Source organism: Mobula birostris, chromosome 2 (genome assembly GCF_030028105.1).
Source record: "Mobula birostris isolate sMobBir1 chromosome 2, sMobBir1.hap1, whole genome shotgun sequence".
Taxonomy (NCBI): domain Eukaryota; kingdom Metazoa; phylum Chordata; class Chondrichthyes; order Myliobatiformes; family Myliobatidae; genus Mobula; species Mobula birostris.
The window spans coordinates 225,129,722-225,196,594 of record NC_092371.1 but is presented as its reverse complement, the minus strand read 5'-3'; the positions used below and the strand labels follow the sequence as shown (position 1 = coordinate 225,196,594).

General features: G+C 41.6%; 1 protein-coding gene across 2 annotated transcripts; it reads right to left on the bottom strand.

The window, feature by feature from the left end:
• Positions 1–7,698: 7,698 nt before the first annotated feature.
• Positions 7,699–60,820, bottom strand: themis (thymocyte selection associated). 2 transcript variants are annotated; one of them, XM_072251553.1, is made up of 8 exons: positions 60,663–60,820; positions 29,737–29,895; positions 25,105–25,251; positions 24,796–24,990; positions 18,821–19,869; positions 16,025–16,163; positions 13,418–13,546; positions 7,699–8,304 (listed from the first exon to the last, which is right to left on the bottom strand). In XM_072251553.1, exons 1-8 carry the CDS (start codon positions 60,751–60,753, stop codon positions 8,294–8,296), a joined length of 1,920 nt encoding a protein of 639 aa, XP_072107654.1. In that variant the 5' UTR covers positions 60,754–60,820; the 3' UTR covers positions 7,699–8,293. The 2 variants fall into 2 exon arrangements, with proteins under 2 accessions (XP_072107654.1, XP_072107652.1); XM_072251551.1 differs by having other exon boundaries at positions 24,796–25,251.
• Between the last annotated feature and the right edge of the window lie 6,053 nt (positions 60,821–66,873).

Here is a 66,873-nt window from a genome sequence, read left to right as displayed (position 1 = left end):
AAACATTGTCCCATTTTTACTATGTACTATACTAGCAGTTATGGTCGAAATGACAATGAAAAGTGACTTGACTTGAATTCGTGATTTAGTTGACAGTGAAGTGTAAAATTCCAAGTTGCTGGCATGGAGTATTGCCAGCAGTTCTGGGCCCTTTGTCTAAGAAACTATGTGCTGGCATTGCAGAGGATCCAGAAGAGGCTCATAAGAATGATTCCAGGAATGAAAGCGTTAACATAAGAGGAGAGTTTGAAGGCTCTGGGCCTGTAAACACAGGAGTTCAGAAGAATGAGAGGGGATCTTATTGAAACCTATCGAATGTTTAAAGGCCTTGATAGACTGGATGCGGAGAGGATGTTTCCTGTCGTGGGTGAGTCGAGAATGAGAAGGCACAGCCTCAGAATGGAGAGATGTCCATTTAGACTCCTCAAGTAATAAAGCAGTTCATATCCAAATGCAGCAGGACCTGGACAATATCCAGGCTTGGGATGACAAGTGCCAAGTAATATTTGAGCAGCTCAAAGGCCAGGCAATCTCCATCTTCAACAAGAGAAGAACTAACCATTGTCCCTTGACATTCAGTGACATCACCATCACTGAATCCCCTACTGTCAACATCCTAGGGGTTACCATTGACAGGAAACGGGTCTAGCCATATAGACACCATGGCTAACAGAGCAGGTCAAAGGCGAGGAATACTGCAGGTGTAATTCACCTCATGGCTTCCCAAACTCTGCCCACCATCTACAAGGCTCAGGTCAGGAGTGCAATGGAATACTCGCCACTCACCTGGATGAGTGCAGCTCCATCAACACTCAAGAAGCTTGACACCATCCAGTACAAGGCAGCCCACTTGATTGTTACCCCTTCCACAAGCATCTAATCCCTCCACCATCGACGAACCATTGCAGCAGTGTGTACTATCTACAAGATGCACTGCAACAACACACCAAAGTTCCTAAGGCAGCACCTTCCAGACACACGACCACGACCATCTAGAAGGACAAGAACAGCAGATACCTGGGAACACCACTTGGAAATCCCCTTCCAAGTCAGTCACCATCCTGACTTGGAAACATATCACCGTTCCTTCATTGCCACTGGGTCAAAATCATGGCGTTCCCTCCTTAACATCACTGTGGGTGTATCTACACCTCAGGGACTGCAGCGGTTCAAGAAGGCAGCTCGTCACCACCTTCTCAAGGGCAACGAGGGATGGGCAATAAATGCTGGCTTAGCTGGCGACGCCCACATCCCACAAATGAATAAATAAAAACAAACAGAGGTGAGGAGGAATTTCTTTAGCCAGAGGATGATGAATCTGTGGAATTAATTGCCACAGGTGGCAATGGAGGCCAAGTCATTGGGTGTATTTAAAGTGGAGGTTGATAGGTTCTTGATTAGTCAGAGCATCAAATGTCCTGGAAGCAAGAGGATGGGGTTGAGAGGGATAATAAATCAATCATGATGGAATGGCATAATTCTGCTCCATTGTCTTATAGTCTAAAATATCAGTAGGCCGGTTAGGTGGGCACAAAGGTGGTAGAAGAAAATCATTTGGGAGAAGTACAAAGTCATGCATTTGGGCAGGACAAACAGCAGAGAAATAGCCAATAAATATCAGATCACTACAGTGCAGAAGAATGAAGGGATCTTGGGGTGCACATCGCAAATCCCTAAAGATGACACGCCAAGCTGAAAAGGTGGTTAAGACTGTCAAAGATACTTGTCATCGTTGGCCAATTTCTGGAATTAGAACCAGGCTGGCTGCAGCTGGTACAATGAGAAATGTCAGTGAGCAAAGTAGTTTTATTTTCAGTCCGCACAGGCTGAATGGCCTCGGTGCTGTAAATTTCATTAATTCTACAAAATGTGCAAGTTTGTTGAGAGAGTTTATTTATCCTGCAAGGACACTGTTCAGGTAGAACTTTATGTGCCTCATTAAAGAACTTCTGGAGCACCACCTGGTGTTACTAGCAAGTAAGTGCTAATTCACTCCTGATAGTTGTAACTGCGTAAACATTTGGTGTTGTGGGCACTGGAATTAACCAACAAGCTGGCTTGTCAACCAATCAACCAATAATACAACCAGCCAAGCCTCTTTCAGTCATTTCCCAGTGCACATTATTGGCAATCAGTCATTTCTATAGTTTAGGCAATATTTCTCAGCAATTAAGATGTTCTACTCTGATAAAATCTGCATACTTTGTTGACAAGCTTCCACATAAGACTTCAAGATTGGATACGAAGTACATAGATCATAACAGCACAGTACAACTCTTTGGCCCATAATATGGTGCAGCCTCTGAGACAATAAGACATAGGAGTAGAATTAAGCCATTTGGCCCATCAAATCTGCTCTGCTATTCCAGCATGGCTGATTTTTTATTCCTCTCAACCCCATTCACCTGCCTACTCGCCATGACCTTTGACACCCTTAGTAATTAAGAACCTTTCAACCTCCATTTTAAATATACCACAGATTCCACAGATTTACAACCATCTGGCTTTAACCTGTTCTAAGGTCAATCTAATCTCTTCCTCCCTCTATTTCTCAACCATCTATGTGCCTACCCAGGAGCCTCTTAAATGTTATTAATGTATCTGCCTCTACCACTAACCTTAGTGGTGCATTCCGCATTCCTAGCACCCTCCGTGTGAGAGGTTACCAAATAAATTGCCATTAAATATATAATCACACAAATGGTAACAGTTTTTTTTTTGAAATAACAGAGTTACTTTTCCACAGAATGTTTGATGCCATGTTCTGTCATGAGAATAGGGACACAGCATTACAACCTGCGAAGGTAGAGGCGTCATCTCTTATTCGTGCAGAGCGCAGCACTAACTCAGGAAATGGGGCAAGAATGCAGATTTACCTCTGGGTCAAATTCAACCATTCCGCAACCCCAGCCAAACGCACAGATGCTCATACAGTGATCTGCAATGTGAGTATCACAAGAAAATGATGTAAAAAGGGCATCAACTGAGATGAGCAACAGGATGTATGTGGAGATATACAGTATAGTAGGTCTTTTAATCAGCTAGAGATATACACATTCCCTTTTTTATGACTTCACTTGTCAGTTTGTAAAGGGCAGGAGAAGACACATGATTATAGACGTTGGATAGGTAGGCATTACTTCATGGCATAATGGATGACCACTGAACCTTTCCAGTCTTCATTAATGTGTAGTTAATAGAGTCAGAGTCTTGTGGCCACAGCCCTCCATATCCCTACCACCCGTGTACCCATCCAAACTTCTGTAAAACGTTGAAATCGAGCTTATGTGCACCACTTATGCTGGCAGCTCGCTCCACACTCTCACAACCCTCTGAGTGAAGAAGTTTCCCCTCATGTTCCCCTTAAACTTTTCACTTGCCACCCTTACCCCAACACCTCTAGTTATAGTACAACCCAACATCTGTGGAAAAAGCCAGCTTGCATTTACCCTATCTATACCCCTCATAATCTTGTACACCTCTAACAAATCTCCCCTCAATCTTCCACCAGTTCTGCCCAGTCAAACGATCTGAAAACTCAGATTTCCCATATTCCTGATTTGGAGAAACATTCTAGTTAACCTGTCTCATGTTTTTGAGGAAGGGAACAGTTGTTCTGGTAATGAATGTGCTGCTAAAGAGTGCATGTTTCCATTGCTACAGACAAATCCTGCAGTTTAGCTGCCATTTGAGCTTCAAATAGCCACTTTACGATGAGGAAATTTTTTACCCACTTAGTGCCATTTCCCACCCCCTCCAACCGCCAGGAGCACCAAGTAGACAACTTATGCAGGACCACAAACAACAATCTATCACTTGTTTGAGAATGTAGTATATATTGCATTCAATTCCAAATTATGTGTTTAAAGGATTAAATATCTGCTAAACTGGACAAACAATTTTTTTCTTTAAACCTGCGCACCAATATTTCATTTCTTATTTTCTAACTGTTATATAACAGGACTGAAGTACATGACACTTGCAAATCATAAAAGAGAACAAAAGGCACTTCTGTACAATAGATTCATCGAGAGGATTCACTGCACTCCTGTGACATTTTCAGCAACTGACCTCAATCCTTTTGAACTTCAAGACAATACTGTGCTCCGTATACACTTTGCTCAAGAACAGGAAGAAAAATGACATTTACTGTAGGTGTCTAAGCATATAGAAGTACAATCCACATCAGAGGTGCCCTTGATTATTGCATAATGCATCAGAAAACTTTATAATTAAAAGCACGAGAAATATGCTACCTAAACGCAGTATGAATTTTCCTAAACTGGAGCCACAAGAGAAAAACTAACAAAAATACAAAACAAAAACCCATAGAACATACAGTGCAGAAGGGTTGCATTTTTCACATTTCTAAAATTAAAATTTTCGTGAGGGTCTTGGCTGATACACTTGAACCTGGGAACGAGTGAAACTGAAGACTTGCCTCTTCCAACGCTCCACATTGCTGCAAAACATACCTTGTTATTCATTTGTTGAGGTACAGCGCAGAATAGGCACTTCCGGTCCTTTGAGCCACACTGCCTGCCAGTCAACACCCCCCCCCCCCCCGATTTAAACCTAGCCTAATTATGGGACAATTTACAATGACCAATTAACCTATCAGCCAGTACGTGGCTGGACTGTAGGAGGAATGCAGAGCACCCAGAGGAAACCCACATGGTCAAGGGGAGAATGTGCGAACAACTTAAAGGCAGTGGCGGGAATTGAACCAGTGTCACCCGTACTGCAAAGCACTGTGCTAACCACTACACTGCCATGCTGCCCCATTTGTTAGAACAGTAAGCTCAGTACAACTATTAAGCCATTGAGTTAAATATTAAATGCTTCTCTTTCTACAGCAGATTTGTCCCTTTTATTTCTCTAAGTTGTACTTCAGTCGTAGAAATGCTAAGTACAAGTCCCATTCTGAACGTGAGTAGTTTCCACTTCAGACTGGCACAACAGCATCATGGTTGCTGTACTTGCTTTTCGGCGTCAGAAATCACTGATCAGGGTTTGATTCTCACCTCTGTCTGTAAGATTTTGTATGTTCTCCCCGTGACTATGTGGGTTTCCACCGGGTGCTCTGCTTTCACTCACATTTCCAAAACATACGTGAGGGTTAGTGAGTTGTGGGCATGCTGTGCTGGAGCCGGAAACATGTCCAGACTTGTGGGCTGCTCAGCACATTCTTCGCTAAATCGATTTGAGGCAAATGATGCATTTTACTGTATATTTCAACGTACATGTGACAAATAAAGCTAATCTTTAAATTTGAGTCCTTTGCAATACAGCTGTTTTTTTAACCTTGATTATTTTCCTTGAGTAGAAGCACTGAGCAAACCTCCTGCACCCTTAGACCAAACACGAGTTCCCCACCACTCTGGGAAATCCTTGTTGATATACAACGATCTCATCTTTTTCCTTCATCCCTTCAGTTGGTACAAGACCACGTGACCAGAGTCTGCGGACACGTGCAGCCTCTTACTCAATGATTGCCATAAGTATAATCCCACATACGCAAACATCCAGAGTCCCATTCTGGTCTTCAGCATGTGCCTGCCTATCCCATGTGACTAAATTAAAAGGAAATCCCTATGAAAAATCCTTAAATGTGTTTAGTTGCCATCTCCTCTTCCTGGAAAACTCTTTGTCCTGAGATCCCCGAGTGCAGGCAGCAGCTTTTGGAATCTCTCCATTCCCTTTGGCAGTGTTTCCCACCATCCCACCGTCAGTATCAGGTTGGACAAAGCTGCTCCCAGACCATTCCTTCTCTCCAAGAGAAACCACCTCACAATAGGACTGATGGAGAGTCTTGGCCTAAGACATCATCTGTCTATTCACTTACACAGATGGATATACAGCAGGGTTTAAACTGGAGTTGCAGGGGCATGGAAACCAGAGTGCCAGAGTAGATAGTGGAGAGGCTGTGGAGGCAGATTAAAGCAAGGATGTAATGTTGAGATAAAGAGTGTTTGATGGCTCTGGGCCTCGATTCACTAGAATTCAAAAGAATGGGGGCGGGGGTGACCTCATTGAAACCTATCAAATGGTGATATGCCTTGATAGAGTGGATGTGGAGATGATGTTTCCAATGTTGGGAGAGTCAAAAACCAGAGGACACAGCCTCAGAACTGAGAGGCATCCTTTTAGAATGGTGATGAGGAGGAAGCCCTTTACTATGGTGAATCTGTGGAATTTGTTGCCATAGGCAGCTGTGGAGGCCAAGTCTTTATACATATTTAATACAGAGGTTGGTGGACTTTTGATTGGTCAGGGCATGAAGGGATACGGTGGGGGGGGAGAGCAGGAGACTGGGGCTGAGAGGAAAATTGCATCAGCCATAATGTAATGGTGGAGCTTACTTGATGGGCCAAATGGCTTAATTCTGCTCCCATATCTTGTGGTCGTTGAGTTCCTCCTGTATTTTCTGTGCATTGCTCAAGATTTCCAGCACCTGTAGTCTCTCAATAAATACAGCATAGTCTCATCAACAGATATGAATGATCGGTAAATCATTTTAAGTGGTTTTGGCCAAATAGTGTTGTAATACAAATTTCACAACGGAACGTCTGATAGTATGCAACGTAATCTAGTGTTAGTTACTCATTGAATTATAAACTAGACAACGCATTTATCTCTAAAGAATGAAGCTTATACCATCAGTTTCAGAAACAAAAGTTTTATCGATGAATCAAAAATCATTGATGGATAATGGAAACTTGAGGTAGCGCATTCAATACTTTTCAGTGATCTTCCATGAATACGTATTACTCAATACAAATAGAAGATTCCTGGATAATCTCATTCTTCTACTCAGATGTGAAAGCAAGGTCCACTCTGCAAACGACATCACCCTACCAATTATCCGGTGCTCATTACGCCAACCTCTATCTTTGTACAGAGGTTGGATGAGACTAGAACTAGAGGTCATGGGTTAGGGGTGAAGGGTGGAATATTTAAGGGGAACGTGGTGGGGAGCTTCCTCACTCAGGGGGTAGTGACAGTGGGGAATGAGTTGCCACCGGGTGTGGTGGATGCAGGTTCGTTTTCAGCATTTAAGAGAAATTGAGATAGGTACATGGATGGTTGGGGGAGAGGTATGGAGGGCTATGATCCAGGTGCAGGTCAATGGGACTACACACGTTAATGGTTCAGCATATACTTGATGGGCTGAAGGGCTTGTTTCTGTGCTGTAGTGTTCTATGTCTCTATAACACTAACGCTCATTCTATGTGGGGGTGGTGGGCACCACTTAACAAGCAGGTGTCTATTCACAGTGAAGTTGTTGATACAGGTAACAGGGCTGTCCCTGTTGTCAGGTATTCCCCAGTTTGCCTCTTCCATTTGCATTGACAGAAACTTGGAGAATAGCATTACTTTATTTCCAGATTTTCGACCCCAAATCCACTGAAATTAACTAAGATCTGTACCTAATTGGCCTACTGGAGCAAAATTTGCAATCTTAGCCAGCAGCAATCTCCGTGTGATCCAGGAGTGCTTGTGCTAAAAAGCTCAGTTCTCCAGCTCAGAAGGAGATGATCAGCGGCAATTTCTGCCACCCGGCTCCAAGATATGCCAACATTGCAAATACAGATTGGAGTCCAGGGGGCTTTACGCAGCCACCTAACATCGTATTCGTGGCACCGTCTGCTCAGCAACCAAGGAGAAAATCTCCAAATACGGAAATACACCGAAACCTTCTGTTGACAAAATGTTTTAATTTTAGTTGCATTTACAAAAATTGCAATACAATTCATGCATTTACAAACATTGATAATATATAGATTTATTCAGAAATAGAAATTCAATATCTCAGGAGGTTCTTGAAGGTCACATATATGTTTATGAAAATAGAAAATAAATAGTTCAATATTGCAAAAGAGAAACAAATAAATTAATGCTTAGGTATAACATCTAAAACAACCATTCTTTTTTAGTAAAATCCTCCACACATTTAGATAAATTTCAATTATTTGCAATTTATCAAGGTCATAAAAATATAACAAAACAAAATTTAAAAAGTCACACAACCAAAATTAATCTATCTATTCCTATCTATTGAAGAATGATTTGACACCTTCAGATTTTCAGGCTGAACAGGAACAATAATCTTCTTTTCATATGTTAAAAAAGTTGTTCCACAACACTTCAATGGTCCTAACATGGAATTTTAATCACATTGAGAAATAAAGTCCAAAGAAAGAAAATGTTGTGAAGATTCACTTAGAAGAAGTCTTATTTCCAAACAGACGCCTGCTTGTGTTCCCTCAAATGCGTTGCACATTCGTTCTTCTTACTGGGTTTCTAAAAGTAAGGCAAACAGTGTTAAGTCAGTGAGGCAGAAGTTTACCGTGGCACATTCCTGACCTTAAATGTCAATCTCCAGAAGGAAGTGGAACAAGTCGCAAAAGCAATGGGGAAACTGTGCGGACTGCAGAGAAGCCAGGTGTAGTCAAGGGGCAGTGGTGTGGCTGAGATTAGGGACCTCACCTGCTTGTCTGCAGTTTTTTTTTGCAAGTGTTAAGAAAATGTACACTTGAGGTTTGCTGCTAGTTAATCCACGTTCCCCTTAATCCTTAGCAGGAGTCGAGATGAAAATATTTAAGGCGAACCTGATTCTTTAGTCAAATGAAAGTAAGAAAAGATGTAAATAAAATTGAAAAAGTCCAGGAAAAATTTACAAGGATATTGCTGGGACTAGAGGACTGAGTTAAAAGAAAGATCGGACTGGTTAGAACTTTATTCCTTAGAATGTAGAACAAGCAGGCTTTTTCCATTGAGGTTGGGTGAGACTAGAACTGGAAGTCATGGGTTAAGGGTAAAAGATGAAATGTTTACAGGGAACATGAGGGGAAACTTCTTCATCAGAGGGTTGTGAGAGTGTGGAAAGAGCTGCCAGCACAAGTGATGGATACAATTTTGATTTCAATATTTAAAAGTTTGGGTAGGTACATGGATGGGAGAGGTATGAAGGGCTATGGTCAGGGTGCGGTTTGATGGGACAAGATAGTTTAAATGGTTTGACACAGACAAGAAGGACTGAAGGGCCTGTTTCTGTGATATAGTTTGCTATGAAGCTGTGTCTGCAGCAAGAAAGTGTAACTCATGGGGAACCAAAAATTAACAAAAATGTTGACTGACATTCCTATCCCGAGGGGTTGTGGGGCCCTCAGTGTCACAGCTATAATCACATGGTATACTGGAAAGACAATCCTGACACATTAGTTTTTTTCAATTAATGTATTTATTTAATAAGTTTATTTTCATCTTGACTCCTGCTGTGTGAAAATGATACCAAGGTAACAAACCACCAAATAAATAACAAAATGACTCAAGAGACTGTGAACTTAATGAATATTTGCAGGTGCTGAAAACCTATGTTAACAAGTTTTAGACTCCAGTCATCATGGTGTGTTCTATCTAACATCATCTAGAGGCTGAAAATATATAATGTTAAAAGGCTGGCTTGCAAGGTGGGGGAGGGAGAGGGAGGGGATAGAGGGAAGAGGGAAGGGGGAAGGAAGGCCAGTAGCTGCAGTTAAGGATTAAAGCATGCAAGGTACAGCATTCCAAGGTCCTATTATAGCATAATAATCTTGCAACATCTATCATAAATTCAAGAGATTCTACAGATGCTGGAAATCCAGAGCAACACACACAAAGGGCTGAAGGAACTCAGGTCAGGCAGCGTTTATGGAATGGAATAAAGAGTTAATGGCATTTTTTATGTGTTACATACATACAGTAAATCATAGCTCTGTGAGCCTTTGCTGATCTTCCCTATTGGATGGATTCAGACCAAACTCAGGAAAAAAAAAACAGCCTTAGGAAAAGCCACATGAACTTGCCTTACTCACTGGAGTCAGAATGCCATGAGGGGACCTAAAACAGGAGTTAGGTCTTTTATTTCAACACACTGCAGCAAACTTGATTGGGCTGGGGGTCATGCGCTTGGTGACGGGGTAGTGCGATGAAGAGACAAATTGCTGGAGTTTCAGGCAGGAAACACATTTTTTTGCAGCTTTATCACAATTTCAAGGATGTTTTACAGTACTTCCCTTTATTTCCTCATTTGGAAACAGATTTACAGTAACAGACACACTTGGTTCAGGCAGGGAATGTTGCACAGCAGAAAACAGGTCTGGCACAAAGTTTTTTTTAAAAGCTGGGTTGGTGGGAGATTACATTTGACAGCTGACATCCCGTCTCCAAGTACATAACATCCAATGCAATCAAGTTTGGTGTCCATGTGTTGAAATGGAAGGCCTAACTCCTGTCTTAGGTCCCCTCATGAAATTCGGACAGTTTGCCAAAACTTGTAAATTCTGACCATAACAGCACAACAGAGGAGGAAGTCGTGGCCATAATCAGTTCGACAGTACAAGTGCCTTTCACAATCCTGTCTGGGCCAAGAGAAACTGGGCGGGCTCCTCTTTCCCTTCCATGAAGCCTCAGGCCAGTTTCTGCTAGTCGCAAGGGAATCACTTCCTTGCAGAGCCTCGTCCGAGAGCCCGAGCTGCTATCGTTGCATCTTGTGATCATAAGACGCTCATCCCCCTCACCACTCATACCCAAATTTCCTGCCTCATTCCCTCCAGGAGACGAGAACAGACCAACTCAACTGCAGTCTTCTGCCACTTTTTCCAACTCTCATTCCAGTATTTTCTCTCCCCACCCCATGACATTAACTGCTAGATCAGGGGTTCCCAACCCGGGGTCCACAGACTCCTTGCTTAATGGTCCATGGCATAAAGCAAGTTGGGAACCCCCATGTCAAATGGATTTCTAGACAGTGGACAGAACACTAGCTAAAGGCCCTGCTATTAGATACAAGAGAAACTCCATCCCTTCTCCTGCCACAGCTCCCACCATCCTCAGCCCACAATTCCACCTCTGCCAACCTCACCCCTCATTCTTTCCCCAAGCTACTGGGCGGCACGCCAGCACAGCAGCTACCGTGAAGTTTTACGGGTCAGGGTCCGATTCTCGTCACTGTCCGTAAGGAGCGCGTACGTTCTCTCAGCAGCCACTGGGTTTCCTCTCACGTTCCAAGGCCGCATAGACTGTGGGCACGCAATGGTGCCACAAGCGTGGCGACACTCGCAGGCTGCCCTCAGCACACACGGAGATTGTGTTGGCCGCTGATTCAAAAACAACACATTTCCTGTTTCAGTGTACATATGACAGATAAAGTTAATTTTAATCTGACTGCACCCTCCCTGTTCCGTCTCTGACACAAGTTCAGAGTGAAGTATGAGGCCACACCTCCGCATCTTCCGTTTATGAATCAATTAGAAGCCTTTATCATTGATCACAATGTTTGAACATCGCTTATCATAGAAGCTAGTCCATTTTCTTTTTACCCATAACGTATTACACAACCTCTATCCTCATGACCACGAACAGTGGGACGGTTATAACCGCTGACCACAACAACACCTGCCCACGCAGCCCCAGGATTGTCCAAATGAAATGACGTCGCACGCAGATCAATCTCTCCGAAGTGAGAAGTAATAACACTTGAGTGACCAATCATCCTGGCACCTAAAACCACAAGCATTGAGCTGATCAATTGAAACTTAACTTTCTGCAGGAAAGTACTTAAAGCAACTGCACTTGCACATGCACGTTTCTAGGTTACCACGCTGCAGACAGCTTACAGAGCTCTCTGATGACACTGCAGTGAGGTGAGAGAGGTTCTCTTTTGGTCTTTACACTAACCCAGGTAATTCTCTGTCCTCTCCACACCACAACCTTCTCTGCAACTTAAATCATGATTGGTTCAATGAGATTCCCCAATGAGAACCAATCAAGTGGTGAAAGGCCCCGACAGAGTGGACGTGGAGAGGATGTTTCCTACGGTGGGAGAGCCTCAGAATAGAGGGACATCCATTTAAAATGGAGATAAGGAGGAACTTCTTTAGTCAGGCAGTGGTGAATCTGTGGTATTCATTGCCACAGTCGACCGTGGAGGCCAAGTTATTGAATATATTTATGGCAGAGGTTGTTAGATTCTTGATTAGTCAGGGCATGAAGGGATATGGGGGGGGAAGGTAGGAGATTGGGGCTGAGAGGGAAATGGATCAGCCATGATGAAAAGGTAGAGCAGACTCAATGGACCAAATGGCCCTATTCTGCTCCTATATCTTACAGTTTCGAACGTTTCCTAGTTCTGACAAAGGATCTTTGCCCTAAGCATGAACTGTTTCCCGGCTAAAAATGAGGCCTGATCTGCTGAACGTTTTCAACATTTTCTGCTTTAATTTCACATTGCTAGTATTTAAAGTTTTATTTTTTTCTTTTCTAGGTCCTGCATAAACAAGGTCGTCCATGGTATATATTTTAAGATCTGAAACATAAATTAAAGACAGCACTCACAAAATGCTGGAGGAAAGATGTAAACAAGGTTGAAAGAGTACAGAGAAAATTTACAAGGATGTTGCTGTGTCTGGAAGGCCTGAGTTATAAGGAAAGATTGCAAAGGTTAGGACCTTATTCTTTGGAACATAGAAGATTGACAGGAGATTTAATAGAGGTATACAAAATTATGAGGGGCATAGACAGGGTTAATGCAAGCAAGCATTTTGCATTGAGGTTGGGGGGGGCTACAACCAGAAATGTAAGGGTGAAAGGTGAAAAGTTTAAGGGGAACTTGAGGGAAAACCTCTGAATTCAGAAGGTGGTGAGAGGGTGGAGTGAACTGCCAGGGTAAATGGTTCATGCAGAGTTCGATTTCAACATTTAAAATAAGTTTGGATAGGTACATGGATGGTAGGGGTATAGAGGGCTATAATCCGGGTGCAGGCCAATGGGCGTAGGCCGTTTAAATGGTTTGGCATGGGCTAGATGGGCTGAAGGGCCTGTTTCTTTGCTGAACTTTTCTATGTCTCCAACTCAGCAGGTCAGGCAGCATCTACTGACATGAATAACCAGTCGATGTTTCAGGCCGAGACACTTCTTCAGGACTGGACAGTGAAGGAAGTAAATTAAAGCATATCAGAGTGAAAGCAATAATTCAATTACAAAGGCTGAGAGGCTGATTGGCAGTTATAAGTAGCAAACACATTGTTAAGTGGATATTTCAAATGACAACATTTTAGATGTGAATTTAATACACATCTACTCTTGAAAATAACAAATTCATGCCAATCAATGTCTTGAGTTGTGATAGAAGTATCAAGATTATTAATGGGATAATGAAATTCAGACAGCAACATCTAAATAGCCATGCTCATCTGTCCTTCACATGAAATGAACGTACATTAAAGAATCACAGGGACCACTATTAGCCTCAACTGTTATTTTGACAGCAAGCTCATCTAGTTTGCATTGTTACTGACCACTTCAATTTTGGCAGCTGACATTTCCGGTTCAAATAGGAACTATGCATTCAGAACAGTGAGAAATTTAACTATACCTTTTTCACTCTTGCAGTTTTTCTTGCTTAGGTGTTCGTTTTCATTTAACTGTTTCCATATATCTTCAATTTCATTTTCATTAATATATTCATAGTCATGTTCGTCAGACAAATTCAAATTTCCAAGATCTATGGTAAGGAATAAAAGATTTACAGGCATGGTTTACAAAGGTGACATTAATGGACAACCACACCGTGAATCAGAAGCTAATAACTTTCAAATCGCACCAACAGTTTATAGTTCACTAATTATAGAGCTGCTTCCTCGCAATATCCCTTGCACAATTTGCCTATTGAATATAAGGAACAGTTCTCAAAACTTTTCAAGCTGGTCTGCACCAACAGACTTTAAGGTCATCTCAGTGCTAGGCACCAAGTAAGCCAAAAGAGTGCAGATGTTGGAATCTGCAGCAATATACAAGAAAGCTGGAGGAACTCGGTGAGTCAGGCAAGTGAGGGAAATGGACAGTTTTTGTTTCAAGTTGAAATCCTTCATCTGGACAAGACCCAATTAAGGGTTTTATAAGACCACAAGATATAGGAGTAGAATTAAGCCATTTGGCCCATTGAGTCTACTCTGCCATTTCATCATGACTGATCCAATATTCCCCTCAGCCCCAATCTCCTGCCTCCTCCTCATACTCCTTCATGCCCTGACCAATCAAAAATCTATCAGCCTCTGCCTTAAATATGAAGACTTGGCCTCCACAGCTGCCTGTGGCAAAGAATTCCACAGATTCACCACTCTCTGGCTAAAGAAATTCCTCCTCATCTCCATTCTAAAAGGATGCTCCTCTATTCTGAGGCTATGTCCTCTGGCCTGAGGCTCTCTCACCATAGGAAACATCCGCTCTATCAAAGCCTTTCACCATTCCATACGTCTCAATGAGATCACCCTTCATTCTTCAGAATTCCACTGAATACAGGCCCAGAGCTATCAAACGCTCTTCATATGACAAGGCATTCAATCCTGGAATCATTATCATGAACCTTCTTTGAAACTTCTCCACTTTCAGCACGTCCTTTTTAAGGTAAGGGACCCAAAACTGCTCACAATACTCCAAGTGAGGTTGTTATAAAGTCTTTTTTTTTCTATTTTTGCAATACTTATTTAGTTTAACTTTTAAAAATTTATTTATTTTATTTATATACCGTGTGTGTGTGTGTGTGTGTGTGTGTGTGTGTGTGTGTGTATATATATATATACACACACATATATACACATACATACACACACACACACACACATATATATATATATACACATACTTACACACATACACCCTTCTGACTGTAATTTACAGTTTTTATTAGTATCATGTACAGTATTGCATTGTACTTCTGTCCCATAACAACAATTTTCATGACATATGCCAGTGATATTAAACCTGATTCTGATACTAGTAAGGGCACTTGTAATGCATCCCAAAGGTGTTTTGCAAGTCCTGCCCACAGTGATAGGATCAGTAATAACAATATATTGCTCTTCAAACATCTCATTTCAATTTTATAGCATTTTAATTATCAAAGATGCAGTGCACTTCAGCGAGGGCGGTATGGCGCAGTATCCAGACTGGAGTCAGTGCTACCCCACCCCACAACATTCACAGAAAACAAGCTTCATTGTGGTGGACTGAAGATTTCAATGGATTGAATGGTCTGCACTATATGTGGTTGTATTTTACTGATAATCTACATGTGCTTGTTATTCATATATGCGAGGATTAGGCCTCAAGCCTGAGAGAGGCACTGGAGTTGGTGCGCTCCATCAGGGGCCTTGTGACGTGACATCGTCCAGGCTGGAATCAATGGTGCTCCCCCCTCCCCATCGTTTACTTGGAGAAAGACAAGCTCTATTGTTGACTGTAGATTGATGGCAAAACTTTTAGACTCTTTCATTGCATGAATGTGTTACCATTTGTGCTTGGTATCTTGCGTATGCTTTGTGCTGTGTATGACTGTTGGTATTGTGTTTGACACCTTGACCCCAGAGTCACATGCTTCATTTGGTTGTATTCACGAGTATTCATGAATGGTTAAATGATAATTAAATAAATTAAATTGAAAAGACACTTAAAACACGAAAGACAGTTTTAAGATTGTTTTAAAATTGTATCAGGAAACCATATATAAAATGAAGGCATTCAAAATCACAAGACAAGACAGAGGAGCAGAAGCAGGCCATTCAGCCCATCGAGTCAATATGCCATTACAGCATTCTAAGGCTACTTGTCTTAGCATTAGCAATAAGATTTTCATTTTATGGCAGAGGAATAAATAGTGATTTTGATATGTACCAAATCAATACCACAAAGAAATACTTGTGTAAATTCTGTTAATGAGGCAGCTACTCATCAATTTTCAAATTCAGTTATCCTGGACTGGGTTGCAGTTTCTTTCAATGAGTACAGCATAAATCATGAAAAGTGGCCCTACTCCAAAAGAAAATCGACCAAGAGAGGCAAGCCTAAAACCAAATCCAAACCCTAGATTCGAGTTTATCCAGTACTGTGCATACCTAAAAATCAATCCTATGAGTTCCAGTTTTTGAAGACTCCAGAAAGCACAGAGTATTTCAACATTACTAAGAAATCACAAAGTACTCACCTTTCAGCAGCGTTGTATCTGTTGCTGGTGCACCAGGTTCTGTAATTAAGATAGGAACAATATTCTCTGGTTTTGCAGTGACATCAGGGACAAATTTCTGAGACTTAGCTTTGTTTCTTGGTTTTCCTGTTGGTGAGCTCTAATTTTAAAATAAAACACAATAGGTATCAATACAAAAGAAACACTTCCAATATTTAATACTAACAAATTGAACCATAAATACACAAAGTAGTTTAGTTATCTTGGCTTTTTCATTGCTGTCCTTAGCAGACTGCTGGGTTTTCCCCAAACACAAAATACACCATCTTTCACACCTATTGAATTTTGAAAGGCCTAGATAGAGTGAACACGGAGAAGATATTTTCTATAGTAAGGGAATACAGCACCATACAGTATAGCCTCAGAATAGAAAGACTTCTCCTTTAGAACAGTGAAAAATTTCTTTAGCTAGTGGAGGGTTAATCTGTGGAATTCATTGCCACAGACAACTGTGGAGGCCAAGTCATTTAAAGTGGAGGTTGATAGAAACATAGAAACATAGAAAATAGATGCAGGAGTAGGCCATTCGGCCCTTCGAGCCTGCACCGCCATTCTGCATGATCATGGCTGATCATCCAACTTAGAACCCTGTACCTGCCTTCTCTCCATACCCCCTGATCCTTTTAGCCACAAGGGCCATATCTAACTCCCTCTTAAATATAGCCAATGAACTGGCCTCAACTGTTTCCTGTGGCAGAGAATTCCACAGGTTCACCACTCTCTGTGTGAAGAAGTTTTTCCTAATCTTGGTCCTAAAAGGCTTCCCCTTTATCCTCAAACTGTGACCCCTCGTTCTGGACTTCCCCAACATCGGGAACAATCTTCCTGCATCTAGCCTGTCCAATCCCTTTAGAATTTTATATGTTTCAATAAGATCCCCCCTCAATCTTCTAAATTCCAGCGAGTATAAGCCTAGTTGATCCAGTCTTTCTTCATATGAAAGTCCTGCCATCCCAGGAATCAATCTGGTGAACCTTCTTTGTACTCTCTCTATGGCAAGGATGTCTTTCCTCAGATTAGGGAACCAAAACTGCACACAATACTCCAGGTCTGGTCTCTCCAAGGCCTTGTACAACTGCAGTAGAACCTCCCTGCTCCTGTACTCGAATCCTCTTGCTATAAATGCCAGCATACCATTCGCCTTTTTCACCGCCTGCTGTACCTGCATGCCCACTTTCAATGACTGGTGTATAATGACACCCAGGTCTCGTTGCACCTCCTCTTTTCCTAATCGGCCACCCTTCAGATAATAATCTGTTTTCCTGTTCTTGCCACCAAAGTGGATAACTTCACATTTATCCACATTAAATTGCATCTGCCATGAATTTGCTCACTCACCTAACCTATCCAAGTCACCCTGCATCCTCTTAGCATCCTCCTCACAGTTAACACTGCCGTCCAGCTTCGTGCCATTTGCAAACTTGGAGATGCTGCATTTAATTCCCTCGTCTAAGTCATTAATATATATTGTAAACAACTGGGGTCCCAGCACTGAGCCTTGCAGTACCCCACTAGTCACTGCCTGCCATTCTGAAAAGGTCCCGTTTATTCCCACTCTTTGCTTCCTGTCTGCCAACCAATTCTCTATCCACATCAATACCATACCCCCAATACCGTGTGCTTTAAGTTTGCACACTAATCTCCTGTGTGGGACCTTGTCAAAAGCCTTTTGAAAATCCAAATATACCACATCCACTGGTTCTCCCCTATCCACTCTACTAGTTACATCCTCAAAAAATTCTATAAGATTCATCAGACATGATTTTCCTTTCACAAATCCATGCTGACTTTGTCCGACGATTTCACCGCTTTCCAAATCAAGATTCAAGATTCAAAAAACTTTATTGTCATTCTAACCGTACATCAGCTCTGCAGGGCAGAATGAGAGCGTTTCCCAGGAGCACTGCAATCATAACATAACGAACGCAACACTAAATAATTAACATAACAATAAATAGTAAAACACAACAGCCACATGTCAGTTAAAATCAAGTTATAAGTGTCCAGTGCGAGTTACAAGTGTTCAAAAGCAGAGTCAGGTAGAGCAGCTACTTAGCAGTCTGACGGCCTGTGGGAGGAAGCTGTTTAGTAGCCTTGTGGTTTTAGTTTTGATGCTCCTGTAACGTTTGCCTGATGGCAAAAGAACAAACAGTTCATGGAGAAGGTGTGAGGGGCTGTTATCACATCTTTGATAACTGACTCTAGCATTTTCCCCACCACCGATGTCAGGCTAATTCCCCGGTTTCTCTCTCCCTCCTTTTTTAAAAAGCGGGGTTACATTAGCCACCCTCCAATTCCTGATAGGTTCTTAATAAGGGTGCCAAAGCTTACAGGAAGAAAGCAGAAAAATGTGGTTGAGAGGAATAATAAATCAGCCATGATGGAACAGCGGAACAGGTGCAATGTGTCAATTGGCTCAATTATTTGCACCTACGTCTTATGGTCTTAGCTATTCTTGGTATCTCCTTCAGATATTCTGCCTCTGAAATGAACAACAAATAAATATACAGTCCACATGAGATTGGACCTTGCCTCACTTACCACACCATCACAAATATACTTCTAGAAATGGTTTCCCCATGCTGACCAAGATCAGTTCAACTAGCCCTGTCATTCTTTATTCACAGGGATCTCAGGCAAGCAGTACTGTTTCCACCGATGTTCTTGCTGACAGGCATCACCCTGCACTAGGGAAATTCCTGACTTAGGTAGACAATGGGCTGTGGTATGTTTCTCTGATAAGAAAAGTCACCTTACCTTTGGAGATTTGGGAGGGTCTGGTTTCTTCGACTGAGGTGGAAACAGCCTCATTGTTTTCGTCGATGTGAGAGGTGACTGAGGTTTTCTTGGAGGGCGGGGTGGAGGAAGCAAAGTGGAGTTTTCATATCTCCGCAGCATGTAGTACATCTCCTCACTGATCTCCTCTACGGTGACTGTTGGCGTCGGACATGGAATGTCTGCTCTTTGTTCTTGCATGACCTGAATGGTCATGTTCACTCTTTGAACTGGAACCCTGAAGCATTCTGATGGACTATCCGACAAACTGATCAGAAGACAAGGATCGGCAATTTCTTCTTCGATTCGTAATGAGGCCAAGGCAGCTAAATTGTCATTGATTGACAAATCTCTAATGGATACTTTAACATTAAATGGAAGGCTAAATTCTTTACAAATATCCGAAATATCATACTGCTTTTTATCGTGGACAACTTCGACAAAGCCCCCTTCCATATATGTTGGAAGAAGAACTTGTTCATAGTCCTTTTCCAAAATTTTTTCACAAGCCACAGCTTCGATTAGATACTTCTCTCCTTCATGGGTGACTTCAACACTCTGGCAACAATGGACAAGAAACTGATCTCCTACAACAACAGAGGCAAATTCTGCATACTCAGAGACAAACTCTTTTGTTGCAATGACATGCAAGGGTTCATTGTTTTTAATGGCAAGCATCAGGTCATAGACAGTTGGGAATTCCCTCGGCCTTCTTTTAAATCGACCCTTGTAGCTTTTGGGGATTAAAAAATGCTTTCTATTTAAATCGCTTCTGTTCTCAGAGGCAATTATTGTGTTGGATAAGTGTTTACTGTGGATGATAATTTGCTTTCCAGTCATCAGTGATTTGTAAATACACTGTTGGTCCGGCCACTCAACAACTACAGCCAACAGTGGGAAGCCTTCATGTGGTCTTTTATAAACATCAGTTAAGGACAATAGTTGTACAAATGAGTTAAGGTCATAACTTTCTGTTATATCTTTAACCTCTACATCCAAGTTAGATGGTATGCGTAAAATATCCACTCCAACTGTAGGAAAAAAGCGGAAGCAAGTCAGTCATTTATTTTCTCAGATGCATACATAGAAAATACAACAAAACAGTACAACATGCCCTTTGGCCTACAATGCCTGTACTGCCCACAACAATAATTTAAACTAATCCTGGCAACCTGCAGATGGTCCATATCTCTCCACTCCCTATCTGTTCATAGGCCTGTCTAATTGCCTCAAATGGTGATATCGTATCTGCTTCTATCACCAGTCCTAGCAGCACTTTCCAGGCACCTACCTGGAATTATTTCTCTTTGGAAAATATTTAATTTATTTGCCTGTTTATTTAGTTATCGATTGATTGAGATACAGCACAGCCGTTTTTGCCCTTGTAAGCCACACTGCCCAGCAAACTCCGATTTAACCCTAGCCACAGGACAATTTACAATGGCCAACTAACCTTCCAATAGGTATGTCTTTGGACTCTGTATCTCAATGCACCCGAGGGTCTTGCCATTTACAACATACTTTTCTCTTACATTTGATCTCCCAAAGTGCAGTACATCACACTTGTCAACACTAAGCTACATCAACCATTTCCTCACATGTGGTTTCAACTGATCAACAGCATCCAAGACATCTTCAAGGATCAATGCCTCAAAATGGTGACATCCATCATTAATAGCCCCCATTACCCAAAACATGCCATTTTCTTATATTGTATCACTTCTTAATGCATGCATTATTAAATGACAATAAAAGAGGACTGCATGTCCTCATAATCTAATTTTCTCATTGCTACCATCAGGAAGGAGGTACAGGAGCCTGAAGGCACACACTCAGTGAACCATCTGATTGGCTTATCAGAGTTCTCTTTGGGAACTAGTTGACTTGATCAACATTTCTGATCTGGCTATTGTTCACGATTGCACTTAATAAAAAAAACTCAATGATTCAGGAACGGCTTCTTCCTCTCTGCCATCAGATTTCTGAATGGACACTGAACCCATGAACACTGCCTCATCATTTTTTCCCCTGTTTTTGCACTACTTATTTTATATATATATATCTTTACAAAATTCTCACTGTAATTTACAGTTATTATGTATTACAATGTACTACTGCCACCTAACAAATTTCATGACATATGCCAGTGATATTAAACCTGATTCTGACCTGTAACCTACTGTATCCCTTGACAAGTTTCCTCGCTATCAAGAATCCTACCTGTTTTTATGTTGTCTACTTACCCACATTTTCATCCAAATCACATATACTGTATACATATCATAAACAACCAGATATCTGCAGACCACCATTGATCATAGACTTCCAGTAGAATAGCCCCTACACTATCACCCTGCCTTCTGTGGCCAAGACAATTTTGAATCCAATCTACCAAGTCTCCATGGAACAGTCTACCAAGCGGGACCCTGCTGAATATTTTACTGATGCCTACTCATTGCAGGTATAACCTGAAATCAAATTATGATTTATCAAACATTATATCTTAATCCCTCGTAGCACCTGTTTTTTTTGTCTCTCCGAGGCATGAATCAGGTGTTAAACACATGAAAACTGCTCCTATTCATTGTATAAGGTAGCAATACATTCCACAAGAGCATCACCCTCCTAAAGCAATGGCTTCTCCAGATTTACTGAGAATTCAACAGGACTGAACATGTGTACAACTTTTCTGGACTGTTACCCCAATATGTTACATCATTACCACAGGTTAAACTATTGTTCCTTACACATTCCCCGGTTCTCTATGTTTATGTATGATTCCGAGGGTAGATCGAAGGGTGCAAATTGTACAGGAGAGATTTTAAGTTTGCAGATTGGACAGAATTGAAAAGGTTTAACTCTAGCACCAGGGAGGAGAGGAGTTAATTATCCTTCCTCAAGGTGAAATGTCTAATGTCACCTTCCCAAAATCTCACTGTTGGGCAGTTGGAGTATTTATAGAACATAGAAATCTACAGCACTTTACAGGCTATTCAGCCCACAATGTTGTGCCAACCATGTAACCTACTCTCGAAACTGCCTGGAATTTCCCTACCGCATAGCCCTCTATTTTGTTCGAAATGGGTTGGAGTCCCTTCTGTCATGCAAAATTATAGCCTTCTGATATCAAAGTGAACACATCCCATTTTAGAAGCACGGTCTGTAGACTACAATTAATTTCCACAATTATTCTTAGGAGAGAAAGGCACAGAATTAATTGCTATGATGTTACAAAAAGCAGGTGTTCACTCTCTATGTTCCACAATACAACCCGAGCTGCTGGAACAGTCGCATTGGGACATTCGACACGATATTATCATTTCAGATTCCCAAACCATTAACCCAGCTGCAAATGGGTTCACAAGCTCCTGTTCATTATGATCCAGCAAAATCACCGTTCCTGTCTACACACTGGTGTCACACTATACGGAGAATAGAGGTGAGCGACAGATAGATTCATTTCAAGGTTTCTTTTCAAATCAGAACAATGAGACTCACAGCTAGCAGGGCAAAGGAAGATAAGCAATGTCAAAAGCACTGCAAACGTTTTCTTGCTGCTCTTCTCAGCTCTTGGTTTCGGGTAAATTTTGCGAAGGGAAAAATTATCATGGCTGCGATAAATGCACATTCAAAATGGATAGAAACAGTTAATATTGATGCCTGTATACCCCATAGAAGGATTTCAAAGTTGAGAAGTTTCTTTGTTCTGTGTAACAGGAAATGAAATGCTAAATTTGACAATTTTTTCCTCAGGAAAGTAGTGAATCATGTGTGCACTGATCTGAACCATGCATTAGCAGAAATAGCAGTACATTGTGAAAGGCGACCAAACAAGATAAAAGGAGATAAAATGAGTACGTCTTTTGTTTCTCTATGTTAGAGAACAACCTGATGGATTGAATTAGGTTCCTTTGTTGAATTGAACTGACTTTATTACTTACATCCTTCGTATACATGAGGAGTAAAAATCTTTAAGTTATGTCTCCGTCTAAATATGCAATGAGCAATTTATAGTAATTTATAATAAATAGTATGTATAACAATATAACATAGAAATACAGTTGTGTCAGCATGAATTAATCAGCCTGATGTCCTGGTGGGAGAAGCTGTCTCAAAGACTGCTGGCCCTGGCTTTTATTCCCGCAGTTTGTGGTTGGGGTGACTTGGGTCCTCAATGATCCTTTTGGCCCTTTTTACACACCTGTCTTTGTAAATGGCCTGAATAGTTTTGAAGTCCACATCTACAGATGCGCTGGGCTGTTCACACCACTCTCTGCAGAGTCCTGTGATTGAGGGAAGTACAGTTCCTATACCAGGCAGTGTTGCAGCCAGTCAGGATGCTCTCAATTGTGTCCCTGTAGAAAGTTCTTAGGATTTGGGGGCCCATCCCAAACTTCTTCAACTGTCTGAGGTGAAAGAGGTGCTGTTGTGCCTTTTTCACCACACAGCTGGTATGTAGAGACCATGTTAGATCCTCAGTGATGTCTATGCTGAGGAACTTAAAAGCTGTTCATCCTCTCAACCCCAGATCCACTGATGTCAATAGGGTTATCCTGTCTCCATTCCTCCTGTAGTCCACAACCAGCTCCTCTTATTTTGCGGCATTGAGAGAGAGGTTGCTTTCTTGACACAACTATGACGGATTGTTATAGCTGGGGGTGCTAGTGGGATAAATTCCCTCTACCTATTCTATTAAATGTTCCCAAATGGTGTGCACCTCAGATAGGTGCTGACAACCAAGCTCAGCTCCCGCCCTTCACATGTAGCTTGGCTACTAAGCCCGGCAGAATTATTTTGACTGACAGGAGAAGGAGCAGAGGCAAGTTACTGGTGCCTTAAAACCAGTCAACTTGGGCAGATGGGGCTCGTCAGCCACAGTTGACAGCCCATCTAGAAGGAAAACTCTGATCTCAAACCTTCACTGCCTTGCAGCTATACCCAATCAAAGGGAAGGCTTTGGAAGTGAACCCAGTGGGAAAAATCTGGAGCTGGAGACCCCAAGTCCTATGTTGACAACTCCTGCAATGCTGCCGGTTCCAAACTCTATTGGTCTCTGCCATTCCTTTGGTTTCATCAGATGCCTGGAGAGGGGGAGCTTGCTATGTGGGCAACAGCTTGCTCTCCATGTTGTACTGCCCTGGCCTACATATCTGGACAGCTAGGACACAACATCCGTGGTTGACCCTGACCTACAGAGGCCCCTCTCAGATTGAATTAGTAAATAAAGATCTTTATTTTTTTATTTTGATTTAACACTGGATTGCATTTCATGTATGTATTCTTTTATGCATGCTTTCATCCAAACCTCGAGGAAGAGTGGTGATAACTAAGGTGGGCTTTGATGGTCATCATGGACACATGAGCCGAGGGGCCTGTTCTCAGTCGTGTGACTATGATTCTATAACTCTGTGAAGGAAAGTCAGACTCAAGAGCTTCTGCTGATGCTGGAAATCTCGAGCAACACACACATGAAAAATGCTGGAGGAAGCCAGCAGGTCAGGCAGCATCTATCGAGGGAAATAAACAACTGATGCTTCACCAGAACTGTTGTCTGCTTATTAAAACATCAGTCATTTATTTCCCCACCATAGATGCTGCTTGACCTGCTGAGCTCCTCCAACATTTAGTGTGTATTGCTCAAGGGAGGAAGTTTATGCCGTACTCCTGTTGTCAATGATGCCCCCTAGTGGGCGAGGGGGCATAGAACAAGTAGCTTCTCCACTTTGGCCTGTACGGAGTTACTCAATGTTTGCATCTTGTACTTCCAGTGCTTTTGAGACAGACATTTCTGCTTTACCTTATTCAAATAGTGGTGAACTTCCAGAATCCTGTAGCAAATTAATTATTATTAAAGTACCAGGAAAATTCCTGTTAGCCCGCAAATTTTCTCTCAAACATTTCACTGGGCTAAAGCAGTGAATCTCCAGAACTGTGATGAAGCATAGACAAGTACTCACATTTCATCACTGCTTGTACCTCATAGACAGGCAGTAGGCACACATCACCCTGTAAATACTCTTTGTAAGGATTCTCTTCGCAGGTGGCCATTGTTTTCATGAGCTTCACAACTCGCCTTCTGTGCTTGGAGATCTTCCATTCTACAATCTCCTTCAGAGTATAAAACTGGTCATCTTCACATTCATGAAATGTTCCTTCGAATGACAATGGAATTCTTAACGTTTTGGTTTTGGCACCTTTGATAACTGTGCAGTTGACGTACTCCTTGCCGCCCACTTCTGCCAGAGAGTTTAGCACTATATGTTCACCTTTTTTAATGAAGATGTCATTCAGCTGAATGTCCACAGTGCTCCAGAAATGAGGATGACCCAAGCGGTTGTCCCCAATTTTTACCGATCTTACGATATCCTTCAAACTAGTATACGGGCGTGGATCAACAAGAAGCTTGAAGAAACCTGATGAAAATAAAATCACAAATTAGCTGCTATTCATCCTAGAGTCAAGGAGCAGTACAGAATAGGATTGGGCCCTTCAGCCCATCTACTCCATGCTGAACGAATATTCTGCCAAGTCCCATCAACCTACACCTGGACCAAAGCCCTCCATGTCCCTCTCATCATGTTGAAATCAAACCCACACCACCAGCCTGCTGGCAGCTCATTCTGCACTTGCAACACCCTCTGAGTGAAGAAATTCCCCCTCAGATTCCCCTTAAGTATTTCACCTTTAAGCTCTAGTTACAGTCTCACCCAACCTCAGAGGGAAAAAACCTGCCTACGTTAACCCTCATAATTCTGTACATCTCTATCAAATCTCCACTCAATCTTTGACATTCCAGGGAATGAAGGCATAACCTATTTAATCTTCCTTATAACTCAGGTCCTCAAGTTCCGGCAGCTTCCTCGTGTATTTTCTCTTACTCTTTCAACCTTACTAATATCTTTTTTGTAGTCAGGTAGTCAGAACTGCACACAATACTACAGAAAATGCTGGAGAAACATAGCTGACCAGGTAGCGTCTATGGAAAAGAGTAAACATTTGATGTTTCAGGCTAAGATCCTTCATCAGGACTGGTAAAGGGTCTCCGCCCAAAATGTCAACTGTTTACTCTTTTCCATAGATGCTGCCTGGCCTGCTGAGTTCCTCCAGCATTTTGTGTGTGTTGTTTGATTTCCAGCATCTGCAGATTTTCTCATGTTTGCACAAAATACTTACCGTCTTATACAGCTTCAACATAACACCCTAACTTCTGTACTTAGTAGTCTGATTTATGAAAGCTAATGTGCCAAAAGGTCTGTTTACGACCCTCTCTACCTGTAACACCACTTTCAAGGAATTATGGATCTGTTTCCCCATATCCCTGCTTCACACTTCAGCACCTTACCACTCACTGTGTAAGTAAATTTCTATCTAAAAATAAATAGTATATAAGTTATGTCTTAAGTTCTTGTTTTATAATAGTAACTTAGCTATAGATCACATGTCATAAATACTTCAGGAAATACAAAATGAATGGTTTCTCACATCATGTAACTTTATTAAAATTTTTACTTAAACCCAGCTCAGATCAACTAAACGGGCATGGAAATCTGAAAGAAAAGCTAACAGCTGGTGTACTATGGATAAAAAATGTATCTATTCATTAGGGTTAGTACCAAATGCATTTTCAAATTACTGACTCTGGTGAGCCTTTGATTAACGTCTTCTAGAGCACAGATACATACAGTTAAATGCTGTGTTCACAAGTTTTTACCATTTATTTCCTGCTCCTCCACTAGGGAATGCTGTTTAGCAACTTTCTCGGCGTAACCTAGAGAACTCAATAAACTTCTCAGGGTAGAATGCCTTTCTCATCAGTCTACAGCTCAAAGTAGCTCCTATTTTGCTTGTTACTTTTACTTATTTAGAACTGGACTGGACTTTTTTGGCCCAACAAGCCACACTGCCCAGCAACCCATCTCTTTAGCACTAGCCTATCACAGGACAATTTACAATGACCAATTAACTTACTAATAACCAGTACATCTTTGGACTGTGGGACGAAACCAGAGCAACTGGATGGGGAGAAGAAATTCCTTACAGATGGCCCCAGAATTGAACTCTTAACCACAGAACTCCCCGAGCTGTAATACGTCCTGCTAACCACTACGCTACAGTGATGTCCCAGCAGCTGAGGACCAATTGACACCCTCAACTATTTACAGATTACTTACAACACAAAACAAGACTCTAAAAATATTGTTTTTTAATGTAACACACTGCAGTATCTTTAATACTGTACGAAATCACAAATATTATTAAACATACTTGAATCCTAAAAAATTGAATATATTGTCATTCCTATATACAAGATTGTTTAAAATAATTAACGTAAACACGAGGAATTCTGCAGATGCTGGAAATTCAAGCAACACACAAAGTTGCTGGTGAACGCAGCAACTTTGATGTGTGTTGCTTAAAATAACTAAGTTTATTTTAATTTACAACAGTCTCATTATTCATGAACGATGGGGACATGGACTTCTTATGGATAACAAGATACAACAAAGATAATCGTAAGACTATGAACAATGATACTAAACCAGCAATGACATTCGGGGTTCAACCCACGCACAGATAAAGCTCCCATGCAAGTTTCAGTTGCGGTTTGTACGTAAACCCACCCATATTCCTGACCCCTAAAATCCAACTCCAACCCTGGTTCCAGTCACACACAGAACGCACACACCATCTGCAAGCCTGCCCACATTGCTGACCATCTTTGCCCCTGATCCTGACCCCAACTTTGCAATACACAGATCCAAGGTGATAAATCAGAGCATAACAAGGATTTAGAGTATTTCAGTTGTCTTTAATAGAAATGCAATAATCTAAGAATTGTGCTTTTTCTATTTCTACTTCCTTGGTTGATGTACAAGAGTTCTTCATGTGGCTAGCTACTCAGTCCGTTTGATAACATTATAGCTAATGAACATTCAAAATTCTTCGGGGTTGATGACTGATGTAAGCTGATGTCAGAAAAAGTCAGATTCACGCCCCTGACATTCCTAGACCCACAGTGTTTGTTAAAAATTCATGGAAGTCAATGAAATGGAAGCTAACTTCAAACTCATTTCAAATCCTGTACAAACATACAGCTTGCATTTCACTGAAAAAAACAGCTGTACATCCAAAACTTTCATGACAGCCCAATCATCAGTTGTACAGGTCCTGTGGCCCATTGCCTCTATGCAAACCATCATCCCTAACAATACTAATCCCACTTGCCTGCATTAATCCCACATTCTTCTGTGCCCCACTCATTCAATTACCTGCTAAAATGCCTCGTTAAATACTGATACTGTTCCTGGGTCCACCACCTGCTCTAGCAGCTCATTCCAGATACCCAGAAATCAACTACACTTTGTGTGAACAATTTACCCCTCAAGATTAAATCTCCTCTCCCTCACCTTTAATCTATGTGCTCTAGTTTTAGACACTGGCTATCTACCCTACACCTCATAATTTGCACCAGTGTGAAGTAAAACTGGGGCAGACCATACATAGTGAATGGCAGAGTTCTGGGTAGTGTTGCTGAATAGACAGACCTTTGGGTAGAAGTACACAAATCCCTGAAAACTGGAGCACAAGTAGATGGGGTGGTGAGGAAGGCGAACCTCCTAATTTTTTATACCTCTTTCATCATCCCCAGCTTTGGAAATAAAAGATCTAGCCGATCCAATTTCTCCCAGGACTCAAGTCTTCCAATCCAGATAGCATCCATGTTAATAGTGACCTGAACTGAACACAGTATCATCAGCAAACTTACCAATCGTGTTACCTACATTCTCATCGAAATCATTAACACTTTCCATCATTTACATTATTCTATATTCTAGGCCCTAGATGAAAAAAACACTGCACTGTTCTTGTTGCTCACAGTTTGCCGAAGAAAGTAGAAAGGCGGCTGCCCAACATTTACACTTCCTGTCAAGAAACAAACTGCTGGACGAACTCAGCAGGTCACACCGCATCTGCGCAGGCAAAGAGATGGTCGAAGTTTCTAGTTGGGAGCTGCATCAAGATCGTTATGCTGTTCCTAAAGCACTTCATAACCAATACACTCTAATGTATAGTTGACATTGTGACAAAGGAAACACAATATCTAACCCATACATTGTAATCTCCCACAAAAAGCTGTGTGATAATCATCAGATAACTTGCTTCTTTAGTGGTGGTATATGCAAGAATAAATATTGGGCAAAACACTAGGTGTATTTCCCTATTCTTCAAAAATTATGCTATGTGATATTTTACATTCACCTTAGAGGGTAGAACTTCTCTCTATTACATGTGACCACATCTATATTGCAGTTAGAAAGGAAATGGTTTGATAAGCGGTTGCATTTATAATTTGCAGAAACAAATGGGACAACAAAGGCTTATATAAGACTTGTTAGCTTACAGGTATATGTAGCTATAGACACACGCAACTACATATAACTTAGAATAATGCAAATAGGTCCTAGCTCCTGAAGTAAACTGAAACAAACCAAAGGTCGACAGGAGTACTTAATGGGGCAGATGACAAAACGAATGGTAAAAGGAAAAGGAAATGGAGGGCTTTAGAGAGGGAATTGCATAATATAAAGTCTCAGCACATCTGCCAACAGTGGTGCGATTAAAGTCAGCAAATGCAACAGGTTGTCTGGATGAGTGGTAATATTTCAAGGGGTTACAGACAGGAAGAGGTTACAGAGACGGGAAGGATCAAGACCGTAGAGGACCTGAGAACAACGGTGACAGTTTTAAGAGCGGAGGATTTGTTAACCGGAAACCAATGTAGGTCAATGAGCCAAGGGATAACGGGGGACAAAACTTAATGCTAGTTAGGATACAACGCAAGACGATTACAATTTTTAGACAAACTTAAATAGAACGTGACTATTATAAAAAGGTACCTGGATAATCCAATGGCAACTCCACCATGAATGGGGAAATGACCCCTTCAAGGAATTTACAACTCTTCACTTTAACTTTTACTACTTTGAATCCAACGACCTTAATGATTTCTCCTGTAGACAAGCAACACACTTGTCCTTGCATTTCATATACCGAACCTGGGGAAACAGTTCCAAATATTTTATTTTACTAATTTGAATATTTTAGGGATGATGATAGATATTACAGATAATATGTAATTCATACAATAACACATCAAAAAAATTCAAATTACATCATGGAAGGCAACAATCCAGAGTAACAATCATATGAAGTTGAAATAACAAGACACGACCCTATATATTCCAATTAACACCATAAGAAATAAATCTGACAAATATAATAGCAACCTGCATCTGCAAGGTGCCTATAACATAGTAACTGACTTAAGAACACAAATTTTACAGGGAATAATTAGTGTAAAATACTGGAGCAAAGGGTTCAGCAAGGGCTTGAGATGACCGAGTACAAAGACAAAGTTTGTGGATGGAATTTGAGAGCTGGGAGCTGGGTCACGAGATAGATTACATTCAAGAATAATGAAAAAGCCACAGTCGCGGGTACCTCATACAGAGGTAAGACCAAATAGTTGCACAGAAATTGGTGTGGAAAGTGAAAATAAAATATGTTTCAAACCATAAGTGAGGGTTTTAAAATCGAGACACTTCTTAATGAGGGTTTACTTAGGTGATCGGGATCAGAGGTGATGGGTAAACAGAACCTTTTGTAAGTTCAGGGAAAGGAAGCAGAGTTTTGTTGGACCTCATATTTACAGAGGATAAACTGAGTACCACAGAACAGTTCACCTTTTTATTACCACCATTTGCATTAGATATCAAGACCGAAAAATTTGAAATAAGAAATAAAATTCACTCACAGAATTTGTGTGTGATAAAAAGTAAGTAAATCAGCAGGAAATTTAATTTTTAATTTTCTATCTTTTGACGCATAGACAGATGATGCAGCTTCATATTACAGAAAATCCTGACATTGTCTACTTTCTAGGAACGCAACTCCCCAGTAAAGCAAGGGGCGGGGGGGGGGGGAGGTCGGCGGGGTGGGGGAGCTGGTTGCTTGCGTCTGGTTCAATGCTATCTCGCAGAACACTGATCCATTACGGAGCTGTGTTAGTCCTGGAGTTAATCCATTCAGGTCCCGACTTTAAAAAAGGCAAACTGTTTAGACGAGATGAGGTTCTGCTGGAAACTTGGCATGAACTCACGTCCTCCTCAGGTACTGCATTCATGTGGAGTGGATTACAAAGGCCATCTGCAGAGGCCACTGGTGAAGGCAGTTTGGGTCAGATCTGAGCCAGTGGTGCAGCTGTTCAGCACTGAGATATCCTGGCTGGTACTGTAAGTGTGGGCCCATGCCGAGGAACGGAAGCATCTGTTCCATCTGTTTGGAAGACTGTCCGGTTCTGATTCCTGTTGGATGAGATGGAAGCTACTGTCCCTCTGCAAGGCCCTCCCTAGCCCAGAGGCTAGTCAACTCTAACGGGCTCAACAGATGTAACAAAGTTATGAGTGACCGCAACAGCAGTAGTTGGCTCGAGGCACAGTGAAGTTAGTTAGCCTTGTTAGGTAGCTGAAAATTGGCAGCCTTAAGTTTGGCATAAATATCTGGTCTAAAGCACAATGCGGAAAATGAAGGCTCCTTATAGATTTAGAACAATTTCTGACAGTCTCCAAGCACTGAAATTAATTTGCACACCCATCAAACCTTAAGCTGAAATACATTCATCACTTCAATATTATAATTAATTTATATGCAATGTGATTTGCTGTTTATTTAAAATGATAAATAGCTACCCATTCACTTGTTTGATGTAAGAAGCAAGTGCATTTACAGGATACAATGTGTTGTTATGAGTTTTGATTTTCCAGCAGATTTGTGTTTCTTCATTCATTGGTTAATTTTGTTTTTTTATTTTTTTTCATTTCCATTTTAGAAAATTTATTTTATATAACTTAAAAGACTAATTAAACTTATTGTATCTCACCACGTGGCCTGACTCTAAAGTCTATGGAGTTGAAAGAGTTCAGAGAAAATTTACAAGGATGTTGCCAGGATCTGGGTTAGTCATAGTCATAATTTATTGACCCCGGGGGAAATTGGTTTTCGTTACAGTTGCTCCATAAATAATAAATAGTAATAGAACCATAAATAGTTAAATAGTAATATGTAAATTATGCCAGTAAATTATGAAGTAAGTCCAGGACCAGCCTATTGGCTCAGGGTGTCTGACCCTCCAAGGGAGGAGTTGTAAAGTTTGACGGCCACAGGGAGGAATGACTTCCTATGATGCTCTGTGTTGCATCTGGGTGGAATGAGTCTCTGGCTGAATGTACTCCTGTGCCCACCCAGTACATTATGTAGTGGATGGGAGACATTGACCAAGAGGCATGCAACTTGGACAGCATCCTCTTTTCAGACACCACCGTGAGTGGGTCCAGTTCCATCCCCACAACATCCCTGGCCTTACGAATGAGCTTGTTGACTCTGTTGGTGTCTGCTACCCTCAGCCTGCTGCCCCAGCACACAACAGCAAACATGATCGCACTGGCCACCACAGACTCATAGAACATCCTCAGCATCGTCTGGCAGATGTTAAAGGACCTCAGTCTCCTCAGGAAATAGAGACGGCTCTGTCCCTTATAAGGAACAGAGTTATAAGAAAAGATTGAATAGGTTAAGACTTTATTACTTAGAATGTAGAAGACTGAGGGGAGATTTGATGGAGGTATACAAAATTATGAGGGGTATAGATAGGATAAATGCAAGCAGGCTTTTTCCACTGAGATTAGGTGGGACTACAACCAGAGGTCATGGGTTAAGGGTGAAAGGTGAAAAGTTTAAGGAAACATGAGAGGAATCTTCTTCACTTAGAGGATCATGAGAGTGTGGAATGAGCTGCAAGTGCAAGTAGTGCATGTGAACTCGATTTCAATGTTTAAGAGAAGTTTGGATAGGTACATGGATGGCTGGGGTATGGAGGGCTATGGTCAATGGGAGCAGCCAGTTTGAATGGTTTGGCAAGGATTAGATGGGCTGAAGGGCCTATTTCTGTGCTGTACTTCTCTATGACTGAGTCTATGGTCTTCACTTCTTGATAAATAACTGCAGGATATTCATTACTACCATTCAATCCAGAATACCTAATTCATACTAGTTATCATTTAATCAAATTGTCTGGCCTAATAATTACTGCTTATATCTCACCAATTATCATAACAAAAAATCACTGGTTTTTTTGCACACAAACACATGCAACTGATGATATTTAAAAACTGTTTGCTCTAAGCACAGTGTAGTGTTTAATGACCACACAAGTGATTTTTATCCTGGTAATTGGTGAGAAATAAGCAGTAAGACAATTCAGATCTGTTCTGCACACTGCGGTTTCAAGCATTCAGGCTGTGTTTACCAGAAATAGCTGGGAGTGTAAATGTAACAATTTCACTACTTCAACAAGTTAGAAACTGCAAAAAACTTGAAGATATCAACAATCGTCCTGAATGTTACAATGAACATGAGGATTTGGAGAATGCAATTGTCGAAGGCATTGTATGAAGGCAGTTCATTATCTGCACTAGGTGTCTGTGCTGATTTGTTCATTTACAGTCAATCAAAAGTTGGCAGTGTACACTAAATTAAGTTCTCCGTCGATAACAGTTTTATAGCACCATAGTGGTATTGGTCATGTTCTAATTTATGGTATTTCATTTAAATACATAAACGGATACTTAGTTAAAAAGTAGTTTATCTTTTTTACACCTTTTTAACTATTTCCTTTAAACTTTGGCTAATTGGGGGTCGCTTAATTGTGCCAAAATGTACTGATACCTCTGTGTTCCAATTAACCTCAATCCACTGTAATTACGAAGCATGTTGCACAAACTCAAAACTTGTGTGAATTTTATACTTAGCTGTCGATATTACATCTTCAATTACAGAGTGTTATGGAGAGAATTTTAATCATGCCTCCAAATTTTTCAGAGGAGCTGAGGTCACCATGTTACATTAGTGAAGACACTAGCCCAAGAAAGATTAATTAGATGGCTACATAGATTTGATTGATATTTTCTTTCCTTGCTGAGTTTTCTACGCATTGCAAATGATTTTTGTCCCTTCTCAGCTTCGAGTTTAATTGTCATTCAGCCATATGTGAATACCCCTGAATACAGCAAATGAAGCAGCATTACTCTGAGGCCAAGGTGCAAAACGTAATACTATCAGTCACACACATCACAAAGCACATAAGCACATACAAGACAACAGTGACATACAGGATATCAGTAAAATACAGTCCGACATAAAATGCAAGAAAAAATAGATGTGGATCTGCACAAGTTTGAGATTTGAACTACATTACACTGGTTGAATATTGAATATAGACAGTCAACGTTTTGTGTTGAGACCCTTCATCAGGATGAGGGAGGAAGCCAATTTCCAGCATCTGCAGAATTTCTTGTGTTTAGGAAAAGAGACGTGTGTATTTGGGATAGATCTGAGGAGTTTTTGAATGTCATCAAAGAAGAGATCAGAAAGTCATAACAAAAGAAAAGACACTCAAATGCAATTTCACACTTAACAAATATCTTATGGGTCAATCTTTGACCAACTCATAAAATGTGTACAGGCCACCCCTGGGTCCTGGATGGCCAACTTACAACCACCCCCCCCCCCCTCCTCCACGACATGAAGACAGGCTGAATATTTCTAACTAGGGATAGTCAAAAAAAATGCTGGACATCATCAATTTCCTGAACAGTATAAAAAACACAACTATACACCTTGCTTTAAATACTTACAGATTAATCTGAGAGAGAGGTGCACAGTTGCAGAATAACATCATTATAATATGTAGCCAAATTGCTTCTTGACAAAGGGATTCAATGTTGGAACAAGTCGGATAAGCTAAATGACATTTTTTCATTACTATATTCTTATTGATAAGTGCCTTTTTCTAATTTATTCATTAGCTTTTTCTTTTAACTGCTACAGCCCATCTATCATTATAAAGATTTCAATTACACTGCTTATCTATGTTAATAATGCTGTTGGTTTGATTTCAAGTGCTCCTTTCATCTTCTGATGTAGACTACGCTATCCAAAAATAAAGGAACTAATTTATATTCTGTGTACACTTTTCCATTTTCATGCTTGGCTTTTAACCATTTCAGCCTTCAACTCCTCAGTTACGCACAGTATTTTTCACTATACACCGGCTCGTATTTGGCTCTGGAACTGTACTCGCTGGAGTATAGTAGAGTGGGGTGCGGGTGGGGGCATCTCATTGAAATCTATTGAATATTGAAAGGCCTAGATGGAGTGGACACGGAGAGGACGTGTCCTATAGTGGGGGAATAAGTCTAGGACCAGAGGACCCAGCCTCAGAATACAAGGGGTCCCTTTCGAACAGAGCTGGGGAAGAATTTAAAAACACACACACGAGGAAATCTGCAGATGCTGGAATTTCAAGCAACACACATAAAAGTTGCTGGTGAATGCAGCAGGCCAGGCAGCATCCCTAGGAAGAAGTACAATCGACATTTCGGGCTGAGACCCTTCGTCAGGACTAACTGAAAGAAGAGCTAGTAAGAGATTTGAAAGTTGGAGGGGGAGGGGGAGATTCGAAATGATAGGAGAAGACAGGAGGGGGAGGGATGGAGCCAAGAGCTACACAGTTGATTGGCAAAAGGGATATGAGAGGATCATGGGACAGGAGGCCTAGGGAGAAAGGGGGAGGGGGGATGCCCTGAGGATGGGCAATAACGGATGGGGTACGAGCGGGAGGTGGAGCATTAGCAGAAGTTAGAGAAATCAATGTTCATACCATCAGGTTGGAGACTACCCAGACGGAATATAAGGTGTTGTTCCTCCACCCTGAGTGTGGCTTCATCAATCTCTCACTAGCTCTTCTTTCAGTTAGTCCTGACAAAGGTTCTCGGCCGGAAATGTCAATTGTACCTCTTCCTAGGGATGCTCCCTGGCCTGCTGCGTACACCAGCAACTTTTATGTGTGTTGTGGGGAAGAATTTCTTTAGCCAGCCGCTGGTGAATCTGAGGAATTTGTTACTGTAGATGCATGTGAAGACCAAGTTATTGGTATACTTAAGGCGGAGATTAATAGGTTTTCGATTAATATGGGTGTCAAAGGTTACTGAGAAAAGGTAGGAAAAGACAAGAAATCAGTCACGATGGAATGGCGTAATTTGACTCCCATGACTTATGGTACTCATTAATGCTAATTATTGCCAAAAATAATTAAAATATGGTGAATTAGTTTTTATTGTGTAAAACAAAAACCCATATTCCAATTTTTTTGTAACCATGATTCCAGAGTATTTAGACTTCAAATTTACAGAATCTTTGGGTAATATATCAGCTCAAAATTCAAAGAATGAAAAAAGAAGATAGAACCGTGCATTACAGACTACTTTTATTTCCCTCCCCACCTACATGCTACACCCCTTATTTAAGTTTGCTGACGACACCACAGTCAAATCAGCATGTAGGAGGGAGATTGAAAATTTGGCTGGGTGGAGCCACAACAACAGCTCAATGTCAGCAAGACCAAGGAGCTGATTATTTACTTTAGGAAAAGGAAACCAGAGGTTAATGAGCCAGTCTTCATCGGGGGATCAGAGGTGGAGAGGGTCAACAACTTCAAATTCTTTGGTGTTATTATTTCAGAGGACCTACAATTATGAAGAAAGCATGGCAGCGCCTCTACTTCCTTAGGAGTTTGCAAAGATTCAGCATGACATCTAAAACTTTGATGTGTGGTGGAGAGCATAGTAATTGGCTGCCACACAGTCTACTATAGAAACACCAATGCCCTCGAATAAAAAAAGTAGTAGGTACAGCCCAGTCCATCAAAGGTAAAGTTGTCCCCACCACTGAACACATCAACACGAAACAATGTCACAGGAAAGCAGCATCCATCTTTAGGGACCTCCACCACCCAGGACATATTCTGTTTTCACAGCTCCCTTCAGGAGGAAGGTACAGGGGCCCCAAGTCTCCACCACCAGATACAGAAACAGTTACTGCCCCTCAATCATCAGGTTCTTGAACCAAAGTAGATAACTTCACTCAACTTCACTGAAATGCTCTCACAACCTATGGACTCACTTTCAAGGACTCTTCATCTCATGTTCTTGATATTTATTGCTTGTTTATTTTTATTATTTCTTTCTTCTTGTATTTGCACAGATTACTGTCTCTTGCACATTGGTCAAATGCCCAAGTTGATGCGGTCTTTCATTGATTCTGTTATTGTTCTATTATGATTTATTGAGTATGCCCACAAGACAATGAATCTCAAGGTAGTATACGGTGATATATGTGGACTTGGATAATAAATTTACTTTGAACTTTGAAATCTGTGCTTTTTAAATTGTGCAACCTGCCCCCAAGTTCTGTTATTACAAACATCCAAAAGTCAATTTTGTCTGTTAATGAGAAAAACACACTCAGTATGATAATCATACTCCCACAGTTTTGTAATGAATGGTATAAAAGCAGATAAGACTGATAAGATTGAACTATTACTGAACGTGGGGCATGGGTGAAACTACTTCTGCAATTCATAAGAATGAACAGTACGCATGTTGGACTTTTGAGTTTAGTAACATTATAGGATCTCACTTGTATGTAGAGGGTGTTTAAAAGTTGGCCATTCACAACCCAGAGATGGCTTGAACACCTTTTATGAGATGGTCAAAGATTGAGTGTGAAATTTCATTTAAGAAGCTCATCTTTGGTTATGACTTTCTGACCTCTTTTTTGAAAACATTCAAGAAACTGTTCAGATCCATTAAATCTATCGTTTTTATTCTAAATACCTACATGTCCCTTTTCCCAAACACAAGCAATTCTCCAGATGCAGGAATCTGGCTTCTTCCCCCTTTCCTTCCAGTCCTGATGAAGGGTCTCAGCTCGAAGATGCTGCCTGGTCTGCTGGGTTCATGCAGCATTTTGTATGTGTGCTTCTGAGGTCTCTTTTCGATGAGAAAATAACTGCAAATTTCCAAGAGTATTTTACAATTTTGTTACTCCAAAGAAATGATGCCCCATTCACACTATTGTCCTATTTACACAGGAGTCCCATGGGTTAGTTACCTTAGAAAGCTGCTTGAACAATCATAAAACACAAATAAAAACTGTTGAATGAAGTGCAGCTTTAAAACACGCAGCTCCACCTTCACTCTTGCAAACAGCATAAGCACATAAGACACAGGAGCACAATTTTACCATAAGCCCACCTAGCCTGCTCCTGTGTTTCATCATGACTGATTTATTATCCTTTTTAACTCCGTTCTCCTCCCTTCTCCCCAAAACCCCTGACACCATGAATAATCAAGAACCTATCAGCTTGTATTTTAAGTATTCTCAATGACTTGGCTTCCACAGCCTCTCCAGGTCCACTCTAACTAGGCCTTTCAATATTCAATCCGGCCTAAGCCAGTCACTCAAACATGGCAGTCAATTTATACATAGGAAGATGGAACAAATATTCATGTGTGTAATGACCAGCTGATGTTTAACAATGCTGGTTGAGGGTTGGGGTTGGTCAAGGCACTGGAAAATCTCCCGACCCGCTTTGAATGATGTGATTGGATCTGATTGTTCATCTGACTGGGTAGAAAGGCTCCAGTCCAACATTCCCTTTTTTTCCCCAGAAATAAGAGGAAAAAATTGTCATGTAGCATCTAAAGAAAGAGAAACAGAGCTAATATTATAGGTCAGAAACGTTTCAGTGGATACGGAAAAGTTAATTTAAAGCCGTGGAGAGGATGGGGAGGGAAGCATAGGGGAAAGGAAATATTTCTGCTAGGGTGGGGCCAGGTTTTCAGAGGGAATTCCAATATTTATGGAAATATCAGTTGAAGAGCTTAAAAAGAGCAGTCAGAAAAGGATAAGACAGACAAAGGGACGTAGAAGGTTGCAGAAGACATGTCAGAGCTGTTACCGACCGAACAATGACAATGATGCTGGAAGTAATCTGTACATCAGGGAGCAGAGGGAGAAAAACTGGACTTAGAGTCAGACATCATGCAAACAGACCCTTCAGCCCAGGCATTCTACGATGACAAAGATCCCATCTAGAGAAACACACACAAAATGCAGGAGGAACTCAGCAGGTCAGGCAGATTCTATGGAAATGAATAAACAGTCCACATTCCAGGCCGAGACCCTTCGTCAGGATTAACTGAAGGAAGAGTTAGTAAGAGATTTGAAAGTGGGAGGGGGAGGGGGAGATCCAAAATGATAGGAGAAGACAGGAGGGGGAGGGATGGAGCCAAGAGCTGGACAGGTGATTGGCAAAGGGGATATGAGAGAATCATGGGACAGGAGGCCCGGGAAGAAAGACGGGGGTGGGGGGGAACCCAGAGGATGGACAAGGGGTATAGAGAGAGGGACAGAGGGAGAAAAAGGAGAGTGAGAGAAAGAATGTGTGTATAACGGATGGGGTACGAGTGGGAGGTGGGGCATTAGCAGAAGTTAGAGAAGTCAATGTTCATGCCATCAGGTTGGAGGCTATCCAGACAGAATATAAGGTGTTGTTCCTCCAACCTGAGTGTGGCTTCATCTTTACAGTAGAGGAGGCCGTGGATAGACATGTGAGAATGGGAATGGGATGTGGAATTAAAATGTGTGGCCACTATAAGATCCTGCTTTCTCTGACGGACAGAGCGTAGGTGTTCAGCAGAATGATCTCCCAGTCTGCGTCGGGTCTCGCCAATATATAGAAGGCCACATCAGGAGCACCATATGCTGAATATTTACGCTCTGTCCGCCAGAGAAAGCAGGATCTCCCAGTGGCCACACATTTTAATTCCACATCCCATTCCCATTCTCACATGTCTATCCACGGCCTCCTCTGCTATAAAGATGAAGCCACACTCAGGTTGGAGGAACAACACCTTATATTCCATCTGGGTAGCCTCCAACCTGATGGCATCAACATTGACTTCTCTAACTTCTGCTAATGCCCCACCTCCCCCTTGTACCCCATCCGTTATTTATTTTTATACACACATTCTTTCTCTCACTCTCCTTTTTCTCCCTCTGTCCCTCTCTCTATACCCCTTGTCCATCTTCTGGGTTCCCCCACCCCCCCCGTCTTTCTCCCCGGGCCTCCTGTCCCATGATCCTCTCATATCCCCTTTGCCAATCACCTCTCCAGCTCTTGGCTCCATCCCTCCCCCTCCTGTCTTCTCCTATCATTTTGGATCTCCCCCTCCCCCTCCCACTTTCAAATCTCTTACTAACTCTTCCTTCAGTTGGTCCTGATGTAGGGTCTCGGCCTGAAATGTCAACTGTACCTCTTCCTAGAGATGCTGCCTGGCCTGCTGCGTTCACCAGCAACTTTGATGTGTGTTGCTTGAATTTCCAGCATCTGCAGAATTCCTGTTGTAAACAGTCGACATTTCAGGCCGAGACTCTTCTTCAGGACTGGAAAGGAAGAGGGAAGACGTCAAAATAAAAAGGTGGGGGGAGGTGAAGGAGGACAGCTGGAAGGTGATAGATGAAGTTCATGGGAAAGGTAAAGGACTGGAGAGGAAGGAATCTGATAGAAGAAGGGAGTAGACCATGGGAGAAAGGGAGAAAGGGAGGAAGGAGGGGCCCCAGGGCAGAGGTGATAGGCAAGTGAGGAGGAGATAAGAGGCCGGAGTGGGGAAATTGAAGAAGAGGGAAGGTTGAAGGAAAAATATTACCAGAAGGAGAAATCGATGTTCATGCCATCAAGTTGGAGGCTACCTAGAACATGAGGTGGCAAAAGAGGAGACAATGGACTCACATATCGGAATGTTGAAATGCGAATGAGGATAGGAATTAAAATTGTTGGCCACTGGGAAATTCCACTTTTGGCGGATGGAGCAGAGGTGCTCGACAAAGTGGTCCCCCAATTTACACTGGGTCTCACCAAGCAGAGGAGGCCGCACCGGGAGCGCCGGACACCACAGACAACACCAAAAGATTCAAAGATGAAGGGCTGCCTCACCTGGAAGAACTGAATGAAGGTAAGGGAGGAGGTGTAGCATTTCTGTTGCTTGCAGGGGTATGACCCAGGAGGGAGGTTAGTGGGAAGGGACAAATTGGCAAGGAAATCCTGGAGGGAGCCTTCCCTATGGAAAGTGGAGAGTGGGGGGAGGGGAGGTAAAGATGTATTTGGCGGTCGGATCCCGTTGAAGATGGTGGAAGTGGCGAAGAATGATGTGGTGGATGCAAAGGCTTGTGGAGTGGTAGGTGTGGATAAGCATGGTCCACCCAAGCTAGTCCTATTTTCTCCAACTCTGGCTCATGTCCCTCTAAATCAGGGGTTCCCAAACTGGGGTTCACAGACCCCACAGTTAATGGCTGGGGTCCATTGCATAAAACAGTTTGGAAACCCCCGCTCTCAATGTATCTGTCCAAGTGCCTTTTAAATGCTGTTAATGTACCTGCCTCAACCACTTCTTCTGGCAGCTCGTTGCATAATTTGATCACTCCAATGGTGAAAAATTGCCCCTCAGGTTCTTTTGAAATTTCTCCCCTCTCACCTTAAACCCCATAGTTCTCAATTCCCCAAATCCGGGAAAAAAATCTGTGAACATTCACTCTAACTATGCTTCTCTTTATATTCCTCTATAAGATCACTCCTCATTCTCCTATACTCCAATGGGAAAAGTTCCAACCTGCTCAGCCTCTTTCCATAAACTTGAGTCCTGGCAACATCCTCATAAATCTCCTCTGCACTCTCTCCAGTTTAATGGCATCTTTCTTATAGCATGGTGACAAAAACTGAACACAATATTCCAAATAATCCTGCACCACTGTCTTGTACAACAACAAAATAACATCCCACTCAATGATCTGAAAAATGAAAGCCTGCATGCTTAAAGCCTTCTTCGCCATCCTGAACACTGCTTTCAGGGAACCATGTACATGTACTCCCAGGTCCTTCTGTTCTAGAACATTCTTCAGGGCCCAACTGTTCACCGTGAAAGTTCTATCCTCATTTGTCCTTCCCAAATGCAATACCTCGCACATATCTAAATCAAATTCCATTTGCCATTGCTTGGCCCACTTACCCAGCTAATCAGGATCTCTTTGTAGGTCCTGATGACCATCTTCACTGTCAACAACATGACCTATTTTAGTGTCATCTGCAAACTTACTAATTATGCTGTAGCAGTCATGCATCTGTTTTCAATTTGCATTGTATTCAGTGCTGCACATTTATTATGGTATGTGGGTGGGGCATGGTAAAAGTGAAGAGTTTAGTTATGCATTCATGCTTTTTTTTGGGTCATTTAGACTGGGGACTGAAGGGTGCCATGTCTTTTATTGACTGCCTAACTACATTTGAAGTCACTTAACTCTACTTAACTTCAATTAGGTTTGCTTAAGTATGTTTAATGTCACGAGTTTTAGATTCATAACTTTCATCGCTTCAAGACTGTATGTTTTGGTAGTAAAGGATCAAATACATTTCTTTGACTTTTTTTGAACATTATTATTGGATTGATTGGAGGGTGCATCATACAAGGACTACTCCCTGTGGGTTGCCAGCAGCTGTGTTGGTTTGTTCGAGATGCCACAACACACACTTTGTGCATTCCCAACTAAATCATTGATATAAAAGATAAACAACATTGGGTCTAGCACCAAGCCTTCAGTCCTAAAAAATAAACTTCCACCAATACCATATGCTTCCTATCATCAAGTCATTTGTGTTAGCTAGCTCTCCCTGAATCACATGTAATCTATCTTTCCACAGCAGTTTACCATGCGGAACTACATCAAAGGCATTACCGAAATCCATATAGACCATGTCTTCAGCTCTTATCTCATCAACTTCTTGATTACTTCTTCAGACATCTCAATCAAATTCATGAGGCGGGATCTCCCACCTGCAAGGCTATGAATTAACCCCTATATTTCTGAATGCCTCAAAACCTTAATCCTCAGAATTACCTGTAGTAACTTAATTTGCACAGGCATTAGGCTTACTGGTCTCTAGTTCTCAGGGTTTTCTTTTCAGCCCTTTTTAAATGAAGGCAATAAATAAAGACGTTTAATATTAGAGATGGACAACATTGCAGCACAACTGGCTGGTGCTGATAAGAAACAGAAGAAAAAAAGTTACCAGAAATTATTGAATATGTTAAAGAGTCACTCTGACCTACATTTCACACTTTTAGAATGTCTGTGTTTGTTTTCACTATCTAGAATCACCTTGGCAACCCTGCCTCCACCCTATCAGAGATATTCCCTTTGTCCCCTCTGTCTCTCACCCACTCTCCCTGCAACCTCTTCCAGCGAAGGTTCCTTGACCTGAAACGTTAGCTATATTTTTCCAGCATTTTCTGGTTTTGGTTCAGGCTTCCAGTATCTGCAGGTTTTTCACTTTCATTTCCTTTCCCAAAGGCTGTGCAATAGCACTAGTGTAGATCGACACTGCAGCCTGGGCCACATGCTCAGGTTTCTGTTCGGAGGCTTAAAGCCACAAAGTTCCGACTCTGAACTAAAGCTGCTTATACTGTGACAAGACAAACCCTAAACTACTTGAGGTTAAGAACACGAAGAGAGGAGCTATGCAAACAGATCCACATACTAAAAGACATTAATACATCACAATGGAACAACAATACATTATTAATAGGAAAGGTTTATTAGCAGCATCATCAGAACAGTCTCTTACACCAATGGATAAAACCTTTTTCAAAGCGACTGCGTTGGCTGACACATTCAAAAACGCAAAAGTTCAAAGCTCCATTTTATTGTCAAAGTACAATACAACTGATATTTGTCTTCTGGAATCATCTTACAGCATCAGGTTCACCAATGTAGGTTTTCACAAATAAAACAACATGAGTCCTGATGAAAGGTCTCGGCCTGAAACGTTGACTGTTTATTCCTTTCCACAAATGCTGCCTGACCTGGTGAGTTCCTCCAGCGTTTTGTGTGTGCTGGCTTGGATTTTCAGCATCTGCAGATTTTCTTGTGTTTGTGAGGCGTTTTATGTTTAAGAAAATCCGTAACAACTCATTTATTGTACTCCAAAACCTGAACACAGAAGCGCAGTAACTGAACTTCATGTTATAACATCTGCACCTCAGACCAGCTTCTTAAAGAGAACCCCAACTCAATGTTGGAGGTTGTGAATTATGTATGTCTCCATCAATTACATTACCCTGCCCTTCCCAACCCTCTATATTTATCTGAAACATATTCTCTCTCAATCCCACCCTGATCCCCTACTACCCCTCTGCAATAGAAGCAATTAACAGTAGCCAATGAACCTACCAACAAGTACAGTATGTATCCACAATCCATTCAACAATACCATATGAAACAGGCTAATAGACTGTGACAAATACAACACTTGATGCAAACAGAAATCCTGCACCTTTATATAGTAAAAACTTCACAACAGTAGTAAGCTTCATCAATGTCAACTGAAGCTGATTTTGTAACAATACTAAGCTTTCTGAAAATTCCTGAAACATTCCATAAATTGAGCTAAAGGAAATGCCAATTGCAGTCCCTTTATACTGAAACTATGCACACACACTTACTGTAATTCACCATTTTTCCTCTAATATTATGTACTGTGGGCACGTGGCCAAGTGGTTAAGGCATTGGACTAGCGACCTGAAGGTCATGAGTTCGAGCTCCAGCCGAGGCAACGTATGTTGTGTCCTTGAGCAAGGCCCTTTCCTTGGACAACATTGGTCTCGTGGAGAGGGGAGACCTGCAGCATGGACAACTGCTGGTCTTCCATACAACCTTGCCCAGGCCTGCACCCTGGAGAGTGAAGACTTTCCAGGCACAGATCCATGGTCTCGCAAGACTAACGGATGCCTAAAAAAAATGTATTGCATTGTACTGCTGCTGCAAAGTTAACAATTTTACGACATATGCCGACGATATTAAACTTGGTTCTGATTCTGACAGGGACAATTAAAACACTGGCTCAGCCTTGTGAAGCCCACACCCTTTTAATGAATACATAAAATGTGGAAAAATAAAAGGTTACTTAGGTTAATGAAATATATTTTGTTAACATTATTTTATCTGGGTTCATAAGATTACTGAAGGTAATTCTTTTAAAGTAGTTTTGTGCTTATCAGTGTGTTGGTGAGCTACAATAATTAATAGTGCCATTTCAGCAGATGAATTTTTTGAGAGAGCCTTTGAACTATACTGAACATTGTTTAGTTGTATCAAAGATTTCCTGTTTCCAGCTCACTCCTGACTCTGAAGTGGTTTGGTCTCACAGCTTGTAACAGGATCCGCTGATAGTGCTAACTGAAGAAGAGGCCCCTGAAGCCACACTACTCTCATAATATTGTGGCTGACACTGAAACTCGCACTATAAAAGTAAACAGGTACAAAGAGAAAAGGCAAGAGGATGGTACTGCACATGGTATTGCATCAGCTGATGGACAGGTGACAGCAGCTACTCTGCTGGGGTCAGTAACCTTCTGGGCACCTAGACAGTTGGGATTGTTCATGCTGAGAATCCTCTGCAGAAGTTCCCAGAGGAGAAGGTCCTTGTGCGCAAAGGCAAGGCCGCAGCAACAATAAGATCAGTTGCAATTACTTGACCTGCTGGAGCCAGTTGTACAATATGGATAACTTGGCCCTACGGAGCATGTCTCCTGCCATACGGCGCATCACTTAGTGTCTGCTTGATAAGGGAAAAGGAGCAAAAAGAGTGGTTCAGACCATCGAAATGATTGATGGGAGAGCAACGATTCTTGGACCATGTTACACGTATTTGAGCTTGTGTTAAACTGAGAGTGGGGTCCAAAAAAAAAGGAAGCAGAGCTCAGGATTTAGAGGGGAAATTAACAAAAGCTCAGAAAGTTCGTGTGGGGTATGTGGTGGTCACGAGTGAGTGAGAGCAGAGTTTTCAAGAATGTCAGCAGCAAGAGAGAACTACAATACAGAAACAGGCCATTAGGCCTATCTAAGTCCATGCCAAACTATTATTCTGCCTTGTCCCATCAACCTGAACCTGGACCGTAGCCCTCCGTACCCCTCCCATCCACATAGCCATCCAAACCTCTCTTAAACGTTGAAATCAAAAACTCACATCCATCACTTTTGCTGCTGTTAGTTCCACACACTCACCAGCCTCTGGAATGAAAAAGTTCATCATTTATGTTCCCTGAAAAAGTTTCACCTTTCACCTTTAACCATGACCTCTAGTTCTAGTCTCGCCCAACCTCAAGGATAATGGAACAATCGCTTGGAATGATTTAGAGCCAATGGTAACAGTCCAGGAACCCATGAGCACCACCTTGCTCTTCCTGTTTTGAACTTTTTTTTAGTTTTTGGTAATTTTTACGTTTTTCCCTGTACTGTGGGCACAAAATAACAAACATGATGACACATAACAGTAAGATTGATTCTGAGCAATGAAAGCAGGGTGACCACCTGTCAATGGTTCACCCTGGGGACCCAGACTCAGAGGGAGGACTCAAGGGCAAAGTCACCACAGTAAGAGTTCAAAGTTCAAAGTACATATGCCACCATATACAATCCTGAGATTCATTTTCTTGCAGGCATACTCAGGCAGGCAGGGCAGAATGGCTGGAGCTGCTCCTTCAGAACAAGGGAAGAAACGGAGGAACAGAAACTGATACACTTGACCACCTCCGGCCATAAGCCACTCACCCCAGCAGAATTTTTTAAATTTTAAAATATTGTTTTAAAATTTATTTTACTATTTTTTATTCCGCCATATCCAAATGTCAATGCTTGTTAGGTTTCTCTAAAAATGTGGCGTCAAGCAATCCCGAGTTGTCCCGAAATCTCAAAGAGACATTGACAACGACTGACCAATCATCATTAATTAAAATGGTATCCAGGACCCAGGCATACTGGGGAGCCACCACTGAGTTTCAGTTGTTGTTCAGACCAAACATCAGAAAAGCGAAGAAAATGCAGCTGAATAAAAGGGTCAAGGCTGTCCAACCCAGGCAGTACTGAAAGTGGTACGTGAGGATCTCACTACGACCCATCCAAACATGAGAATGGAAGGGAACACTATTGTATGTTGGACAGGTGAGGTAGAGGGAGGAAGGAATGAAATACACTCAGGTGGGGTTGCTTTATAGACTCCAAACTCCAAAGACTCCAATGGGAAAAAGTAAGAGAGGATTGTAATTACTCCAGTGGGCAAAGTAAGAGGTGATTAATTTGCACAGTTTGTCATCTTTTGCACATTGGTTGTTTGTCAGTTTTGTTTTTGCATTGATTCTATTGTATTTCTTTGTTCTACTGTGAATGCCTGCAAGCAAATAAATCTCAGTGTGGTACAATATATGGTGACGTACAGTACACTTACTCAGATAATAAATTTACTTTGAGTTTTGAACTGCGGTAAGCCGAGGCATGTGGTCAAGTTTGCCATAATACAAATGATAGAGGAGGGGAGAGCAAAGGAAGACTATGGTGAAATATATGAACATTGGATGGCTAGGACACATAAGTGGTCAGCAATAAAACTATCTGAATATATTCAGCATGTTGGTGATCTCACCTATGTACCTGGAGGGGTATGTCATCAAAACCTGAAAAGTTTAGCAAAGATACACAAACAATATTTAAAATGAAAACTGGCACTGAAACTATTGATGTCATAAAACTACATTCATTTTGGTTAAAAATTAGTTTGAATGTTTAACTTTGCAGTCCTTGTCTGAAATTAGCTTGTTAGGAAGTGTCAATTGCTTGTGGTCAGTATCAGTTACCAATCTGTCCAAAGCTGAAAGCCGTTTATCTGTTTATAATCTTATCTTTATCGTTGAGTGTTCTTTTCTGTATAAGTTTTACTTTTTAACTCTGTAGGGTAGGGCACTAAGGAGTGCTGCAGAACAACAAGATCTGGGAATACAGGTCCATAATTCATTGAAAGTGGCATCACAGGTAGATAGGGTCATAAAGAAATCTTTCGGCACATTGGCCTTCATAAATCAAAGTATTGAGTACAGGGGATGGGATGCTATGTTGAAGTTGTAAAAGCATGGCCTAATTTGGAGTAGTGTGTGTAATTCTGGTCACTTACAGTACCTACAGGAAAGATGTAAATAAGGTTGAATGAGTACACAGAAAATTTAGAAGGATGTTGCCGGGACTGGAGAACCTGAGTTATTAGGATAGGTTGAATAGGTTCAGACTTTATTCTTTATGATATAGAAGATTACGAGAAGATATGATAGAGGTATACAAAATTATGAGGGGTATAGATAGGGTAAATGCAAGCAGGCTTTTTCCACTGAGGTTGGGTGAGGTCATTGGGTTTAGGTTGAAAGGTGAAAAGCATAAGGGGAATATGAGGGAACACTTCTTCACTCAGAGGGTCATGAGATTGCTGAATGAGCTGCCAGCACAAGTGGTGCATGCAAGCTCGGTTTCAACATTTAGGAGAAGTTTGGATAGGTACCTGGATGGTTGGGGTAGAGGGCTATGGTCCCTGTGTAGGTCAATAGGAGTAGGCAGCTTAAATTGTTTGGCACAGACTAGAAGGGCCAAAGGGCCTGTTTCTGTGCTGTACCTTTCTATGATTCTGTGACTCTATTCATGCCATGATTTTGATTTTTAATTTATTTAAAAGACATGACTATTCCATGGGTTTTCAACTTCGGATGCTCCTCAAAGGTTAGGAAACATCTGAAATCCTTAGGTATCACACGAATTAAAACCCTGAACTGGATGAAGATGTGCATTTTCTTTATTTGTCTACATGTACAATTTTCGATGGAATGTTAACTAAGGACTAAAAACTAAAATTTTAACTCCAAATACCAGCACGTTTTCTTTTAACCAAATAAGTTACTGACCGCTGTGAGGAATTAGTTCCTAAAAAGAACATAGTAACCTGACTCAATGTCTGTTGTGCAGTAGCACTTACATCCATCATGATGAAGTGCTTTGCGGGGTTAGTCATGAAGCATATCAATTCCTGACTGAGGAGTGACCTGGATCTACTCCAATTTGCCTATTGTTGCAATAGTTCAACAACATGGCGCCTTCGTACCTCCTCGTGCAACTGCATCCTCAATACCACCCTGGCGGGTGCATCAAAATTGATAACAAATTAGCCTATAGGAGGGAGACTGAAAATCTGATTGAGTGGTGCTACAACGACAAACCCAAACTGAGATGTTGCCTGCGTGGTTGAGGCTGAAGAGAAGCTAACTCTTTCTGTTGACAGCTCTTCAACTTTTTTTTAAAATTTAAAGGGAAATTGTTTTTATTTAGAAATACAGAATGGTAACAGGCCCTTCTGGCCCAATGAGAGAACAATTACACCCATGTGACCAATTAAGCTACTAACCTGTACCTCTTTGGAATGTGGGTGGAAACCAGAGCATCTGGAGGAAACCCCCACTGTCACAGGGAGAATTTATAAACGCAACTCGAGACAGCAGCAGGTATTGAACCCGGGTCATCAATGCTGTAAGGCATTGCACTAACCACTATGCTACCGCGCTGCCTCGTTTTTCTACAATGACAAATTAAACCCTTGGGTTTTTGAGAAGAGTGGCAATTGATAGTCTTTTTTTAAAAAAGCAGATTATGATGGCTTTTGAGCTGCAAAAGTTGCAGTGACAGAATTTAAGAACTAATTAGCGATCATTAAATTTTGCAGGGTGACAATTTGAATTTCAGCCTTTGCCTTTCAGAGGCTGGGACTTAGGACGTTTGGCATTTACAAGAACAAAATATGCAAGGAGAATTTTATATTTTGTCTAAAGAATGATCAAGTCCTGAAAAAAAAGAGAAAGGTGCATTCTGGCATAAGGCTGCATACAATGAATAATATTATACAATGAATAATATTACACAATGAATAATGCTTTAATTGGGGAGACAAAACTCAACTTTAATAAAAATTTGTCAAATCCAATAGTGTTTGTTTCTAGGAATGTGAAAAATGCATAATATATCAAGAGATTACTGAGATTTAAATAACTATGCTTGTAACTTAATAGTCTGTCAGTGCTATGAAAATATTGTGTTGAAGTTTATCCAGAGCTCCTAAATAAGATTAAAAGGTAATTTTATCTGTACATTTTCAACAGCAAATAAGGAAGTTACTCCACTAAATGGGTAGATTTCCAAAACAGCTTTTGAATGAGATAAGATTAATTCAGTATAGTTCATTAAAATTCAAGATTTAAATCAGGGAAAGTATAATTAAGAATCAATAATTAATTACTTTCTCTTGGAGAAGTTTTCTTTGAACATTTTAAGCAAACTGTACTTGCTAATCACATCGCTGGATAAAACATGGTACGGTCTCCAAACACTTTGTATTCTTCTGAAGATCACCCAAAAGTCAAAAGGCCCTCTGAATATACCCCTTGCCCATCCTCTGGGTTCCCCCCCCCTTGTCTTTCTTCCCGGACCACCTGTCCCACGATCCTCTCGTATCCTTTTTGCCAATCACCTGTCCAGCTCTTGGCTCCATCCCTCCCCCTCCTGTCTTCTCCTATCATTTTGGATCTCCCCCTCCCCCTCCAACTTTCAAATCTCTTACTCACTCTTCCTTCAGTTAGTCCTGACGAAGGGTCTTGGCCTGAAACGTCGACTGTACCTCTTCCTAGAGATGCTGCCTGGCCTGCTGCGTTCACCAGCAACTTTTATGTGTGTTACGACAATGGCTATACTTCATTAGGAGTTTAAGGAGATTTGGTATGTCACCAAAGACACTTGCAAATTTCTACAGATGTACTGTGGAGAGCATTCTAACTGGCTGGATCACTGTCTGGTAATGGGAGGGGGAGGTGCTACTGGCACAGTATCAAAATAAGCTGCAGAGTTGTAAGCTTAGTCAGTTCCAGCATGGGCACTTGCCTCCATAGTATCCAAGACATCTTCAACAAGTGATGCCTCAAAAAAGGCAGTGTCCATCATTGAAGACCCCCATCACCCAGGTCATGCCTTGTTTTCATTGCCACCGTCAGGAAGGAGGTACAGAAGCGTGAAGGAACACACTCAATGATTCTGGAACAGCTTCTTCCCCTCTGCCATCCAATTTCTGAATAGACATTGAACCCATGAACACTACCTCACTACTTTTTTTAAATTTTCTATTTTTGCACTACTTATTTTAATAGAAATGTTGGCGCGTGGCCAAGTGGTTAAGGCGTCAGTCTAGTGATCTGAAGGTCGCTAGTTCGAGCCTCAGCTGAGGCTGCATGTTGTGTCCCTGAGCAAGGCACTTAACCACACGTTGCTCTGCGACAACATCAGTGCCAAGCTGTATCGGCCCTAATGCCCTTCCCTTGGACAACATCGATGGCGTGGAGAGGGGAGACTGCAGCATGGGCAACTGCCGGTCTTCCATACAACCTCGCCCAGGCCTGTGCCCTGGAAACATTCCAAGGCGCAAATCCATGGTCTCACGAGACTAACGGATGCCTATTTATTTTAATAGAAATAATTTAATTTAATAGAAAGCAAGACACAAAATGAGGTTTAGTATGAACAGCGTATGTCTTGAAATTTGTTAACTTAGCCGCAGCAGCACAATGCAATACATGAAAATATAGAAAAATAAATCAATTACAGTAAGAGTGTGTGTGTGTATATATATATGTCTACTAAATAGTTAAGCTAAAATTAGTGCAAAAACAAACAGAAAAAAAAGTAGTGAGGTAATGTTCACAGGTTCAATGTCCATATGTATTGCACTGTACTGCTGTTGCAAAGATAACAAATTTCACAACCGTGGTCAGTGATGATAAACTCGAGTCAGATTCCGATTCATCCACAAAACAGGCTACGCCTCCAGATGCCATAAACTACATTGTCCCTCTAGAATTAAAGATCACTCTTTTTAAAAAACATTGTTGGCCAAGGCATTTTTTATCTCTCTCTGTCTCAAAGGGCTCAGAGCTTTTGGAACTCCCTCAGAAGACAACAGAAGCAGAGTCATTTAATGTTAAGGCAAAGGTGGGAGGGCTCTGATCGGAAACACGTAAAAGGTTACTGGGAATAGGTGTGAATGCAGAATTGAGGTTATAATCAGATTAGCCTTGAATGCCACAGCAGTCTCAAAGTTTAAATTACCCACTCCTGCATCTGCTGTGTAAATTCATATACTTCTGTTACTTACACCAGTGTATACAGCTAAGAGGAGGCTACTGGAAAATCTTTGTGACGACCAATATGAAGGCTCATTAGTAAACTTCACTCTATTACCACAGAACTGAATAGAACAGTACAGCACAGTACAGGCCCTTCATCCCACAATGTTGTGCCGATCTTTTAACCCACTCTAAAATCAATCCACACAGCCCTCCATGTTTCTTTCATCCACATGCCCAACTTTAAACCCCTTAATGTAACTGCCTCTACCATCACCCCGGCACACTCACCACTCTCTGTGTAAAAAAAAATGCTTACCTCTGATACCTCCCCTACACTTTCCTCCAATCACCTTGAAATAACCCCTTCCCCTCTCCATATTATCTATTTATAACCTAGAAAAAAAGTCTCTGGCTATCCACGTGATCCATACCTCTTATCACCTTGCGCACCTCAATCAAGCCATCTCTCATCCTCCTCCCTCTAGAGGATGAGATATAGGATCTTTTTCAATACAATCTTAGCGATAGGTTTCCAAAATCCTACAGATTGGATTGTTGACTGAAAACATTATGCTTGCTGATGAGGAAAAGAGTTTCAGCAGAAAAGTTAAGCAGAACCGCTCTAGCAGCATCTCTTCACCCCAAATTCCACCAGAAAAACATAAAGCAATACAAGTAAGACCTAAAATGGTACATTAGGCCCGTGCATTAAGATGACAGGGCCAGATTTTATTTTGTTTTAAACCAGCATTTTGTTTTCAACTGTGTCCACTAAGTGACATGCTACAATTTTACAGTCTAATGACTGATCCAGTCCCTTGCTACTAAAGCAAGCAGCACCATCGTGTCCAAAAACAAAAAAAAATGAAGTTGCTGGAATCTGAAATCATTGTTGGAAATGCTCGAGCAAGTCGGGCAAAAATCTGTGGAAGATAAAATGAGTTAATGTTCCAGGCTGAAGACCTTGTGTCAGACAAAAGCTCCTTTACAAAAAAACACTAGTTCTGTTTCTCCCACTGATGCTTGCTGTCCTGCTGAGCTTTCTGAACACAAGAGATTCTGCAGATGCTGGAAATCCAGAGCAACACAAGCAAAATCCTGGAGGAACTCAGCAGGTCAGGCAACATCTATGGAAATTAATAAACAGCCAATGCTTCGGGCCAAGACCCTTCATCAGAAACAATGAATATTTATTCCTTTCCATAGGTGCCGTCTGACCTGCTGAGATCCTTCAGCATTTTGTGTGTTATTCCGCCTAGGTAGCCTCCAACCTGATGGCATGAATATTGATTTCTCCTTCCAGTAAAAAATGTTTTCTCTCCCCCTCCTCTCTTATATTCCCCACTCTGGCCCCTTAATGCTTCTCATCTGCCTAACACCTCTCTCTGAGACCCCTCCTCCTTCCCTCTCTCCTATGGTCCACTTTCCTCTCCTATCAGATTCCTCTCTCTCCAGCCCTTTACCTTTCCCACCCATCATCTTCTAGCTATCCTCCTTCTCCTCCCCCCACCTCTTTATTCTGGCACCTTCTCTCTTCTTTTCCAGTCCTGAAAAAGGGTCTCGACCCAAAACATCGACGGTTTATTCATTTCCGTAGATGCTGCCTGACCTGCTGAGTTCCTTCAGCGTTTTGTGTGTGTTGCTCTGGATTTCCAGTATCTGCAGAATTTCTCATGTTTATTATTTTCTGGTTTTGTTACATTCCTATGAGTTAATTTATTGAAACTGTTGACAAGTTTAAACTATCCTCCTGTTTGAACTCCATTGGCTTGTGATGATTGCAATTGTATGGTGGGTCACTGCACCTCATAAACCACACAGAAATGACCAACTCTGTTCGTTCCTTTACGGAAGGTATCAGTAGGGAATTTGGCTATTCTCCCTCGTGTTGAGCAAAGGTTATTGGAGAAGTGAGGTGCCAGGGTTTGGGAAGGTTAGATAATGCTTCCATTGATAATTCTCAGATATGCAGTATATTAACGATGGCACAAAATGTAGTCGCAATATTTAAAGCATGATTAAATTTCCCTGCAATGTAAATGCTTGTTTGGTCAGAAATATTGAGAGACCAGGGCCCATGTGTCCCAAGTTGAACATCCCACACTGTTCCCTGATATCTCACCCCAACTTCCCAATCTTTCTGGTATCTATACAACTTTTTTTATTTTATTGAGATATAGCACAGATTACGCCCTTAAAGTCACGGTGCCCACCAATCCCCCGATTTAACCCAAGCCTAATCACGGGACAATTTCCCTTTCCAATTAACCTACCAACCGATATGTCTTGGGACTGTGGGCGGAAACCAGAGCACCCAGAGGAAACCCACGTGGTCACGAGGATGAACATACAAACTCTTTACAGTTAGTGGTGGGAATTGAACCTGGGTCGCTGGTACTGTAAAGCGTTGTGCCTCTACACCACCCAAGTCTAAACCTAGCCTCATTTAATGATGACAGATTTTATCTACTGTAAAGCTCACAGGACAGTGGTCATGAACTGGACCATGAAGGATTTTCTTTAAATCACACGTGTTGGGGATGCTGTAGGCAGTTTCATGGAAAACATAGTTTATTTTCAATTCTTATTGCTAATTCAGCTCCAATGTGCATGTTGAAGCACAATTCACAGTGGAATTACATCACCAAGGAACCAGGCTGACAAAAAAAAGGATTGAAAATGGCAGCAAGTATCAGATTTGTGGAGAAGTTAACACGTACATAGATAAGCCTAAGTGAACCAAAAATAAGAAATCTTAACAATTTATGAAATATTGCCCATTATACAATCATTTTCCATTAGAAAACAGTAATTGTCCACATTAACATACTGTAGTTCCCTGGCAGCTTGCAAAATAAACATTAAAACGTTTCATTTTTTCCTCTAATCGGGCACATATCACAGATTTATTTGAAGTTCACAGGCAAAACAGAGCAATCGACAGAGTCACAGGAAGGGTTCATGACATAAAGCCAGTGTTCAGCTCAGGTTATCAAGGACAGCTGTGGTTCAATGCAAGGAAATATTGTCAGGGTCCACCATCTTGTTTGACGACTCCAGTGGCGAAGCCCGCCACTTAGAAGAGTACAAAATATTAGAGCCGGAAAAAAAGAGGAAACAATTCAATACAGAAAAACATCAGCACGTCAAATTCCAGACACCGTCTCTGCTTAAAGGAAATTTAAGTACAATGCTATACACAATAATAATAATATTCAAACTATAAAACTATTCACTGAATAGCCATCACAGTAGGAAATTTAGAAAAGGAATAAAAAAGTAACTAACTCCACAGAATAGTACTTGTATAAAAATGGATAAATTGTAGACTTTTTTTTTGGTTTTTGACCATCTACCAAAAAAAGTCTATTGTAGAGTATCTACCGAAATGTCGCAGGATGTTAAATTGAAATGTCTTTGTTTAAACAGAAGCCTTTGAAAGATTAAAAGATTTCCTGTTAAATGAACGTGCACCCAAAGCAGAAAGTTTTACCACTGAATGCAGGGAGCTTGGGTGGCACAGAAACGAAATCTATACCATTGCGGAGCCTCACACTCCAATCGCCAATATATGTCTGTAATTCTGCAATGCAACGCCAGTCTATAAAGTCCACTCTAAAATACAGAATGAGAGAGAATTCCAGCAAAGGTTCTTGCAAATTTTATGATTTACAGCAAAATCAGCACAGCTCTTCAACAAGTTTACCCAAAGTGTAGTTGGACAATTTGTCCAGGAAACTGTTGAGTTCAATCCTCGGTCAGTACTGAGTTAACTGATTTCAAAAGAGATTAAAATTAACCTCAGCACTTTGCATTAAAGAAGAGTTGTCTGTAGTCACCAACAGAAGCAAGCATGTGATTTACAAGACAGAGCTGTCCACCGCTTTAATTTCTCTTGAAGCCACGGCTTTCTGATGCATTCAATGAGAGCATACTCTGGGACAGAGAAGAAAACAGCAACCATTAACAACGGAACCTTTTGCAAAGATGAAAATACTGCTTTTGGAAGTGAAGGGATGGTGAAGAAAGAAAACTGACTAGAAAAGCTGGGCTGCATTGCATGAAGAAGGGAGCTACCTGGGTTATATTCCCCACTGCCAACTTTTACGTGTATAGATTTTTCTAAGCAAAGAAAAGCTTGTGTGGAATCACAAGCTTTTCTTTGCTTAGAAAAATCTATACACGTAAAAGTTGGCAGTGGGGAATATTGCAACGTTACACTTTTCTTAGAAGTAGGATTACTATCAAACACCAGCACATTTTGAAAATCTTTATCCATTTTTATTAATATAACGATTTGTAAATTATGCTGTTCTATTTCTCAATACTGTCCTTCCCTCCCTTGTGGAATGGAATCTGTCCTCTGTTACTTCCCCATGCAATAAACCCAATAGGGGGAAACACCTAAGCAGAAATCACTGTTAGTTATTCCTGAGCACACATCTATAATGTCTGCATTTGTTTAGTTTGACAAAATATGGTGCTTCCCTACAGAAGTACACAGTAACACAGAACTTGTTGCATATCAGAATCAGATTTAATATCACTACCATATGTCATGAATTTATTTGTTATGCAGCAGTAGTGCAATGCAATACATATTTAAAAACTGCAAAATTACAGTGTATTGTAGATTTAATTTGGCCTTTTTAATCTGGATAGATAGATACAGTGCCTATAAAAAGTATTCACCCACCTGGACATTTTCATGTTTCATTGTTTTACAACATTGAATTTTTGACACTGCTCAACAGAAAAAGACTCTTTTATATCAAAGTGAAAACAGATCTATACCAAGTGATTTAAATTAATTACAAATATAAAACAAAATAATTAAGTAAATATTCATCCCCTTTAATATGACACACCAAAAGACCAACGAACACTCCAAGCAACTCCGTGAAAAGGTTATTGAAAAGCACGTCAAGAGACAGATACAAGAACATTTCTAAGTCACTGAATATCCCTTGGAGTGCAGTTAAGTCCAAACATCAAGAAATGAAAAGAATATGGCACAGCTGTAAATCTGTCTACAGCAGGCCATCCTCAAAAACTGGGTGACTGTGCAAGAAGGGGACTAGAAGGAGAAGCCACCAAGAGACCCATGACAGCTCTGGAGGAGTTACAAGCCTCAGTGGCTGAAATGGGAAAGACTGTACATGCAACTGCTGCCCAGGTGCTTCACCAGTCGCAGCTTTATGGGAGAATGGCAGAGAGAAAGCCACTGTTGAAAAAAACTCACATGAAGTCTTGGCTAGGGTTTGCCAGAAGGCATGTGAGAGACTTTGAAGTCAGCTGGAAGAAGGTCCTATGGTCTGATGAAACCAAAATTGGTGTCAGCCAAACACCTCATATCATCAAAAACACACCATTCCTACCATGAAGCATGGTGGTGGCTGCATCATGCTGTGGGGATGCTTCACTTCAACAGGCCCTGGAATGCTTGTGAAGGTAGAGGGTAAAATGAATGCAGCAAAATATAGGGAAATCATGGAGGAAAACCCGAATCAGTCTGCAAAAGAACTGTGACTTGGGAGAAGATTTATTTCCCAACAAGACAATGACCCCAAGCATAAAGGCAAAGCTACACAGAAATGGCTTAAAAACAACAAAGTTAATATCCTGACCAAGTCAAAGTCCAGACCTCTATCCAGTTGAGAACTTGAGACTGGACTTGAAAAGGGCTGTTTACTTACAATCCCTATGCAATCTGACAGAGCTTGAGCAGTTTTGTAAAGAAGAATGGGCGGAAATTGCAATGTCCATATGTGCAAAACTAATATAGAGACCTATCCGCACAATCTCAAGGCTCTAATTGCTGCCAAAGTTGCATCTACTAAACACTAACTTGAAGGGGTGAGTAATTATCCAATCAATTATTTCTACCAATTTGTAAAATTTGTTTTTGTTTTGACTCAAGAGTCTTTTCTGTTGATCAGTGTCAAAAAAGCCAAATTAAATCTGCTGTGATTCAATGTTGTAAAACAATAAAACATGAAAACTTCCAAGGAGGGGAGTGAATACTTTTTATAGGCATTGTATATATTCAAACAGCTAAATTAAATAAATTAATAATTAAAAAACAATGAGGTAGTGTTCATGGGTTCAATGTCCATTCAGAAATCCGATGGTGGAGAGGAAGAAGCTGTTCCTGAATCTGCAATGTGGGTCATAATCCTGAATATGTAATTGTTACTTCAATTTATTTGGAAGTACTTGCTTATGTATAAAATGTGGAAAAGGATTTTGGAGTCAAATCTCTTAAGCTATTAAAAATAATTTTACTAATATTTTATATCATTTTTAGTGAGGAATCAGTAATTATGGTTCCTTATCAGTTGGCCATATGGCAAATATACAGGCAGTTTTATTTCCAACTCTATAAATACTTCAGAGAGTTTTAAATGTTGCTGTTTTTGTTAGCTATTCTCTTATCACTTTAAAACTAGAATTATGTGACATCACACACAGAAAACACAAATACTTTGATCAGTTCAGGACAAAAGAAAGTGACTAACTGTGCACTCACTTCCACATAAACGATCAAAAAGTCCAAGAACAGAGTTTGAAAATTGTGAGTCAGAAAGATAAATAAATTAATTTAATCACATAAAAAGGAAAAGAGTTGTGCGTGTGTGTTTAGAAAAGACATTTTACTTTATAGTGATATTTTCAACCATTAAGTCAGAAGAAACTTGAAATTAAATCTAATAGAAAAAATTTTTGGAGGCAGTAAGCTACCTTGCCAATGTATTTTGCTTTAGACTTTTTTTAAATTACTATTTCCCATCTTATTTGTGTTCAGTTTTTGTCCCCAAGCAAGTATCAACACTGATGGGAAGAAAAATCCCTTTATTAACATAGAATCTTTCATGACTTCTATGCACCCAAAATTTCAGAAACTAATGAAGGAAGAATTTGTAAAGCAATAGCCAATTTGTGCACAGTACTTCCCGCAAACTGCCACCACCATATAATGTCCATCTTTAGGGAGCTTGCTTGAGGTACAAGTTCTGGCCAGAACACAAAAGATAATTTGCCCAGTCTTTTTGAAATATTGTCTGATGACCAGATGAGATAGCATTAAAAAAAGTGTCATTTGGCCATTGGGTTACTAAGCAGAGGGAGCCAACAACTGACGTAGAAAGCAGGATAAAGTTAGGTGCTCATCAATATTGGCTCAGAGTCCACAAGATTTTTATTTCTATTCATTCAAGAGTATTCCAAACATTGAGTAACCAATGAAAAGAACCACAAAATCAACGGTATATATAATTAGTGCAACTATAAACCAGAACGGAATTTACAAAACAAGATGCTTCTGGAAATAACTAACAGCAAATCAAACTGCCGAGACGCCCGGGTATCAAATATAAAATTAAGATTGTTTCGTGACAGAGTTATATTCAAAGGTCAAAGCACATTTAATATCAAAGACACGAAAAGGTTTGCAGATGCTGGAAATCCAAAGCAATACACAAAAAGGCTTGGAGGAACTCAGAAGGTCAGGCAGCATCTATGGAAAAGAATGAAGAGTCAACATTTCGGGCCGAGATCCTTCTTCAGGACTCGGAGCTGAAGAAGAGTCTCGGCCTGACCTGCTGAGCTCCTCCATTATTTTGTGTGCGCTGCTTTTAATATCAAATTCTGTATATGTTACCTTACACAACCTTGAGACCTAATTTCTTGCCGACAGTTACAGGAAAAAGACAAATACAATAGAATTTTATGAAAACGAAACATTAGCGAAGACTGACAACCAATGAGCAGAAGACAAACTGTAAATACAAATAAAGCAGAGAGCATGAGTTGTAAAAAGTCCTTGAAAAGTGAGCCTGTAGGTCGTAGAATCAATTCAGAGTACTGGTGATTGAAGTTATCCACGTCGGTTCAGGAGCCTGATGATTGTAGGGTATGAACTGTTCCTGATCCTAATGATGTGGCACCTGCAGCTCCTGCAGGATGGTAGTAGTGAGTAGTGTGTATGGCCTGGATGAGGCATTTCCTTAGTGCGAGAATTCCGGTAAATATGAAGCAACCTTTCACCCCCAAATCCGACAGTTTTTAAAATTTATTTTTAAAATGTAACATGGAGACAAGCATTGGAGAATTGACAAGTAAAGTGCAAGTGGAACAGCGGGGAGCAAGCTGAACAACACCGGATATCTGCAGAATCTTGTGTGTTGAAAACTCAAGGCATTAGAAAGTAGATCAAAACGAAATGTTAACGAAAGGTTCACATGCTAATTCCACTCTCGCTCAGGCGTTTCCCCGAAATGACTTTCTTTTAAATTTTTTCACTGGATTGTTTTAAATAAATCCCCTTGGAGATTAACACCCTTCAGGAGGGTGCACTAAAACTCCAGCTGATCACAGATAAACTAAACTACATTTAGCGCCGCGAGAAGAATGACCTCAAACGAGGTGCCAACCAGGCAAGGTACATTGTGCAGCGAAAGTTTTATTTTTCTAAGGGTCCATTCACACCGAATGCATACTAACTTTAATACAAACCCACATTGAGGAATTGAACATTAAAATTAAGCGAAGTAAATCCAGTTTGTGCTTAGTTTTAATTTAATTGAGATGTTTAACTTTTCTAAATTTACTTCACTGTTAGACCCCTGTGCATCGAAAACACTCGTGTCAATCTGTCCAACACGGCGCAGGTAACAAATGATGCAAGAAAATAAAATTAATATAATTTAAAACACCCATCTAAGAGTTTTTCGTTCAGTGGGATCAGTGAACCGGCAGTTCTGAAGTCTAACCTTTACCTTCGGAGTAAATTCCACACAGAATCTGCAGAACCCTCGGAAGAGTGGTGGGATCGAGAGAGTCGATGTAATTCTCCAGTGTGAGGGCCATCGCCGTGCGATGCTCCGTGAGCCGCGGGTGCGTCCTAAGAAACTGCAGCCAGCGCGGCGAGCGCAGCTCTCACTCTCTCCCGCCCACCATGTCTCAGCTCCGCCTCCTCCTCGCCTGGCAGGGCAATCCCACCCCCCACACACACACATCATGCCAGTCCTCCCCATGCACGCAGGGTATTTTCATAGAAGCCGTCTCCAACCACAACCTGTTCCATGTCTCCCCCGTATCCCCTTCCAGAAGATACACATTGGACCTGGTCGAGTCACCCCCTTCATCCAGCTCCACTCGGCCGTTGTCCCCAATCTACCTGCCCAAACCATCCTCATTCCAGTCGCTCAGACAATTGAGATCTGCCTGACAAGTCTATCTCCACTTCCAGGTTGGGACAGTCAGTCCACAATGCTCCACCCAACTCAATTTTCCCACCTCCCCTCTAATCAGGACTAGCCTCTGTTTGCCTGCCTAATCACACTGCCAAATCCAACAGCTGAACTATCATTCCCAAAGCCCTGCCTATCCAACGTCACAGCCTTTGTTCTGTCTGCCTAGGCAACTCCAGAGCACTCATGCACCTATTCATCCCCTCACCATTTCAACAAGTCTTGCCCTCTGGAACTTCTCAAATTTTCCACAGCCAATGGCCCAGCACCAACCCCACCCCCCACCTCCCCCACCCCAGATATCTCCTGCCCCTGCATAACCAGTCTCCTGCACATTCCCCACAGGGGCTGTGGCTGGCTGCCTGCTCTGTCTGCAGCTGCTGATGGTGGGAGCCGAGGCCCCGGAGATGACTGCCTTGCCTTATTGTGGTGGTTCATTCTTATCTGCAGCATCGAAAGTTCATCCTGCAGAGCAGCAGTGGGTGGCGACGCCACTAAACGTCTCACTTTGCAATCTCAAACAATATCAACTTGCCAGAATTTCTCAGAGCATTTTTTATAAATGAAGTCTACAGATGAGGTAGTGACAAGGCTCCAAGGTAACACTGAGAATTTATCAGAGGCACTTGCAAATTCACAGCTTTTAGATCATCGGTTTTTCTAGCAGATTAGTGTCTACATTTCATAGTGATAATTGTGAGGATCTATTTTTCAGATTGACATGAGTCAGATTCTTCATGCAAAGTACAGACAAGGAAACAGCTGCAGCTTGGCATCTCCCCATCTGGTGTCTCGCAGTTGATATAGTTGGTTCCTGAGTTTTGCTGCAATAAATCTGACCCAAAGAAATACCTGAATGTTTGTTCATAGATGCTGCCTGACCTTCCGAGTTAATCCAGCATTTTGTGTGTTGTGCATGTTACCAAGGAAGGATTTTGTTTCCTATTCTTTGAAAGGTCAATCAAGTGAAGGGGAATTACCCCTTGCATGCAGAAATCTCAGAGACTGCCTCCCAATCTCAGAGACAAGCTCTCCTCTACAATCACTCTGAACACCGGTGCCCCACAGGGCTGTGTACTCAGCCCCCTGCTGTGCTCACTGTACACCCATGATTGTGTAGCCAAGTTTCCATCAAACTCAATATATAAGTTTGCTGCTGACCCCACAATGATAGGCCGTATCTCGGGTAATGATGAGTTTGAGTACAGAGAGGAAATTAAGAACCTGGTGGCATGGTGCGAAGACAATAACCCATCCCTCAACATCAACAAGATGAAGGAATTGGTTGTTGACTTCAGAAGGAGTAGCGGACCGCACAACCCAATTTACATCGGTGGTGCGCAAGTGGAACAGGTCAAAAGCTTTAAGTTCCTCAGGGTCAATATCACAAATGACCTGACTTGGTCCAACCAAGCAGAGTCCACTGCCAAGAAGGCCCTCCAGTGCCTTTACTTCCTGAGAAAACTAAAGAAATTTGGCCTGTCCCCTAAAACCCTCACTAATTTTTATAGATGCACCGTAGAAAGCATTCTTCTAGGGTGCATCACAACCTGGTATGGAAGTTGTCCTGTCCAAGACCAGAAGAAGCTGCAGAAGATCGTGAACATGGCACAGCACATCACACAAACCAATCTTCCATCCTTGGACTCACTTTACACTGCACACTGTCGGAGCAGAGCTGCCAGGATAATCAAGGACACGACCCACCCAGCCAACACACTTTTCGTCCCTCTTCCCTCTGGGAGAAGGCTCAGGAGCTTGAAGACTCGTACGGCCAGATTTGGAACAGCTTCTTTCCAACTGTGATAAGACTGCTGACCGGATCCTGACCCGGATCTGGGCCGTACCCTCCAAATATCTGGACCTGCATCTCGGTTTTTTTGCACTACCTTACTTTCCATTTTTCTATTTTCTATTTATGATTTATAATTTAAATTTTTAATATTTACTATCAATTTGTAATCCAGGGAGTGGGAAGCACAGAATCAAATATCGCTATGATGATTGTACGTTCTAGTATCAATCGTTTGGCAACAATAAAGTATAAGTATGAAGTATAAGTATAAATGTAAGCAGTTGCACCTATGAACATCTTCCAATACTGAGCCATCACTGCTATTGTTTGCAGTGATCGTTTATGAGAAAAAGCATGATTAGTAAAGTATTGAGTTGTTTCCTTTGTTTGTTTTCTGACGGCATATAGTCACTAGGCTTCATCAGCACCATCTTCAACCAATGGTGTCCTGGAATGGTATATTTATCTTTCTCAATGTACAGGTTATCACTGATGTATACTGGATTCTCACCATGGTTTAAAAAACTTGTCTTGTCAGTTGCCTTCAAGGACTGAATGCATACCCTCTACTTTAGATGTCACAATGGAACACTCAAAAAGAAGAGACTTGACATGAATCTCTAAAAGCATAACTTACTTCAAGTTTAAATACATGATAAAATTATTAGCAACGAAATATAACAAATCATTTTTCCATCAACGACTGCATTGGCGCTGCTTCCTGCACGCATGCAGAACCCGTTGACTTTATTAACTTTGCCTCCAACTTTCACCCTGTCCTCAAGTTTACCTGGTCCATTTCTGACACCTCCCTCCCCTTTCTAGATCTTTCTGTCTCTGTCTCTGGAGACAGCTTATCCACTGATGTCTACTATAAGCCTACTGACTCGCACAGCTATCTGGACTATTCCTCTTCTCACCCTGTCTCTTGCAAAAACGCCATCCCCTTCTCGCAATTCCTCCGTCTCCGCCGCATCTGCTCTCAGGATGAGGCTTTTCATTCTAGGATGAGGGAGATGTCTTCCTTTTTTAAAGAAAGGGGCTTCCCTTCCTCCACTATCAACTCTGCTCTTAAACGCATCTCCCCCATTTCACGTATATCTGCTCTCACTCCATCCTCCCGCCACCCCACTAGGAATAGGGTTCTCCTGGTCCTCACCTACCACCCCACCAGCCTCCGGGTCCAACATATTATTCTCCGTAACTTCCGCCACCTCCAACGGGATCCCACCACTAAGCACATCTTTCCCTCCCCCCCCCTGCATTCCGCAGGGATCGCTCCCTACGCAACTCCCTTGTCCATTCGTCCCCCCCCATCCCTCCCCACTGATCTCCCTCCTGGCACTTATCCGTGTAAGCAGAACAAGTGCTACACATGCCCTTACACTTCCTCCCTTACCACCATTCAGGGCCCCAAACAGTCCTTCCAGGTGAGGCAACACTTCACCTGTGAGTCGACTGGGGTGATATACTGCGTCCGGTGCTCCCGATGTGGCCTTTTATATATTGGCGAGACCCGACGCAGACTGGGAGACCGCTTTGCTGAACATCTACGCTCTGTCCGCCAGAGAAAGCAGGATGTCCCAGTGGCCACACATTTTAATTCCACATCCCATTCCCATTCTGACATGTCTATCCACGGCCTCCTCTACTGTAAAGATGAAGCCACACTCAGGTTGGAGGAACAACACCTTATATTCCGTCTGGGTAGCCTCCAACCTGATGGCATGAACATCGACTTCTCTAACTTCCGCTAAGGCCCCACCTCCCCCTCGTACCCCATCTGTTACTTATTTTTATGCACATATTCTTTCTCTCACTCTCCTTTTTGTCCTTCTGAATATACCTCTTGCCCATCCTCTGGGTCCCATCCCCCCCGTCTTTCTTCCCGGACCTCCTGTCCCATGATCCTCTCGTATCCCCTTTTGCCAATCACCTGTCCAGCTCTTGGCTCTATCCCTCCCCCTCCTGTCTTCTCCTATCATTTTGGATCTCCCCCTCCCCCTCCAACTTTCAAATCCCTTACTCACCCTTCCTTCAGTTAGTCCTGATGAAGGGTCTCGGCCTGAAACGTCGACTGCACCTCTTCCTACAGATGCTGCCTGGCCTGCTGCGTTCACCAGCAACTTTGATGTGTGTTGCTTGAATTTCCAGCATCTGCAGAATTCCTGTTGTTTGCGTTTAAAATCATTTTTCCTGCCTGTTTTATCAAAAACATTCTTGTGAGCTTTTACATACAAAGCATTCAAAAATCAGCATCTGAATAAGTCTGCTAAACTGGCATTCTTCAAGCATGAATTCAGCTGAGGCTAAATCTCTTCAAGTATTCATGTCCTTCTAAATATTAAAATTTAAACTCTCTCAACAATGGTCATTATTTTATTTAGAGTTACAGATCAGTACAGGCCCTTCCTGCCCAGCAGGTCGCACTGCCCAGCAACCAACCTATTTAACACTGCCCCAATCGCAGGAAAATTTTATAACGGCCAATTAACCTGCTAACCAGAACAGACTGGACTGTGGGAAGAAACCAGAGCACCTGGAGGAAACCCATGCACTGAAGTGAAGAATATCCAAACTCCTTACAGACAGCACGGGAATTGAACTCTGAACTCCAGAACTCCCCGAATTGTAATAGCATCGCGTTAACCGCTGCACTACCATAGTACCCTTGGTACTATTGTTCTCTGCAGATAATATTTTCATTCATTCCTTGGAGTTTGCTTTCTCAATGGGATGATCTAAATCTATTTGTCAACTGTGGTGGGTATGTAAATCAACATGTTACTTACCTACAACAGTCATTTAAAGATGAACTGGAAGTATCTGATCATCTGATTAATGTATAGAGAGACAACATGCAACAAGATAATAGGCCTCATTTTCCTCTGGGTTGCTGCCAGCATTTTCTTTTCCCTTCTGTGTGTCTGGAAGGCAAGTCCAATTGGCCAGCAGTTTCTCAAGCTGAGTAACATGCTTCTGGGTCAATGTTGGGTCTTTAGAACGTAACTGGCTGATGTGAGCAGGTTGAACAAGATCCAGGGACGGAACACATTTGTCAGACCCCAAGCCCTGATCTACATTGTCAAAAATGTCACATTATTAAATGGTTTTGAATTATCTCTGACATTTATCGAATCAACCTATACACTCAGTATATAGGTCCCATACCTAGTAATGTGGTTATTCTGCGTATGCTCGTGGTCTTTTGCTGCTGTGACCCATTCGCTTCAAGGTTTGATGTGTTGTGCATGCGGTGATGCTCTTTTACACACCACCATTGTAATGCATGGTCATTTGAGTTACTGTTACTCTCCTGCAACATACATCAAAGTTGCTGGTGAACGCAGCAGGCCAGGCAGCATCTCTAGGAAGAGGTACGGTCGACGTTTCAGGCTGAGACCCTTTGTCAGTAGTCCTGATGAAGGGTCTCGGCCTGAACCATCGACTGTACCTCTTCCTAGAGATGCTGCCTGACCTGCTGCTTTCACCAGCAACTTTGATGTGTGTTGCTTGAATTTCCAACATCCGCAGAATTCCTCGTGTTTGCAACTGTTACTCTCCTGTCAGTTTGAAGCAGTCTGGCCATTCTCTGTTGATCTCTCTCACAAGACCCTTTTTCAAGGTTAGATAGGTTTTTGCATAGTAGGGGAATTAAGGGTTATGGGGAAAAGGCAGGCAGGTGGAGATGAGTCCATGGCCAGGTCAGCCATGATCTTGTTGAATGGCGGAGCAGGCTTGATGGGCCAGTTGGCCTACTCCTGCTCCTATTTCTTATGTTCTTATGTTCACCCATAGAACTGCTGCTTATTGGAGATTTTTTGTTTCTCGCACCATTCTCTATAAACTCTAAAGACTGTTGTGCATGAAAATCCCAGGAGATCAGCAGTTTCTGAGATGCCCAAACCGCTCTGTCTGGCACCAAGAGTCATTCCACAGTCA

Bases quoted from the DNA above. Each gene is read 5' to 3' on its own strand.
- themis (XM_072251551.1), bottom strand. From the start codon at position 60,753: ATGGCCCTCACACTGGAGAATTACATCGACTCTCTCGATCCCACCACT. The intron at 29,896-60,662 runs GTAAAGGTTAGA...CTGTTTCCCCAG, and splicing joins GTGTGGAATTTACTCCGAAG to GTTCGGTATATGAAATGCAA. The intron at 13,547-16,024 runs GTGAGTACTTTG...TCCTTACCATAG, and splicing joins AGATACAACGCTGCTGAAAG to ATCTTGGAAATTTGAATTTG.